General features: G+C 41.3%; 1 protein-coding gene and 1 long non-coding RNA gene across 2 annotated transcripts; one reads left to right on the top strand and one right to left on the bottom strand.

Annotated features, from left to right (window-relative positions):
- Positions 1 to 16,848: 16,848 nt before the first annotated feature.
- LOC148116067 (uncharacterized) lies at positions 16,849 to 49,693 on the bottom strand. The gene is made up of 2 exons (XM_087885375.1): positions 48,695 to 49,693; positions 16,849 to 17,109 (listed from the first exon to the last, which is right to left on the bottom strand). The coding sequence occupies exons 1-2, from the start codon at positions 49,691 to 49,693 to the stop codon at positions 16,849 to 16,851; spliced, it is 1,260 nt and encodes a 419-aa protein (XP_087741501.1).
- A 13,970-nt stretch (positions 49,694 to 63,663) lies between these two features.
- LOC117657465 (uncharacterized) lies at positions 63,664 to 65,001 on the top strand. Its single transcript, XR_004589119.3, has 2 exons — positions 63,664 to 63,909; positions 64,773 to 65,001. It is a non-coding gene; the product is annotated as an uncharacterized LOC117657465 (long non-coding RNA).
- Positions 65,002 to 72,089: the final 7,088 nt, after the last annotated feature.

Raw genomic sequence — 72,089 nt, 5'->3', positions numbered from 1 at the left:
AACTCAGGACTCGTAACTGGTGTATCTTCTACTTCCTCCCCTAAAACCCCTTCTTTCTTTACAATAATAGGTTCTACATCAGCTATTTCATCCTCACTGAATATTTGTGTATCAATAATAACACTATCCTCTGTTTTGTAACCTGCTTGCTCAAGCTTATTCCAACCAACATGCTCCAGGAAATTGGCACTAGCATTACAGTAGACGCTAGAGGTACCTGGCGCCCAAAATCTATATGACCTGTGGTTGGATTCATAACCAACAAAAAACATCTTCTTTGCTCTTTGTTGCCTCTTTTGCCTCAATTGCGAGGGAATATGAACCCATGCTGGAGCTCCAAATGTATGCAAATAGCTTAATTCTGGTTTTCTACCATGCCAACGTGTGAATGGTAATTCACCAGTTGTTGAATTAACTACGTTATTCAAAACATGGTTAGCACACATTATTGCTTCACCCCAGAGTGTCTCAGGTAAACCAGAATCAGATAACATGGTTCGAGCCATAGCCTGCAGTGTTTGTCCTCTGCGTTCAATATAAGCATTAGGTTGTGGTCTATAAGGGGCAGTATGCTTATGTTCAATACCTGCCTTCCGTAACATAGTTTCTAATCTTATATTGGTAAACTCAGTACCATTATCAGTTACCAAGCAAACCACCGTATGTTTCTGTTTCCTCTAAACAAACTTCAGCCAGTTTGACAAATGCTGAAATGTTTTAGTTTTCATTAGGTAACAGAAACCATAACGAGAAAAATGATCTAGTATGCTTAATATATAACAGGCTCCACCTAAACTAGGTTTTTTTAGGTCCAATGATATCTGCAAACACTACCTCCAAAGGTTCATTGGTTGTAACTCTGTTTGCAGGGGTTACCTTACTCTTTTCTTGGCTACAAGCATTACAATTGTGGTATTTTTTACAAGATTTTAATTTTATCCCCTAAGATAATTCTATAGTTCTTTTTAACACCTTAAAGTTTATATGTCCCAAACGCCTATGATGTAAATGAATGCATTCATCATGTGGCTTCGTGTTATCATAAACTGAGTTAGCATTAGCCATAATTAATGGATCATCTTTCAACATAAACAAATCATTCTCTAACTTTGCAATAACACTTTTACCATCCTTTTCTATCAAACATTTATCTCCCCTAAATGTTACTACAAATCCAGCTTTTAACAATGCTTTTACAGATAGCAAGTTGAATTTTAGTTTAGATATATTGGTAACTGCTCATTTATACATGAACAATATGCATCCATTGGCTAATGATATATGTTGTTTATTCTTGGTCATGTTAAAATACCTCTCTTTACTCCTAATTATAGACTGTGATGCTCCACTCTCAACTACCCACAAATCATGGTTTACAGTTGTCGTTGAGCTGGATATAGCTAAACTAACATTCTTTTTAGCTCTCTTTTGACTACCAGTATTCAGTTTCTTGCCCTTTTTACAGAATCTACCTATATGACCCTTAGCCCTACAAGAAAAACATTTCCTAACAGTATAGGCAGTTGAAGACAGGTTTTCTTTCTGTGGTTGTCTCTCTTTCAGTTGGTCTTTATCTTGCCTTCTTCTGGACTCTTCTAACAATCTTTTGGTTATGCCAGTCAATGTTAGTTCATCTCTGGTCAAAACCTCCAGTGAAGACACATAATCATCATAACTTCCATCCAAAGAGGAAAGAATGATATAAACCTTATGCAGCTCTGAGAAAATTAACTCATTTTCATGTAGCTCTTGCAAAGTTCTCTTCATAAACTCCAGATGAGCTAACATATCTCCACCTTTCAGAAGAAGATTTCTAAACAGTTTATGTGTCAGATGTATGTGTGCTCCCACACTATCACGAACATAAATCCTCTTCAAATTGTTCCAACACCTGGCAGCAGAATCCTCACCATGAATATGGACTAGCTGCTGGTCACTCAGTGTCAGTCCAATTATACAAAGAGCTCTTTCGTTATCCCAGTTAAATTTGGCTAGTTTCTTCACATCTTCATCATTTACTGGATTCCAAGCAGTTACATCCGGTGGATTATTAACTACTTCCCATATAGCCCTTCCTTACGCAGAAGTAGGCTGCATTTCATAGACCAGGAATCATAGTTTGTTCCATCCAACCGGGTTATCAAGGATATGCTGGATGACTGTTCTTGTGCCATCTTCACATGGACAATAAACCACAAACACAGCTGTCTGAATATAGTACTGTGTATTCACACTAACTCTCACTACCCTGGGCCCATAACCAATGTTAAGGAATATGCGCAGAGTAACCCTTGAGTAGCAAGGGAAAAAAGGCTGAGAGTGGTTATGAATAATCACAGTCAATACACAGACACACTGAGTTGTGATATTCTTTTACTTTTAGGAAAAAGTAAAGCAAAGTCCAAATAACAATCCAGGTCATACACAGATAAATGGATAGTTAAAATGTCAATCCAGGGATATTCCAAGATCAAAGTCTTCTTACCAATTGTTGTAGTCATACACAATAAAACAGTTCTTCTAGAGTTGCAAACTGGAGCAAGTACAGCATTAAAATATTCAGTAAACAGTAGAAAACAACAAGTAGCAATGATCAGGCGGTGATCATGCAGAGAGAAGAGGCAGAGAGTAGCAGAGAATAAGCAGAGAGAATAATAAGCTATGATTCAAGCTTCCTCTTAAGTACCTTGGCTACAGAGCTAGCCAATCAGGATACAGTATGATGCAATTCAGCAATACAATCTTAAAGAAATACAATACATTTTGACTGCAAACAGATATTGATGGTTTATATATTGCCTGTCCAACCAGTTAGATAATAGCCATTTCCTAACACATGTTATGTCTTCTATCTCTAGAGCACTGCAAATGCAAATCAGTTCATTTTAGAGATTTGCTTAAATGTTCCACATTTAACATTGTGCCCAGCTGCTCAAGTCTTGCTCAAGTAAATGTTTAGGCCTCCTCCCCACTCTGGATCCTAATCCCTACCCATCACAATGGCCATGTGAAAAGCAGTTCATGATTTCCATAGAAAAGATTGAATCTATTAGCCACCCACCAACAACCTGCTCACTTTGCCAGATAGAGAAACAAAAAAACAAACCTGTGGGACTTTGTAGGGGCCTACTAATGTTGACATCTGAATGGAGATGTCATCAAGAGATCCATCAAGAACAGCCATCAGGTTGTCCTTCTTTCCACATCTGTAGTTGGGAACATTGGCTTCTCCAGTAGAAAGTATGTCAAGCAAGGCATCTGAAGTCCCAAGAGTGCTCAAATAGTTGTCATGGATGTTGTAGCCAAGTGTGAGATTGTACAAAAGCTGAGAATTCTTGTTGACTTGTTGAATGGCAAAAATGAAGCATAGGATTATTGTTGGGTAAATAAATGAATGACTGTAAAAAAAATGTTCATCATAGCATCATCTCTAACAACAACAACAAAATATATTTTCATTTATTCCTCTTTCTGTCCCATTCAGTATTGCCAAAAGTGTCCAAATAAGAATATAATTATAGTCACCCATCACTGTTTAATTGTTATGAGTGTTGAGAAGGTGGGATGGAGATTTAATATTTAAAATATATCATTATTTGTAATAGTTCTCATTTTTAATTTGTGCAATGACCAAGATTCAAAATCATTGAATCATTAAAATAGAATCATCAGCAAAGAGGATTTATAAATAATCCAGAAAAGCAATTGTAAAAACAAGCCATCCTCTATTCCATACCAGGGTCAGGCATTGAATATCAATGAATGGTTATAAAAATAGGGAAATTGGTTGGGCAGAGGAAACTACAAACTTTTCAATAAGCTAGTTCTGATTAAATCAGGATTGTACGAGAAGGGAAAATAATTTGACTTTAGTTGGTGGGGTTCTTCCATCTTTGGATTTGGATCTCTTAAAATAAGACGTAAGAGAGAATCCATGGAAATATAAATGATGCAAGAAATTAAACAGGTCCTGCAATATAGGAGTAACTGAAAGAAAAGAAGAGTGTTAGGACAGCAAATGGAAGGTAGGCAACTCCATCACACTGAATGACTTACGAGGGAGCTTGAGTATAAGGAGCTGTGTTGAAAGACAGCATTATTTCGGATATTATTGTGGCAGTGGAGATTATACTAATGAGGTCGTCTCCTGGCCTGTAATAGCTACGTAGGTTTTTTCCCTCATGTTCCTCCAAACTCAGCAGGCACTTCACTCTCAGCTTCCCAGAGACTGGCTGGGACATCATCAGCAGCAGAAGCAGAAGCAGGAGGTCCATAATTCATGGGGATGAATCACTCCCCTTCCTCTTTCTAAGGAAGAACAAGAAAGTTTGAAGAATTGAAAGCACCATTCAAAGATGGAAATGAGAATGACTTTCTTGACCGAGAGAGAGGTAAACAGAACTTCACCTGGAAAGGAGAGAAAGAAAAGGTGCATTCAAGAAGCACAGTCCCTGAATGTCCCAAAATTTGTGCCACACGGAGTGTGACCTGAGACATTTATCCTTTTCTGATGCAAGATCCCTTTCAAGTTGCTTCAGTCTGATGTTTAAATCAAAAGCAATCACTGGAGAAATATCAGGAGAGATCTCACAGAGCTGGATTTTAATAATTACTGTAAGAAGCAATATTTCCTCTGGGGATTCTGAAGTACTCCTGGGCTTCTGGAGAAGCTGGAGATAAGCATAGTTAAAAATCATAGATATACCACTACAGGGCACTGTTCTGAAGTGGTTGTCATCCTTCCTTTCTGAACATGTTTAGAAAATGATGCTGAAGAAAGATAGTTCAACACCTAGGAAATTGGGTGTTGTCCTTCAATATACTCTCTTGTCTGCAGAGACTCCTGGGGAAGGTCACCCAGAAGTATAGAGTTTGGTTCCACCTTAGTGTCAGATGTGGAAGCCATCTTTTACATTTGGGCCTCCAGGCCTGCCACATTTTCTACTGTGGAAAAATGGGAGGGGGATTGTGTAGAGTATGGGTGATATGTAGTCAAAATAACATTCTTTTCTCAGGAAGCCAAGGCCACCTTGCTCTGCAGCTGTGATGAGGTGAGTGGGAGGCATCTCCAGTTTTGGATGGTGCCTGATTGGATCATGTGATGGACACGTTAGTGCAGGGAGAAGGGACTTGAACTTTCTTTTGGGTGGGGAAAACCTGGAAACTTTCAGATTTGGGTTTTCCCAGATGTGACAATATGACATCTCTAATAAAATGGAACTTTGAGGAAATTCAAGCTTTGGAATTTTCTTTCGTGGGGGTGTTACTTGGAACCCTGACACTTAGGACAGTTGGGAGGGGATGCTTTCTATGTGTAATTCTCGCGCCCATTGCCTCAGATCTTGCTTTCCTTGGCTGCATTCAGTTCAATTTCAGTAAAAGTACCTTTATCTATGAAAATAGAGTCGGGGTCATTCTTTCTTGAAATCTGAAAGGAGGCACGCCTGACATTAAGCAAGATCTCATTTTTACAGCCATCCTGGATAACTACTGAGGGGGCAGAAACCGAACAATGTCTGATGAAGACAGTGATCAGGACCAGACGGGAGCTGCTGGCTGTACAATTTCTTCCCTCCATCTGTGGGGGAGGGGGGGGACTTGGAATGGATGAAAAAATTACGACTAGGAGAAGAACCAAAGCAAGCCAGATGGTCGACTGGAGTGGGGAGGCTACCAGACTTGCAAAGGACCCCCCCAAGGAGTAACAAGTGCCAGACCCCGAAGGTGAGAATTGGCATGGATGCAAGAGCAGAAAGAAAGCCTCATAGTCGCCCAGGCTATGCAACTTCTCAGAGATGCCGAAGAAAGTCACTGAGCCTGGGAGAGGTATGTTTACCCAACTGGGAAGGAGACCACCCCGGGGATGAACCAGAGATGGCTGCTTGTGGGGGAGAGGAAGAGCAAGCTGGGGAAGGAACATCTCAAGCCTCTGAAACTCAGGCGAGAGATGCAGCAGTCCAGGGGCCCCCAGGATTGCAGGCTCCACCCCAGAGTTGAAGAAAGCCAAAAACTCCCCCCCTACCAGACAAGTTCAGAGGAGCTCCGAAGACCTTTGGATTTTTTTTGACCCAAGTGTGGAACCATATGCAGGACTAGGAGGAGGACTTCTTGTCAGATGCGGCACAAGTGAGGTGTGTTACAAATGCCCTAGAGGGAGTGGCAGCCGAATGGATGGTGGGCCTTCAGAATAACAACTCCCCCCTGCTGAGAAATTACAACCTCTTTATGGGAGCCCTCAGAACGTGCTTTGAGGACCCCCTAGCCGAGCGGAAGGCGAGAATCAGAATGAAGGGCATTCACCAGGGCCGGAGATCGATGGCAGAGTACACCCAAGAGTTCTGCAAGCTGGCTCCTTTCATGAGAGAGTGGTCAGAAGTGGCCCTATTAGAAAACTATAAAGATGGATTGAATGAGGACATCTACAAAGATTGCAGAGCACGGGGGGTCCCTGAAGAACTGCAGAGCTGGTACGTGGTACTAGCGGACGTGGAGATCGACCTGGCCCGAAGCTGGATCCATGGTGGCTGCGTCTGGGATCAGTCATCCTCCTCTTTCCACAAGGGGGTGCCAAAGACAGCAGTGGGGAAGACAGAACCCAAACACAAGCCAAAATCCTTCACATGTTTCAAATGTGGAAAAGAAGGACACCGAGCGGCTGAGTGTTTCTCCAAGCCAGCGCCAAAATCAACCGGCCCCGGAGGGAAGAAGGCTGACAAAGCGCCTGCAAAAGCCTGCGAGCCTGCCCTGAAAGGAGAAGTCATTGAGTTCACTCCCTGAAAACAGGGTGAGTTGGGAACTCCAACCATCATGGACGACAGCGAGACTGACACCGAGTCCGACAACGATGACCTGGTGAGTCACAATGGGGGCCCTGTGATCATCCCTGTAGAAATAAGGGTGCCATCCACTGGGGCTCATGGGCAGATGCCAGCCTGCCTAGACTCTGGATGCAGTAGGTGCATAATCAGCCCAAAAGTGGTGGAAAAGATGGGCCTAAGGCTAAAAACTTTGAGAAGGCCCATCACTTTCTGTCAGTAAGACAGATCAGTAACAGGAGGGGGCCCAGCCAGTTTTGTGACCAAACCCATTGAGATGCAGTTGGGGGATCATCTGGAGACTCTTAGTTTCATTGTGGCCCCTGTCATGGAGTGACCCCTCATACTTGGACTACCTTGGCTCCGTAAAAGGAATCCTTGCATTAATTGGAGGACGGGAGTTTTGCGCATTCGCTCCAAGAAACCAGGAAAAGACAGGAAAGAACCCCCTTTGGAGGATGGAGTGGAAAACGAGGGGGCGGAAATGGCAATAGACCACATTGAAGGGGAGGACCTCCGGGAGGTTTTCAGTGAAAAGGCCTCTGATGTGTTACCTCCCCACAGACCAATGGACTATACCATTGAAATACTTCCTGGACTAAAACTCCCTAAACTAAAAATCTACCCCATGACCCCTCAGGAGCTGGGGGAACTACAGAACTTTATTGACGAAAACCTAGGATGGGGTTTTATCCAACCAGCCAGGCTGAGGGTGGCAGCACCAGTACTATTCTGGGAGAAGAAAGATGGGTCTTTTCGCCTTGTAGTTGACTACAAAAACCTGAATGCCATTTGCCTAGAAAATGTCTACCCCCTGCTGCTGATGAAGGACATGTTGGCCCACCTAGGCAAGGGGAAAATTTTCACCAAACTTGATTTACAAGAGGCTTACTACAGAGTTCGAATTAAGGAAGGGGATGAATGGAAAACGGCTTTTAACTGCCCGCTGGGATGCTTCCAGTTTCGGGTGCTTCCTTTCGGACTACAAGGAGCTCCTGCTGTGTTCATGCAATTAATCAATGAAGTACTGCATGAATACTTATACAAGGGGGTGCTGGTCTACTTGGATGACATTCTTTTTTTTTTTTTTTTTAAATACTTTATTGAATTTTCCAATTTTTAAAAAGACAATGTACAATCACAATCTTGATCCGAGGTGCAATGTTTACACATTTCATAGATCAAACATTAAATGAATTCCATCCATAGCTATACAATATGCAGTTCTATACAATTCTCTACATTTCTATACAATTAAGTCCATTTCGGGTGTCTAACAAATCGTAGCCTATTATCATATTTTTATCCTATTCTTTAACCAGTTATACCAAATTCCCCATACTTCGTAGTACTTAAAATTCTCTTCATTTTTTAGCTCGCTCGTCAATTTGGCCATCTCTGCGCACTCTAGAATTTTATTTATTAATGTTTCTTCAGAGGGGGTAGAGTTGGATTTCCAGAGTTTCGCAAAGGCTAATCTAGCCGCAGTAATAATTTGAATTGCCAGTTGGGTTTTATTGTTGTCGAGGCCATCTTCAATCATACCTAAGAGGAAGGATTCCGGGGCCAGGGCTATCTCTTGTCCCATTATTTCCGAGAGCCAGAGTCGAATCTTTAACCAAAACTTTTTGGTCTCAGGGCAAGTCCACCACAGATGGTAAAAGGTGCCGACCGTCTTTCCACATTTCCAACATAAAGCAGAGGAATTTGGAAATATTTTGGCCAGCCTGTCCGGGGCTAGGTACCACCTATGCAGCATTTTGTAGTGATTTTCCCTGAATGTTACCGATTTCGTTATTTTGAGATTTCTGTTCCAAGCTATCTCCCAGTCATTGAAATTAAGGCCATATCCTAAATTTTTCTCCCAAATGCTTAGCTGATTTTTAGCTATCTTCTCGGCTCTATCCTCATCTAATATAAAGTTATAGATTTTCGATAGCATTTTCTTATCTGGTCCCCAAATAATTTTGTCAAAATATCCATATTTCATTTCAATACCACATTTATCTCTATCTTCTTGAAATCTAGACTTAATCTGAAGATATTTCCACCAATCCAGAATAAACCCCTGGTCCCTCAGTACTTCCAAGGGTTTGAGCTTCCCTTCTTCATCCAAGATATCCTTATATGTGCCCATTTTATAGTTCTCTCTTCTATTTGGGGCCACTAGAGCATCCATAATCGACAACCAGCTAGGAACCTTGGTATATATCTTCTGTCTAATTTCCAGCCACGTACGAATCAATGTCTCTCTAATTTTATGTTTATGGAAATGAGTTTTCTTCCTATCCTTTATATCCCAGAGGTAAGCGTGCCATCCTTCAAGGAGATCGTGTCCTTCTAGTGTTAAGATTCTACTTTCTTGTAATTTGATCCACTCCTTTATCCAAACTATTTTTGCCGCCTTTTGATATAATTCCCAGTCAGGGAGCCCGAACCCTCCCAAATTTCTTTTCCCTTGAAGTGTCTTGAGAGAAATCCTCGATTTCTTACCCTCCCACAGAAAATTCCTGATATGTTTATTCAGATCCAAAAAAAATTTTTTATCTAGTGATATCGGTATATTTTGAAATAGAAATAGAAATTTCGGTAAAATATTCATTTTGATCGCCGCAATTTTACCAGTCAGGGACAATTTAAGCCTCCTCCACCTATCAAGATCTTGATTAGTTTTCTGCAATAACGGGATATAGTTATCATCTTTTAATGAAGAGAGTCTCGCCGTAATCCATATTCCCAGATATTTTATCTTCTTAACTACCTGGAGGCCTAATAAATCTTCTAATTCTTTCGTTTGTAGGTTTGTCATATTTTTCACAATTATTTTGGTTTTGTTCTTATTAAGTTTAAAGCCCGCGACTTCTCCATAATTCTGAACTTCCTGCATTAATTTTAAGCTGGTATCTAATGGGTCTTCTATTATGAAGGCAACGTCGTCCGCAAAAGCCTGTGTTTTAAATATTTCCTTCCTAATCTTCAAGCCTTTGATATTTTCATTAGTTCTAATCCTTCTAAGTAAGACCTCTAATGCTAGAATGTAAAGTAAGGGGGATAGGGGACATCCCTGCCTAACTCCTCTTTGGATCTGAAATGTCTGGGTTCTGCCTCCGTTAACTAATATATTTGCCCTCTGATTTTGGTAAATATTCTCTATCATCCTCCTAAAGTTAGTCCCGAATCCCATTAGATCTATTTGGTTTATCATGAAGGTCCAATTCAGGTTGTCGAATGCCTTTTGGGCATCGACAAACATTAAAGCCATCTGTTTTCCAGGGTGTTGTTCATAATATTCAAAAGTATTTAGGACTGTACTCTGGTTTCTCTTCAGATCGTATAAATCTTTCGCCTTTTTTACTTGGATGACATTCTTATCTATACCAAGAACATGGACTACCATGTGAAATTGGTGAGGACTGTCCTGAAAAAACTCAGGGCTGCTGAACTATATGCCAAACTTTCAAAGTGTGAATTCCACCAAAACAAAATTGACTATCTCATGTACCACATCTCGCATGAGGGAATAGAGATGGATCCAAAAGCCGGTGTTGGAATGGGCCCCATCACGCACCCGCAAACAACTACAGAGCTTCCTGGGATTTGCTAACTTCTATAGACAGTTCATCCCCTCGTTCGTCAAAATCGCTCTGCTGATTACCAATCTTTTGAAGACAAAAGGAGAAATAAAACCAATGTCAACTTGCAAAGCTTTCACGTTGCCATGAGCAGGAGGAAGGGAGAATTGATAGAGCTGATTGACTAACTGAAGTTACATTCCATACATGCTTCCTGACTGCAATCAGAGGGAGGGTGTTAAATTTCACAGCCAGCCAAAGTGGGTTTTTTTTTTTTAAATTTGATTTATATGCCGCCCTTCTCTGGAGACTCAGGGCGGCTTACAATGTGCTAAGCAATAGCCTTCATCCTTTTGTATATTTATACAATGTCAGCTTATTGCCAACACAACTGGGTCCTCAATTTACCTACCTTAGAAAGGATGGAAGGCTGAGTCAACCTTGAGCCTGGCGAGATTCGAAACTGCAGTAATTGCAGGCAGCTGGTCTTAATAACAGAGTGCTTTAGACCACTGTACTACCAAAGCTGGTTAATTGGAGAATGTGATTTATGACATGGCCAGGGAGGAGGGGAGAAACAGGTTCATAGGGGAACGTGAATCTACGTGGGATTAGTTCTAACTGCATCCGAATAATGCCGAAATGGTGCTCCTAATAAATGACTGTATTTCTTTTGAAGTTTGGCTCATGGCTCATGAATTAATTAGGGCATCTTTCGGAAACTTCACAACCAAAGCCCTACCGACCCCTCGAATGGACTATGGACTGTCAGGCAGCATTTGAGAAACTAAAACGCCTGTTTGCTGCTGAACAAGTCCTTAAGCCTCCTGACATAGAAGAACCATTTGTTGTACAGGTTGATGCCAGCGATGTAGCAGTAGGAGCAGTTCTTCTGCAAATGAATGCTCTGTGCTTATACCTCTCATAAACTGACAGAGAACGAGAGGAGAAGGGCCATATGGGAGAAGGAGGCTTTCGCGGTGCGTTGGGCCCTGTTAACGAGGAGGTAATTCCTTGAAGGGGCTAAGCAACCCTTGGAGGTGTGGACTGACCAAAAGAACCTGGAAGCTTTGAAAATGCCATGTAAACTGTCCCCAAAGCAAGTCCGCTGGGCTCAGCATTTAAAACGTTTTAATTTCTCCCTGCGCTACCTTCCTGGAACGAAGAACGCTATGGCAGATGTGCTTTCCAGACTGCCGCAATACAATAGTGCTAGAGAGAAAGTGATTCGGCCAATCATCCCCTCAACACAGCTGGCAGCACCAGTAACTACTAGAGCGCAGGCTAAGGCAGATCCAGATTTATCAGACAACTTGTCTAAGCAACTACAAGAAGCTCTAAAGACCGACGAGTGGTTTCAAGCCCACTTGAATGAGTGTACACTTCGCGATGGTCTGGCTTGCGTGGGAGCCAAGTTGTATGTTCCCGCTAGTCTGTGAGCAATGGTCTTACAGCACGCTCATGATGCCAAAGTTGCTGGGCATTTCGGATTTGTCAAAACACTACATTTAGTCAAACAACAATTCTGGTGGCCCGCATTCAAGAAAGACATAGAGGCATAAGTAGCTAGCTGCCCCATGTGTGCCTTGGCCAAGAGACCTCCGGGGAAGCTGCCTGGACTACTTCAGAGTGTTGCCAGGCCAGATGCCCCTTGGAAAGAGATCTCCATGGATTTTATTGTAGAATTGCCCGAAAGTGGGGGGAACACAGTTATTTGGATGGTCACTGATTTGTTTTCCAAACAAGTGCATTTCATCTCATGTCCCAAGATTCCTTCCACAAAAACACTTGCAAAAATATTTGTCCAGCATGTGTACAGATATTGTGACTCCGACCCCCGAGGTCAACTTATTGGAGGGAGAAGGCTCCGAACATGAAGGAGAGGAGTTGGCCAGGCCTCCCCCTCCAGGACCCTCCTCTCTGGCAATGCCTCAGGTGTCTCCTGAAGGAGAAGAGATGGGCCAGGAGCCAGGTATCTCCTCGCAGTCAGACAGTGACAGAGATAAGTCTTGGCTGGATCCACGCCAGCGTCGGAGAGACAAGCGCACGCAGCAGAAAAGGAGGCATGCCAGAGATTAAGCTGAGTCACTGGACCACACCCCACAGGGGATAAAAGGGGGTGAGGTGGTCATTCAGACTCTGTGATGGACAAAACTAACTACTAGCAAGTCACATTGTATCTTTGAAACAACATTATCTGCCTTGGATTTAATATGGACTGGACTTGACAATTCTTGAACTGTGTGTATCTTGTTTGGGTTTATCTGTCGGAGGAACAACCCCTCCCTTTATGAGTAACATTCTTGGCAAGCACCTACTGGGTTGCTTCCAATCCACTTATCAAAAGAATTTGTTGTCTGCCAGTTTTATTTAACCCCTGGATATCTGTTTGTGTGCGTGTGTGAGACGAGGACAGAACAACAGATTACATTGTGCTCCAAAATGTATAATCTCTGATAGGGGTGTTCAATTTACCTCCCATTTCTGGAAAGAGTTCCTAGCACTAATAGGCTCTGCCCAGGGATTAAGCTCTGCCCACCATCCTCAGACAAATGGGGCTTGTGAGAGAACCAATTCTGTACTGGAACAATATTTGAGGTGTTATGTCAATTATCAGCAAGATAACTGGGCAGAATTATTGCCATTTGCAGAGGTGGCCTATAATAACTCCCTACATAGCAGCACTGGGTTCACCCCTTTCAAGGTGGCTTCTGGCCAAGACTTTATGCCAATTCCAGAGTTGCCCCAAGAGAATCCAAAAAACCCCCCTCTCTGATTGATTGGATCGAACAGCTACGTGGCACTTGGTCAGTAACTCGTAAGGCACTCGATGAAGCGTATTAAGCTCACAAAGCCCAGGCCAATAAAAAAAGGGGTCAGGCACAAGCTTCTACAGTTGTTGACATGGTTTATCTTTCCTCCAAATACTTGCAAACTACCCAAAAGTCAAAAAAGTTTGGGCTCAAATATGTGGGCCCTTTTCCGATAATTCGGGACATTAACCCAGTCACGGTTCAATTGGAGTTGCCAAAAAATTTACAACGAATTCATCCGGTATTCCATGTCAGTTTACTCAAACCAGAACTTTCGTCCCCTTTGCATCCAGACCAAGAACGTCCTCCTGTCCCCATTCTGATTGAAGGAGAACAGCATTTTGAGGTCAAGGAAATCTTGGATTCCAGGAAGCATCGTGGTAAGGTGCAGTATTTGGTGGCCTGGAAACATTTCCCATTGTCAAAAGCTGAATGGGTAAATAAAAGAGATGTTCGAGTGCCAAAGAAAGTACAATTGTTTCACACCAAATATCCTGATAAACCTTAATCCATTAATCCATGTATATATTGTATATTGTATATTTATCTCCCTTTTATCTTTTCCAGGAATAATGTCTCTTTTGAAGGGGGGGGCGTATGTCAGCCTCCGCTTTTTCAATGCTTGCTTGTTGGCTGTCATGGTAATGGGAGAGGGGGAGCTGGGAAGTTGCTAGAGGGGGAAGCATGCTGGAGGAGAAATGAAAGGAGAAACTAAAGCGAATCTTAGCTGCAGTCCTGTGCCTTTGAAGTTGCTATCAAGTCAACGGTCGTGACATTCCAGATTGATGACACTGACAGATGTGTGACTCCACCTGACCTCTGGAGGACCTTTGGATTGGATGATTTACGCTGGACAGTTGGGAGGGGATGCTTTCTATATGTAATTTTCGCACCTATTGCCTCAGATCTTGCTTTCCTTGGCTGCATTCAGTTCAATTTCAGTAAAAGTACCTTTATCTATGAAAATGGAGTCGGGGTCATTCTTTCTTGAAATCTGAAAGGAGGCATGCCTGACACTTAGGTTGTTGATGTTTAATTCTAATATTGCCTGTCTTCAAATGTTGAAGAAGAAATATGTAACCGTGAACCCTGCCTAATGTTAAGAATAGGACTTGTTTGTAATTTACTTTTCTTTTAGATCTCCCTGTATTAATCACAAATTGGAAGTGATTTTAAAAATGCTCATGTGATAGTGAAATTTCATTTGCCCTAGAAATATCAACTTTGGGGTGATATTTGAGACAAAGGGTCTGGAAATAGATAATTGGCCAACTGTATCATTGGATAAATATGGAATATGTTATGGGGATAGACTTTTTTTTCTTTCTACTTGCCCTTCAGTATTCATGTAAGACATCGAGAACCTTTATACTTTGAAGTGTCTTTGTTTACTAAATAAACAGCAGGCAGTATGATGTCCTCCTTGGACAACTCCCCAGATTCTTCCTCAGAGGTCAGCTCAAGGGAGGATGAGCTCATTCCTGGCACGTCAGGAACTGGGTTCACTAATGGCTCTGAACATTTGGCCAAAAGAGTTTTAGATTTTGCCCATTTTCAGCTGAGGAAAGTTTTACAAAAACAACTCTAAAATCACCTCTTTGCTGCATATTACAAAAGATTACAAAAAATAAAGATTTTACAAACTGGGAAAGATGTGATGTTCTATCTTTTTAAACGGACTGAAGAGGTTCCCACCCACTGACCAGTAAAGTTGTTTCAAACATTTGTCTGTTTATTTATTCAGTCAGTCAGTCCTATACAATAATAAAATCTCATTTCTTATCTTGTCCTTCAGTAGTTTCATGACAATTTCAATGATTAATTAATTCATTTTACACTGTGATGATTATCTTACATTCTTTGTATGTTTATTTCTTTTGATTTTAAATAACCTTAATTGTCAAAACAAGCATACAAACTCAATAATAACTGATACAAATAATTAAGTCTTATGAGCCTAAGAAACTAGTTCACAATCAGTTCCCCACTTTTATCATTAAATGTTCCTTAGTATTTAGATCTGGTCTCAGGATGATAATGTAGCACTTGGGGAAGAAGATGCAGCCCAGCAGGCCAGCCCCAGAAGCCAAGATGGAGAAAACCTGCACGGCCACCATGTATTTCCCTTTGGTGCTCAAGTAGGTGGGCAGGAAGGAGATCCAGACGCTGCAGAAGACCAGCATGCTGAAGGTGATCAGTTTGGCTTCGTTGAAGGCCCCAGGCAGGTTCCTGGCCAGGAAAGCCACTGTGAAGCAAATGGCAGCAAGGAAACCCATGTAGCAGAGAACCACATAAAACATGGTCACAGAGCCTTCATTGCACTGAAGGATGATCACTCCTGATTGGGAGTGCAGGTCAAAATCAGGAAACGGAGGAGAAACTCCCAGCCAGATTCCACAAATTACAATTTCTCCAGCAGAACCAGAAAGGATGATGGAGTTGGCCAAGCTCTTCCCCAACCATCTCCTCACCCTGTTCCCTGGTTTCGTGGCCAGGAAGGCCAGCACTACCATGATTGTTTTGGCTAACACACAAGACACAGCTACTGAGAAGATGATGCTGAACATTGTTTGTCGGAGAAGGCAGGTGGCTTTCCTTGGTCGGCCAATGAAGAAAAAGGAGGACAAGAAGCAAAGCAAGAGGGAAACCAGGAGGATGTAGGACAGGTCACGGTTGTTAGCTTTGACAATGGGAGTTTCTAGGTATTTAAGGAATATGACTAAAACAAGGCCTGTGGTTAGAAAAAAGAGTACAGCAAAGGAGACCAGGATGATGCCCAGATGTTCTTCATAGGACAGGAAGGTTATTCTTTTGGGGATACATTGGATTCTGTCATCAGTGGGATATTTATCATCTGGGCACCTGGTGCATTTTTCAGTATCTGAGAAAACAGTAAGTAATATTATTTCTATAGTTCCTCCTTTTACATTCCAAGAAAGACTTTCTTTCAATGGCAGCTGATACTGGGAGAAAAGAACGCAATAGTAATTGGTAAATTGGTACACTGAAATATAGAAATAGACATAGAAAGCTAAAAATCTTAAACCAAATGTAGGCAGCTTACAGTCCAGTTTAAAAAACACAATATACACGACTATCAAAATATCAACAATAAACAAAACCCTAAAGAGAAATAATTGATGCCACACCCACCCTTCACCGAGGCAGTATACGTTGTTGTAATCACTTCATCCCAATGCTTAGAAGAACAACCTCCAGAATGAGGGTGAAATCCAGCAGGTTCTGACTAGTTCTGGAGAACCAGTAGCAGAAATGTTGAGTAGTTCAGAGAACCAGTAACAGAAATTTTGAGTAGTTCAGAGAACTGGCAAATACCACCTCTGGCTGGCCCCAGAATGGGGTGGGAATTGAACTTTTATAGTATCCTTCTCTTGCCACGCCCACCAAATCATGCCCACCAAGCCACACCCACAGAACCAGTAGTAAACATAATTGCATTTCAACACTGCTCCGGAGGTTTAGGAGGATGGGGCGGCTGATTAGGAGGGTGGGGTTTCAATGGGGAGGGTGTTCAATACGGCAGGTATGTGACAAGTACTAAAGAAACTGTTAGCTGCAAAACTTTATGTGAAGCCTTCCAAATGTGAGTTTCACAAGACTTCTCTGGACTACCTGGGCTACTGAGTTTCAAACGAAGGCATAGAGATGGATCCCGGGAAAGTGCGATCCATACTTGACTGGCAGTCCCTTCACACCAGGAAACAGCTGCAAAGTTTCCTGGGGTTTGCTAACTTCTACCAGCAATTCATCCCAGCCTTCACGGAAGTGGGCAGCTTCCAATTCTGGGTCATGCCTTTGGGACTCCAAGGGCCCCCCAAAGTCTTCATGCATGAAGTTCTGTATGAGCACCTTGTAAACAAGGGGGTCCTTGTTTATCTGGATGACATTCTTATATTCAGCGAAAATATGGAAGAACATGTCAAATTAGTCAGGCAAGTACTGAAAAAACTCCTAGCGGCCAAACTTTATGCAAAGCTGTCAAACTTAGCCTCCCTTGCATATTAGGGAAAGTACGCCCAGTTTTTCACAGTAGCTTATTGAAACCAGCAAGAGAATCTAATTTAAGGCCCTTACCAGCTGCTCCCCCACCCCTCCTTTCGTAGTACAAGGGGAGACTCATTTTGAAATGAAGGAGATCCTGGACTCTAGACTATACAGGGGTCGGTTACAATATTTGGGACACTGGAAAGGGTACCCATTGTCTGAAGCTACTTGGGTGAAAAGTTGGGATGTGAATGCTGATACTCTAGTAAAGCAATTTCATGATAAATTCCCTGAGAAACCAAAAGGTCCGCCTGGAGAGTGGAGAGGGGGTTAAGGGGTCCTGTACAAGGTGTTAACCCCTTCTTTTGTATTTTGTCTGTTTTATTTTTCAGGGTGTGTTTTTTTCTGCAGAATGCAAAATGGACAGATAGGTATGTATGTATGTATGTATGTATGTATGTATGTATGTATGTCTGACTTTATTGTCTTCAAAAGAGTGGCCTTTATTGTGCAAATGCAAATGGATTGCTGATTCTTGTCCTGATAGCTTTGTTCTCTTATGTTGTGCCATGCATGTGTGAAGTGATTGTTTTGTTTCTCCAAAGTACAGATGTGTACATGTATCACTGCATTATATTGCATATATACCACATTGCTCAGTTTCTATCTGGGTGTTTTATCCTTGGAGTAGACAAGCTTCTTGGCAAACATGAAGCCTCCAAGATGGCCTCTTATGTGTCTTAGGTGCACAACGAGGAACACTGACCCTTCTGCCTTAGTGTATGTTTGGGTTTAAAGTGTGGATGTATATTGTGTTGGTTGAAAATCCTCCTGAGCACTTCATATATTCCTGCAACATATGGAATGACAATGTTGCTCTGTTTGTTATTCCCTTCATTGTCTCTTATGGAGGAGCTCTTTATTTGGATTTGATGAAGGCCTAGTTGGGATAACCACACATTCTGAGGGCTTCCCTGATGTGTTTTAGTTCTTTTTCTTTTCCCTCTATGCTGGTAAGCAAACCTTCAGCCCGGTGATGTAGGGTTCTGATAACACCCATTCTGTGCTCCAGTGGGTGGTGAGAATCAAAATATTGGTCACTGTATGTGGGTTTTCTGCAAACTTCAATATTAAGTCTTTTGTTTTCTCTTGTTCCTTGAACCCAAACACTCTCCCTCCCTGGTCCACCCAAGTAGATCTTTCGGTTATGTGGTTCTATGATCTTAATAAATATTGACTGACCGACTGAATCACTGGCTGACTGGCTGACCGACTCTCTGACTGATATATCGTTTGGCCTGTAAGATAAAATTAGTTTGGATGAGCAAAACCCATCGACCTGAAACCAATCCTCAAGTTTCAAAGAATTTAGATGGTAAACATGGAAGGAAACTCCCTAGATGAGAAGTAGAAAAGATATTTCCTTTAGCAGAATGCATCTTGCCCAATCTACTACGTTCTTCTATCCTTTCCTGCCTGATTCTTCAAGATCTTATTCCTCCCATTATGAAATATATTTTTCACGTTGAAAATAGCAATGAAGAATAAAATAGTCACGTTCACATCTTCTCTTAACATGCACTTTGATAAGAGGTTCTCGTTGAATCCAATCCCTTTCCTCTGGTGTCACCCACCTTCCTGTGTAGAGATGGTCCCCTCTGGACAAGGAATACAATCATAGCAGCAAATTGGTTCTTCTTTCCGAGCCCGTTTTACAAATCCAGGGTGACAACTGTCCACACATTGGGACTGAGGCAGAGACTAAGCAGAAAAACAATATTCATTCCGAAATATCTGCCAAATTTTTATTTATTAGATTGATTGATGATTAAAATAAAATGAAACTGTGCTTAAGAAAGACACTTCTGAGCAATAGATCAGGAAAACATAAAAGATTGTAAAGCCACTCGCCTTTGAAAATAATCCAAATCCTTCTTCCAGTTAAGATATAAAGAAAAAATCTCTCACAAACTACGGCTGCCAAATTCAAATGAGGTATTATTAAGTTATGTCTGTACATTTATATTTTCAATTCATACAGCTGCCATGCTGATGAAATAAGATTAAAGATTACTGTCTAGTTTCTAGAATTATAGTGAGGACGAATAGAGATGAAATCATGAGAACATGTCACTCAAAAAGCTTAAATCAGGCATCTTTTGCTGCAGAACATGAGAAATGAGTATGAGCCCTGTGTGGGAAAGGGATATTTCTAAATCCAAGTGAGGTATTCAAGACAAGTCCCTTTCCATTGAAGAATTACAGTTTTGTTGTTAATTGCTAGTTGTGTCCAACTCTTGGATAATTCTTCATTTTAATGTAAGATAATCAGGATAAAAAATTGCATTCAAAGGGTTTTTAGATGGCTTACAAGCCAAAGACCAAATATAAGTAGCATTATATTACAAACTGACCTTCATTATTACAAGTATCATGAAGTACTTGGGGGGAAGCAGTCAAGGTAATTTTTAGTCCTTCATTTTTCTAGTTTAAGGCATTATCTCATATCGGACAAGTCATTGTGGTTCCACATTGATTGCACACCTTGGATGACCTTCCTAGCAGAATGAGGCCTATCCCAGTGGGGTGAAACAGAGGCATTCATAACTGTGGTCAGATATTGGCTGTTAAAAAATATCTGAGCCTGCTCTTTCAGGGGATCCTAACACCAACCATATAGACCAAGAAGAGTTACCAATATTTTCAACCACCTTGTTGAGCAACTTTAGCCGTAAAAGAGCATCTTGGTTGATATTAAGCCTCTGTCTTTCAAAACTCCCCAGTTGCTCTTTGACAGGATCCTCCTTGGAGAGAAATAACCAACTTATGATATTCAGATCTGCTGCTACATTTCCACTTTGGTCCAAGTATAGTTTCTCCCAGGAAAAATTGCAAAACTCATTCTTCTCCAGAAAGGGATGGAACTAGAATTGAAACATCCAGGAATTTTAAAAGAAACTTGAAACATCCTAAAAGGAGGAGCCATTTTAAAGCTGAGCTAGTGAATGAAAGATATTCAATCCCCTCTACACTATTTGCCTGAATAGCAATAGCACTTAGACTTATATACCACTTCACAGTGCTTTTACAGCCCTCTCTAAGTGGTTTATAGAATCAGTATATTGCCCCCAACAATCTGGGTACCCATTTTACCAAACTTGGAAGGATGGAAGGCTAAGTCAACCTTGAGCTGCTCAGGATGGAACTCCTGGCAGTGAGCAGTGAGTTAGGGTTAGAGTTAGGGTTAGGGTTAGTGTTAGTGTTAGGGTTAGGGTTAGCATTAGCATATATGCCATGGCTAAATGTAAAGACTGAGTAGCTATCATTCTGGAAAGCTTTAATTGGATTCCTGCAGTGAGGAGGGGTTAAGCGAAATGCTCCCAGGTTTAGCTGAAATTTATGAATATAAAATTCTATCATGCTAATAAGAAACACATAAGTACAGGAATTTATTTACAGTGTATATATTTTAAATAATTTTATAATAGCAGTGTTTAATATCAAAATATAATTGTCACAGTGCCTGCTCTTTGGAACATAATCCTGTGAACTAAATCTGGCCTCCGCTTGGCCAAACCTGTTGGGTTTTTGGAGAACAATGGTTCCCCTACTTCAGCATTGGATTTTTTTCTAAATAGGAACTAGGTATGATGGATCCTTGTCAGGACCCCATACCTGCCATGGCTCTAGCCTTGGAGCCCCCAATCTCTCTTTCTTCTCCATTTTTCTCCTCCTAGATACTGAGGAATATGCAACATTCAAGACATGGGCCAGAGTCTTAGCAACAGTATTAAAACGGTGCTCATTTTTAATCTGAATTCTATTCTTTTTCTCTTGCATGTCCAGTGGTGCTATCTGGGTGCATCGTCTCCGGCCCTTGACAGAAAAGACATGCTTTGAAAAAGAACAGCGAAACGACTGGTCTTCAAATTTGGAATCCTTAAAAAGATTGGGTTGAAAGTCGTCATCATTTGGCCATTTTCTTTCTTGAAAAGGAAAGTTCCAAAAGCTATGGATATATTTGGAAAGTTTATTCCTTCTCATTGACACTTTCTCCACAATTGTGGTGATCCAGACTTTCCCTTCAATGGGTCCTGGCAAACCTTCAATTGCTAAATGAATGTAGCGAACTCTATCCACAAAAGAAACAAATTCTATGAAGTGAACAAAGACATTGACTTTTCTCCACTTAGAGATGGCATTTCTGAGAGTTTCTATAGCACTAGCCATTGAGAATTGTTGTGAGATAACCACACAAATTCCATTTCTGACAAGCATAGGAGTGAAAGTTCTCATGAAATTCTCTCCCACCTCGGTGTCTGGCGGAAAGAGACCGATCAAAGTCCATCTGAAATGGAGGAGGAGTTGGACAATTCCTGGATACTGGATCCCATTTTTGGGAAGCATCTGATGGAAAAAAGGCATTTGACTTTTATCACTCAGAGCCTCTGAAACAATTCCATAACTGATCTGAAGAAGCAATGAAGAATGGTGTATTATGTTTAGATCAGATCAAGTCCAAAATGTAAGTTTTTAACACATCCAGTGTGGTTCTCACGAACATACTAGAATAGTCTATTGTTCTTAACCCTTAAGCCATATCAAGATAAAGAATACAAAATGCAGAATATTAACAAGATTGAATATAATCATTTGTCTAATCTGGGGTCTAAGATACTGCTCTTTCTCTTTTCTAATAAAATTGACATTCAGATAATAGACATGCTATGTCTTCTATCTCTAGAGCACTATAAATGCAAATCAGTTCCTTTAAGAGATTTACTTAAATGTTCCCTATTTAACATTGTGTCCAGCTGCTCAAGTCTTGCTCAATTAAATGTTTAGGCCTGCTGTGGATCCCAATCTCTAGCCATGACAATGGCCATGAGAAAAGCAGTTCATGATTTCCATAGAAAAGATATGATTGAATCTATTACTCATCCACCAACAACCTGCTCACTTTGCCAGATAGAGAAACAAACAAACAAACAAACAAAAACCTGTGGGACTTTGTAGGTGCCTACTAATGTTGATATTTGAATGGAGATGTCATCAAGAGATCCATCAAGAACAGCCATCAGGTTGTCCTTCTTTCCACAGCTGTAGTTGGGAATATTGGCTTCTCCAGTTGAGAGCATGTCCAGCAAGGCATCTGAAGTGCCAAGAGTGTTGAAATAGTTGTCATGGATGTTGTAGCCAAGTGTGAGATTGTACAAAAGCTGAGATTTCTTGTTGACTTGTTGAATGGCAAAAATGAAGTTTAGGATTCTTTCTGGATTAGTAAATGAATTACTGTAAAAAATGTTCATGATAATATCATCTCTAAGAACAACAACAACAAAATATATTTTCATTTGTTCCTCTTTCTCTCCACAAGCCCATTCAGTCTTAAACCAAAAGTGTCCAACATAAGAATAAAGTTATAGTCACCCATCACCGTTTAATTGTTATGACTGTTGAGAAGGTGGGATGGAGATTTAATATTTAAAATATATCATTATTTGTAGTAGTGCTCATTTTTAATTTGTGAAACGATCAAGATTCAAAATCATTCAATCATTAAAATAGAATCATCAGGAAAGAGGACTTATAAATGATCCAGAAAAGCAATTCTAAAAACAAGCCATCCTCCATTCCATACCAGGGTCAGGCACTGAATATCAATGAATGGTTGTAAAAATAGAGAAATGGGTTGGGCAGAGGCAACTACAAACTTTTCAATAAGATAGTTGTGATTAACTCAGGATTGTATAAGAGGGGAAAATAATTTGGATTTTGGTGGGTGGGGTTGTTCCAACTTTGGATTTGGGTCTCTTATAATAAGACGTAAGAGAGAATCCACAGAAATTTAAATGATTCAAGAAATTAAACAGGTCCTTCAATATAGGAGTAACTGAAAGAAATGAAGAAGAGTGTTAGGACTGCAAATGGAAGAAATGCAACTCCATCATACTGAATGACTTACGAGGGAGATTGAGTATAAGGAGCTGTTTTGAAAGACAGCATTATATTGGATATTAATGTGGCAAAGGAGACTATACTAATGAGGTGGTCTCCTGGCCTGTAATAGCTCTGTAGTTTTCTTCCCTCATGTTCCTCCAAACTCAGCAGGCACTTCATTCTCAGCTTCCCAGAGACTGGCTGGGACATCAGCAACAGCAGAAGCAGAAGGAGGAGGCCCATAATTCATGGGGCTGAATCAATCCCCCTCCTGTTTCTAAGGAAGAACAGGCGAGTTCGAAGAATTCAAAGCACCATTCAAAGATGGAAATGAGAATGACTTTCTTGACTGAGAGAGAGATTAACAGAACTTCACCTGGAAAGGAGAGAAAGGAAAGGTACATTCAAGAAGCACAGTCCCTGAATGTCCCAAAATTTGTGCCACACGGAGTGTGACCTGAGACATTTATCCTTTTCTGATGCAAGATCCCTTTCAAGTTGCTTCAGTCTGATGTTTACATCAAAGGCGATCACTGGAAAAATATCAGGAGCGATCTCACAGATCAGGATTTTAATAATTACTGTAAGAAGCAACATCTCCTCTGAGGATCCTGAACTCCTTCTGGGCCTCCATGTGCAGAGGAGAAGCTGGAGAAAAGCATAGTGAAAAATCATAGATATACCCCTAGAGGGCACTGGTCTGAAGTGGTTGTGGTCCTTCCTTTCTGGACATGTCTACAAAGTGATGCTAAAGAACGATAGTTCAACACCCAGGAAATAGGGTGTTGTCCTTCAATGTACTCTCTTGTCTCCAGAGACTCCTGAGGAATGTCACCCAGAACTATTGAGTTTGGTTCCACATTAGTGTCAGAATTGGAAACTATCTTTTACATTTGGGCCCTTTCTACTGTGGGAAAATGGGTGGGGGGAGTGCATAGAGTATGGGTGATATGTAGTCAAAATAACATTCTTTTCTCAGAGAGTCAAGGCCACCTTGCTCTGCAGCTGTGATGAGGTGACTGGGAGGCATCTCCAGTTTTGGATGGTGCCTGATTGGATCATGTGATGGACGTGTGGGTGCAGGGCGAAGGGACTTGAACTTTCTTTTGGGCAGGAAAATCCTGGAAATTTTCAGATTTGGGTTTTCCCAGATGTGCCAATATGACATCTCTAATAAAATGGAACTTCGAAGAAATTCAAGGTTCGGAGTTTTCTTTCATTGGCAGTGTTACTTGGAACCCTGACACTTAGGTTGATGACGCTTAATTCTATTTTTTAAAAAAGATTTTTATTTCTTATACACATATTGTTAATGTACATTTTCTTGTCCATAATTAATCATACATATACATATTTTTTCTAAAGAAAGCATAACAATAAAACATTTTAATTACATTCGGAGCTGCTCTTCTACCCTTTCCCCCCCTCATTTTACAACAAACCTTCTTCTTCTTTCTTTCCCTTCCCTACCTCCTCTCCTACTTTCTTCCTTCCTCCTCTCCTTCCTTTCCCCCACTTCTCCCCTCTGTTTCCCCTTTCTAACCTTCTCTCCTACTCTTTTCCCCTCTCTTTTCTTTCTCTCCTTTCCCTTTTCTTCCATTCCTCTCTCTCCCTATCCTCTTCTCTTTTACTCTCTACTCCTCTCTTCTTTCTTTCCCCTTTGTTGTCCAATATTTCCTCTATTTGGTATCCGAGCATCCCCAATTTTATATTAATATATACTTTCTTTCAATTTCCTTTCAGTTTTACCTAGTCTGTCACCTCTATCATTATAATTGTACATTTATATTATAACATTCTTTCTTTTTTTCCCCCCTCCCCCTTTTCCATTTACTCTGGTGTCATCTGAGTTTCTATTTCTTTTTGTCTTCTCCCTCATTCATCTTTCTCTAATCTAATTTGTTTATCTATCATCTTTTATTCATATTTGTTTTCTAACCATACATAGAATCTTCCCCATGTCTTGAAATACACAGATTCCTCTTTATCTTTTATTCTTAGAGTTAATCTATTCCTTTCTGCACAGTCTAAAATCTGCTTTATTACTTCACCTTCTGACAGGATTTTCTCTGTCTTCCAATTTTGCGCAAATACAATTCTTGCCGCTGTTATTATGGTATAACTAGATACATATCTTCTCTGCTATATCTCTCTGGCAAAACTCCCAATAAAAAAATCTCTGGTTTTAATTCTATACGTTTGTGTAACATTTCCTCTAACCATATCTGTATTCTAAACCAATATTTTTTTGCTTCTATGCATGACCACCACATATGAAAATATGATCCTGGCAAATGCGAACATTTCCAACATTTAGCTGATTTATCTTTAAACATTTTTGCTAACCTTTCTGGCGGCATATGCCATCTATAAAACATTTTATATAAATTTTCTTTATATGCAGTTGTCATTGTCAATTTGTAATTCCTTTCCCATTATTGTTGCCTTTTCTCTAATTCTATTGTATAACCAAAATTTTTTGGCCATGTTATCATTATCTCTTTTACTTCTTCATTTTCTAATCTAACTTGCAGTAAGTAATTATACAATCTTTTAATCATTTTTTCATCTTTTTCAGTCATTATCTCATCCAATTCTGATTCCCCCAGATTAAAACCATATTGTTTCAAGTCTTTATCATATCTTGATTGTATTTGCAGTCATGTATACCGATCAGTCTCAATCCCTTCTTTTTCTAAATCTTGTTTCTGTTGTAGTTCTCCCTTCTCTGTTAAAAATATACTTATATCTTACAATATTGTCCATGTTAATCATATTAGGATGTTTCAACGCTTCTATTGTTGAAAGCCACATTGGTATGTCTGTATAATGTTTTTCTTTCACTCTCACCCATACTGTTAACAAACCATTCCTTACACAATGTCTCTGGAAGTATCCATGTATTCTATTTTTCCTGTACCATAAGAAAGCATGCCAACCTAATTGTAAAGCATGTCCCTCCAAGGTCAATAGGCTTGTATTTCTCAAAAAAATCCATTCTTTGACCCATGTTAACATCGCTGCTTGATGGTAAAGTTCCCAGTTTGGTAGACCAAATCCTCCTCTAGTTCTAGAATTTTGAAGCACTTTAAGGTTAATTCTTGCTTTTTTTTCCTTGCCATATATATTTCCACATCATCTTATTCAAGCTCTCAGCGTATTTTTTTCTCCAACTTTATTGGAATCATTTGGGGAAAAAAACAAGATTCTTGGTAATATATTCATTTTAATTAATACTATTCTTCCCATTAATGATAAGTGCAGGTTTTTCCATTTTTCCAAATCTGTTTCAATTTGATTTCTCAGTTTATAATAATTATCTTCCTTCACTGTATTACATCTTGAAGTTAATTGGATGCTCAAGTATTTCACTTTCTTTACTATTTGAATATCTAACTTCTCCATTAGTTGCTTCTTTTGCTTTTCTCTCATATTATAACTATAATTTTTGTCTTATCTTTATTGATTTTCAATCCTGCTACTTCTCCATATTCCTCTATTTGCTCAATTAACTTTGGGCCCGTGTCTGTTGGTTCTTCCATAATAAATACCAAATCATCCTCAAATGCTTGTAGTTTATATACTCTTCTTTTTAAATTCTCATCCTTTTTATTTCTTTATCTTGTCTTATTTTCCTGTTTAAAATTTCTAAGGTCAGAATAAATAATAGTGGAGATAATGGACATCCTTGTCTAGTTCCTTTTCTTATATCTACTTTCTCTGTCATTTCACTGTTCATTATTATTTTACCCAATTGGTCTTTATATATAAACCATATTGATAAATCTGTCCCCAAAATCCATCTTTTGTAATTGTAAAATCATAAATTGCCAATTCACATTATCAAATGCTTTCTGCGCATCTAAAATTAACAATGCCATTTGTTTCTCTGAATGTGCTTCATAGTATTCCGATGTATCCAAAATAATTCTTATATTGTTTCTAATCTGTTTTTGGAAAAGCCAATCTGATCTGAATGTATGAATTCATTTAACAACCTCTTCAATCTCTCTGCCATAATTGATGCAAATATTTTATAATTTTTAAAAGTTTTATAATTTTTAAAAGTTCCAGTTGGGTTTCAGGTCTGGGCACAGCACGGAAACGGCATTGGTCACATTGGTTGATGATCTCTGGAGGGCTCGGGACAGGGGTTGCTCCTCTGTTCTGGTCCTGTTAGACCTCTCAGCGGCTTTTGATACCATCGACCATGGTATCATGCTGCACCGGCTGGAAGAGTTGGGGGTGGGAGGCACCGTATTGTGGTTGTTCTCCTCCTTTCTCTCCGACCGGTCGCAGTTTGTGTTGGCAGGGGGGCAGAGGTCGACCTCGAGGCCTGTCATCTGTGGAGTGCCGCAGGGATCGGTCCTCTCGCCCTTTCTGTTCAACATTTATGTGAAGCTGCTGGGCGAGATCATCCGTGGCTTCGAGGTGAGATACCATCAGTACGCTGATGACACCCAGCTGTACATCTCCACCCCAGGCCACCCCAACGATGCCCTTGAAGTGATCTCTCAGTGCCTGGAGGCTGTGCAGATCTGGATGGGGAGGAACAGGCTCAAGCTCAACCCTTCCAAGACTGAGTGGCTGTGGCTCCCGGCATCCCGATATAGTCAGTTGACTCCATCACTGACTATTGGGGGCGAGTCCTTGGCCCCCACAGAAAGGGCTCGCAATCTGGGAGTCCTCCTGGATATGCAGCTGTCCTTGGAGGAACATCTGACGGCTGTAACCAGGGGGACCTTTTATCAGGTTCACCTGATTCGCCAGTTGCGGCCCTTTCTTGATCGGGATTCCCTGTGCACAGTCACTCACGCCCTCGTCACCTCTCGCCTTGACTACTGCAATGCTGTCTACATGGAGCTCCCCTTGAGGGGCACCCGGAGGCTCCAGCTGGTCCAGAACGCAGCAGCGCGGGTAGTGATGGGAGCAGCATGGCGCTCCCATGTAACACCGCTTCTGCGCGAGCTGCACTGGCTCCCGGTGGTCTTCCGAGTGCGCTTCATGGCATAGGGCCTAGCTATCTTCGAGACCGCCTGCTGCAACCGACGACCTCCCAGCGACCCGTGCGCTCCCACAGAGAGGGCCTCCTCAGGGTGCCATCAGCCAAACAATGTAGGCTGGTGACCCCCAGGGGGAGAGCCTTCTCTGTGGGGGCACCTACCCTCTGGAATCAGCTGCCCCCAGAGATAAGGAGAATCCAAGACCTCAGTGCCTTCCGCCGTGCCCTTAAAACCCACTTTTTCCAGCAAGCCGGGCTGGCTTAGAAGAAATTTTTTAAAATTTTTAAATGTTTAATTGGTTTGTGGTTTTTTAAATCTTGGGCCAAATTTATATAGATTTTAATTGTTTTTAATATTTGTATTTCATGTTTTTAATTCTGGCTGTGCACCGCCCTGAGTCCTCAGGGAGAAGGGCGGTATATAAATTGAAAATAAATAAATAAATAAAAAATAAAAAATAATGACATTGGTCTATAATTCTTTATTTGTTGTAAATCTGTTTCTTCTTTTGGTTTAAGAATTATATATGCCTCCATCCATGAGTTTCGAACCTTAGCTTCTACTAATAAATCATTAAATACTTGTAACAGTATATTGCTTAGTACATCTTGCAACTTTTTATATACTTCTGCTGGTAGCCCATCTGGTCCTGGGGTTTTTCCATTCTTCTGCTTTTTAATTCCCTCCATCAATTCCATCATTGATATTCTTTCATCTAATGCTTTTTTAAAAATTTCTGGTATTTTAGGAATCATCGCTTTTTACAAATATTGTTTTATTTTCCCCTCTGATATCTGCTCTTGTTGATATAATTTCTTATAATATTCCTCAATTATTTTTTTCTTTTCTTCATTCTGGTAACATATCTTTCCATCTTGATCTATTAATTGATTTATCCATTTCCTTTCTCTTTCCTTCTTCATTTTATATGCCAGCCATCTTCCTGGTTTATTTGCATTTTCAAAGAAATTTTGCTTTTTGCTTTTATTTTCTTTGCCAGCTCTTCATTCTCTATTAAATTCAATTTGTATTTTTCCAAGTCCATTAATTTTTTTTTTTTTTTGTCTTGTGGGTATTTTTGCAACTCTTTCTCTAATTTCTTATATTCCTCCTCCAACTTCTTTTGAGTTTATCTATTCTGTTTATTTCTTTTTCCTGTATAGGTCATTACCAACTCCCTTATATATGCTTTACTGGTGTCCCATACCTTTTGCAATGATGTATCTTCTTTTCTATTCTCTTTAAAGAAAAAAGTCAATTCTTTTTCCGTATATTGTATAGTCTTTCTCGTTTAATAAGCTTTGATTTAATGTCCATCTCATTCTTTTTCTCTGTCCTTTCCATGTCATCGTTATTGGGTTGTGGTCTGCCCATATATTTACTTCTATATCAATCTTATGTATCTTGGATATTAAATCTGTTGACATCCACATCATATCTATTCTTGACCATGACATATGCCTATTTGAATAAAATGTATATTGCTTCTCCTTTAAGTTCCTTTTTCTCCAAGCATCTTGTAAACTTAGTTCATCTATCACTGTAAAAATGCTTTAAGAAGTGTCTTCCTTGGCTTTTTATTCACTTTTGTAGATTTATAGTCCAGTTCATTATCAACAATCGCATTAAAGTCTCCTATTATGCATATCTTCATCTTCATATTCTAATATTCTCCTGTGTAATTTTGCATAAAATTCTTCTTCTTTCTTTCACTGCGCACTGAAGACCCTGTTGTTCCGCCAGGCCGGGCTATCAACATAATAATTTTAAATTGGAGTATTTTAAATTTCTGGGGTTTTAAATTGAGCCAAATTTATTTAATCATTTTAAATTTTAATCGTTGTTTTGTCTTGTGTTTTTAAATAGGCTGTACACCACCCTGAGTCCTTCGGGAGAAGGGCGGCATAGAAATAAAATTATTATTATTATTATTATTATTATTATTATTATTATTATTATTATTATTATTATTATTATTATTATTATTATTATTGATTTTTATTTGGAGCATAGATACCCACAAGTAGTATTTTTTTATGATTCATTACAATTTCTACCATTAATACTCTCCCTTCCTCATCCTCAAATATTTCTTTGGATTGAATTGTCTGTTTAATGTAAAATGTTACTCCTCTCTTGCTTTGACAAGCCAACGCTTTATACAATGTCCCCAATTTTATTTGCTCTAAAAGTTTTTTGTGTTACTTTCAAATATGAACTTCTTGTAAACATATAATTTCTACTTTTAATTTCTCTAATTTGTTAAATGTTCTTCTTTTTATTGCTGAATTTAATCCATTTATATTCAAAGATATTATTTTAATTTCTTCTTCCATTTCTTATTTATTTGCTTGTTTTGTCAATCTAGTCGTTCTTATCTCCCTTTGTTCTTTAACTTCTTTTGCTCTTGCTCTTTCTCTTATAGCTCTCTCTTCTTGTCCTTTAGTTGTCTTTTTTGGTTGTTCTTTTTTTCCCTCCGGTTGCCCCTCCCCTCTTTCATCTCTCAATCTTTCTTTCTCTTGGCCACCTATGTGTTGTTCATAAAATAACTCTGCTTTTTCTATTGTATCCAATCTATATCTTTGTTCTTGCCAATTCACCAATATTCCTTCTGGTATCAACCATCTGAAATTTATTCCTCTTTTAATCAAACATTTCGTGAGAAATTGATATTCTTTTCTCAGATCTCTCACTCTTCTTGGAATTTGATTCAGTACCACTACTTCTCTCCCTTTGTGCTTTATCATTGCATTTCTCATTAACTGCAATATCTCTGCTCTCAATGTTTTCTTAATGAATCTAACATGAATTTCTCTAGGCAGATTATTCCTCATTGTGTATCTTGTGTGCACTCTGTATATCTCATCAATCCCATGTAATATCCTTTCTTTACTTTCTTCCATTACTTCTGCTAATATCTCTGCAATTTTCTCTGCTAAATTTTCTCCCTTTTCTTCTTTAATGTTTTGGAATCTTAAATAATAATCAGCTTTATCCATTTCCAATGTTATTATTGTCTTTTCCTGATTTTTATCAGTAATTGAAAAATCAATAATCCATCTCTTCAACTTTTTTCTCCGTTGCTTCTGCTTTTTCTTCCACTTGCTGCAATCGTTGTTCATTTTTCCCTAGCATCTCTTTAACTTCTTTCAATTCTTCTATTTTTCCATTCTCCCATCTATCTTGTCTAGTCTTGCCTTGAGATCTTCATATATACTCTGTAGCATATTTTTTAATTCTGTATTGATTTTCTCTTGCTGTGGCGTAGTTTCTGTTGCCTTTTGCCCCATAGAGCAAGACGCTGTTGATATTGATGGTGATGATAGATCACCATTTATAATCTAAAATAATCCAATTCTTAGGTTCAGGCTTCCCCTTTATTTATATTCCAAATTCAAATTTCAAATCTGCTCCCAAATCAAACTCTTCAGGTTCTTAATACCCTAATCCACAGAGGTTTAATCCATTAAAAAAGAAAGAAAGGTTATATTTTAAAAAAGAAAACAAAAAACAAAAAAGAGAAAAAAAGATCCGAACAAAAATAAGAATTCACCATTAAAAATTTCAAAACCAAAATGTACCACTCAAAATATCCAACCAGGCAATAAAAAGATGAAGAAAGTATAAGATATGGTCTCATAAGAAAAAGTTTTTTTTAAAAAAAAAAACCAAAACCCAATACCAATCACCAAAAAAAATAATCCAGGAAGAAGAAGCCTTGATAAAAAAAAAAGGGAAAGAAAAAACAGAAACGCAAAAAAGTATATATTCCAAAATACCACTGTTCCAAAATATTCCAAAATTTATAAATCCACCAGGTGAAAGAACCAGACAGTTCTTACAAAAGCTTTCATACTTTTTTTCTCCTTCTCTCTTCTTCTGTTACAAAATCACAAGACCATTTTTATCAAATTCATTCTTGCCAGTTTCCAAAATATTGTCCAAGGTTATTTCACACTCCTCTTCTCCTTAGTTCAATATATCTATTTAATTTTCTCTATTAGCACTAGATGGCACTACAGTTCACATAGAATAGAATAGAATAGAATAGAATAGAATAGAATAGAATAGAATAGAATAGAATAGAATAGAATAGAATAGAATAGAATAAAATAGAATAGGAATAGGAATAGGAATAGACTAGACTAGACTAGACTAGACTAGACTAGACTAGACTAGAATAGAATAGAATAGAATAGAATAGAATAGAATAGAATAGAATAGAATAGAATAGAATAGGAAGGGATCTTGGAGGTCTTCTAGTCCAACCCCCTCCCCAGGCAGGAAACCCTACACCACTTCAGACAAATGATTATCCAACATCTCCTTTAAAATGTCCAGTATTGGAGCATTCACAACTTCTGTAGGCAAGTTGTTGCACTGGTTAATTGTTCTAACTGTCAGGAAATTTCTCCTTAGTTCTAGTTGCTTCTCTCCTTGATTAGTTTCCACCCATTGCTTCTTGTTCTACCCTCAGGTGCTTTGGAGAATAGTTTGACTCCCTCTTCTTTGTGGCAACCCCTGAAATATTGGAACACTGCTATTATGTTTCCCCTAGTCCTTCTTTTCATTAAACTAAACATACCCAGTTCCTGCAACTGTTCTTCATATGTTTTAGCCTCCAGTCCCCTAATCATGTTTGTTGCTCTTCTCTGCACTCTTTCTAGAGTCTCAACATCTTTTTTATATCACGGCGACCAAAACTGAATGCAATATTCCAAGTGTGGCCTTACCAAGGCATTATAAAGTGGTATAACACTTCACGTGATCTTGATTCTATCCCTCTGTTTATTAAAAAATAGCCCATTCACTTTTCTTTGTCCAAGTTTAAACTCCCAGCTACAAATCTTAACTTTCCGAAATACAATTCATTAGCCTGCCCCCCAAAAAATCTCTTTGCCCAATCTGCTTTCAATTCATTAAATTAATTTTTCAAACTTTCTTCCATTAATCTTTATTAATGGCTTCCACTTCTTAGCCACTATTCCGGAAGTGGGGAGGTAGCCTTGTTTCCACTCCCTCCCCTCTTCTCTTCTCTTGTTTCTCTTTTCTTGTTTCTCTCAAGTCAAAAAAAAATTTAAAGTTCAGGAGTAGAATATACAAAAGGAATCTTGTTTCCAAGACCTCAATTCTCACCCAGATGATCACCTCGTTCATTTCTTCTGTCTTTTCCTGTGTGGCTGCCCTGGCTTTTGACAGCTCCTAATGGCTGCCTTCCCTCGCCATTGAGTCAGAGGCTGATTGCCGGCGCTTCAGGGAATTTGCGATTTCCCTGTCTGTGGCAGCCTGTGCCTCCGTTTTTCACTGTCCCTACAGGATAGCTATGTTCCCTTGGGATCCCCCAAAATGGCTGGGATCTCAGTATTCCTCCAGAGCCCTGGAATTCCACGCCATACCGCCGTGACGCTGGCCATGCCACCCCCACCCCCAATGACGCTTAATTTTCATACTGCCTGTCTTCTACTTTAAGAAAGAAATCTGTAACCGTGAAACTTGCCTAATGTTAAGAATAGGATCTGTTTGTAATTTACTTTTTTATTAGATCTCCATATATTAATCACAAATTGGAAGTGATTTTAAAATTGCTCATGTGATAGTGAAATTTCATTTGCCCTAGAAATATCAACTTTGGGGTGATATTTGAGACAAAGGGTCTGGAAATAGATAATTGGCCAACTGTATCATTGGGTAAAGATGAAATACGTTATGGGGATAGACTTTTTTTCTTTCTACTTGCCCTTCAGTATTCATGTAAGCTACCGAGAACCTTTATACTTTGAAGTGTCTTTGTTTACTAAACAAACAGCAGGCCGTTTGATGTCCCCCTTGGACAACTCCCCAGATTCCTCCTCAGAAGTCAGCTCAAGGGAGGATGATCTCATTCCTGGCACGTCAGAAACTGGATTCATTAATGGTTCTGAACACCTGGCCAAAAGAGTTTTAGACTTTCCCCATTTTCAGCTGGGGAAAGTTTTCCAAAAACGACTCTAAAATCACTTCTTTCCTGCATGTTACGAAAGATTACAAAAAATAAAGATTTTACAAACTGGGAAAGACATGATGTTCTATCTTTTTAAATAGACTGAAGAGGTTCCCACCCACTGACTGGTAAAGTTGTTTCAAACATTTGTCTCTTTATTTATTCAGTCAGTCAGTCCTTTACGATAATAAAATCTCATTTTTTATCTTGTCCTTCAGTAGTTATAAATAAATTCATTTTACACTTTGATGATTATCTTAAGTTAGTCTTACATTCTTTGTATATTTATTTCTTTTGATTTTAAATAACCTTAATTGTCAAAACAAGCATACAAACTCAATAATAACTGCAATAAATAATTAAGTGTTATGGCCTAAGAAACTACTTCGTGATCAGATACTGACTTTTATCATTAAATGTTCCTTAGTATTTAGATCTGGTCTGAGGATGATAATGTAGCACTTGGGGAAGAAGATACAGCCCAGCAGGCCAGCCCCAGAAGCCAAGATGGAGAAAACCTGCACGGCCACCATGTATTTCCCTTTGGTGCTCAAGTAGGTGGGCAGGAAGGAGATCCAGACGCTGCAGAAGACCAGCATGCTGAAGGTGATCAGTTTGGCTTCGTTGAACGCCCCAGGCAGGTTCCTGGCCAGGAAAGCCACTGTGAAGCAAATGGCAGCAAGGAAACCCATGTAGCAGAGAACCACATAAAACATGGTCACAGAGCCTTCATTGCACTGAAGGATGATGACTCCTGATTGGGAGTGCAGGTCAAAATCCGGAAACGGAGGAGAAACTCCCAGCCAGATTGCACAAATGACCATTTTTCCAGCAGAACCAGAAAGGATGATGGAGTTGGCCAAGCTCTTCCCCAACCATCTCCTCACCCTGTTCCCTGGTTTCGTGGCCAGGAAGGCCAGCACTACCATGATTGTTTTGGCTAACACACAAGACACAGCTACTGAGAAGATGATGCTGAACATTGTTTGTCGGAGAAGGCAGGTGGCTTTCCTTGGTCGGCCAATGAAGAAAAAGGAGGACAAGAAGCAAAGCAAGAGAGAAACCAGGAGGATGAAGGACAGGTCACGGTTGTTAGCTTTGACAATGGGAGTTTCTAGGTATTTAACAAATATGACTAAAACAAGGCCTGTTGTTAGAAACAAGAGTACAGCAAAGGAGACCAGGATGATGCCCAGATGTTCTTCATAGGACAGGAAGGTTATTCTTTTGGGGATACATTGGATTCTGTCATCAGTGGGATATTTGTCATCTGGGCACTTGGTGCATTTTTCAGTATCTGAGAAAACAGTAAGTATTATTATTTTTATAGTCTCTCCTTTCACATTCCAAGAAAGACCTTCTTTGGATGACAGCTGATACCAAGAGACAGGAAAGCCAGAGTTCCTCTGGTGTTACTCACCTTCCTTTGTGGAGATGGTCCCCTCTGGACAAGGAATACAATCGTAGCAGCAAATTGGTTCTTCTTTCCGAGCCCGTTTTACAAATCCAGGGTGACACTTGTCCACACATTTGGACTCAGGCAGAGACTAAGCAGAAAAACAAAATTCATTCCAAAATATCTGCCAAATTTTTATTTATTAGATTGATTGATGATTAAAATAAAAAGAAACTGTGCTTAAAAAAGAAACTTCTGAGCAATAGATCAGGAAATATTGTAAAGCCACTCCCCTTTGAAAATAATCTAAATCCTTCTTAAGATATAAAGAATAAATTCCTCACCAACTAGCGCTGTCACCTTCAAATGAAGTATGATTTAGTTATATCTGTACATTCATATTTTCAATTCATATAGCTGCTACACTGGTGAAATAAGACTAACAATTACTGCCTAGTTTCTAGAATTATAGTGAGGATGAGTGGAGGTGAAATCAAGAGAACATGTCACTTAAAAAGGGTGAGCCAGGAATGTTTTCCTGCAGCCCATGGGACATGAGTATGAACCCTGTGTGGGAAAGGGATATTTCTAAGGCCAAGTGAGGGATTCAAGACAAGGTCATTTCCATTGAAGAATTACAGTTTTGTTGTTAGTCGCCACTTGTGTCCAACTCTTTCAGCCCCCAAGAACCATAGCACTCCAGGACCCCCTGTCCTCCACTGCCTCCCAAAATTAGAACTACAATTAGATGACATGGAAAGACAGACCCACATTTATTTATTCCTTAAATTTGGAGAAATCTTTGTTTCAGTGGAAGACTTAAGGAAGCTGACAATCAAAATAAATAAATTGCATTCAAGGGGTTTTTAGATGGCTTACAAGCCAAAGATCAAATCTAAGTAGCATTTTATTACAAATTTACCCTCATTATTACAAGTGTCAAGAAAGACTTGGGGGGTAACAGTCAAGGTAACTTTCAGTCCTTCATTTTTCTAGTTTAAGGCATTATCTCATATCGGACAAGTCATTGTGGTTCCACATTGATTGAATACATTGGATGACCTTCCTAGTAGCAGGAGGTCTATCCCAGTGGGGTGAAACAAAAGCATGAATAACTGTGGTCAGATATGGGCTGTTAAAAAATACCTGAGCCTGCTCTTTCAAGGGACCCTAACATCAACCATACAGACTGAGAAAAGTTGCCAATATTTTCAACCACCTTGTTGAACAACTTTAGCCGTGAAAGAGCATCTTGGTCGATAATAAGCCTCTGTCTTTCAAAACTACCCAGTTGCTCTTGGATGGAATCTTCCTTGGGGAAAAGTAAACAACTTATGATATTCAGATCTGCTGCTACATTTCCACTTTGGTCCAAGTACAGTTTCTCCCAGGAAAAATTGCAAAACTCATTCTTCTCCAGAAAGGGATGGAACTAGAATTGAAACATCCAGGAATATTGAAAGCAACTTGAAACATCCTAAAAGGAGGAGCCATTTTAAAGCTGAACTAGTGAATAAGAGATGTTCAGTCACTCCCCTTCATTATTTGCCTAAATAGCAATAGCACTTGGACTTATAAACTACTTCACAGTGCTATTACAGACCTCTCTAAGTGGTTTATGGAATCAGTATATTGCCCCCAACAATCTAGGTTCCCATTTTACCAAATTTGGAAGGAGGGAAGGCTGAGTCAAACTTGGGCTGGTCAGGATCGAACTCCTGGCAGTGAGCAGAGAGTTAGGGTTAGCGTTAGCGTTAGCATTTTATTTATTTTATTTATTTTATTTTATTTTTGAATTTGTATACTGCCCTTCTCCCTGAGGACTCAGGGCGGTGAACAGCCAAATAAAAACATCAGATACAAATATTAAAATACAGTTAAAAAAATATATGTAAATTTGGCCCCATTAATTAAAACAATAAGCATTTGCATAAATGGCATAGCTAAATGTAAAGACCGAGTAGCTATCATTCTGGAAAGCTTTAATTGGATTCCTGCAGTGAGGAGGGGTTAAGGGAAATGCTCCCAGGTTTAGCTGAAATTTATGAATATAAAATTCTATCATGCTAATTACAAACCCATAAGTACAGGAATTTATTTACACTGTATACATTTTAAATAATTTTATAATAGCAGTGTTTAATATCAAAATATAATTGTCACAGTGCCTGCTCTTTGGAACATAATCCTGTGAATTAAATTTGGCCTCAGCTTGGCCAAACCTGTTGGGTTTTTGGAGAACAATGGTTCCCCTACTTCAGCATTGGATTTTTTTCTAAATAGGAAATAGGTTTGATGGATCCTTGTCAGGACCCCATACCTGCCATGGCTCTAGCCTTGCAGCCCCCAATCTCTCTTTCTTCTCCATTTTTCTCCTCCTAGATATTGAGGAATATGCAACATTCAAGACATGAGCCAGAGTCTTAGCAACAGTATAAAAACGGTGGTAATTTTGTATCTGAATTCTATTCTTTTTCTCTTGCATGTCCAGTGGTGCTATCTGGGTGCATCGTCTCCGGCCCTTGACAGAAAAGACATGCTTTGAAAAAGAACAGCGAAAAGAGTGGTCTTCAAATTTGGAATCCTTAAAAAGATTGAGTTGAAAGGCTTCATCATTTGGCCATTTTCGTTCCTGCAAAGCAAAGACCCAAATGCTATTGATATATTTGGAAAGTGGATCCCTTCTCATTGACACTTTCTCCATGATTGTGGTGATCCAGACTTTCCCTTCAATGGGTCCTGGCAAACCTTCAATTGCTAAATGAATGTCGTGAATTCTATCCACAATGGAAGCAAATTCTATGAAGTGAACAAAGACATTGACTTTTCTCCACTTAGAGATGGCATTTCTGAGAGTTTCTGTATGTCTAGTCATTGAGATAACCACACAGATTCCATTTCTGACAAGTATAGGAGTGAAAGTTCTCATGAAATTATCTCCCTCCTTTGTGTCTGGTGCAAAGAGACCAATCAAAGTCCATCTGAAATGGAGGAGGAGTTGGACAATTCCTGGATACTGGATCCCATTTTTGGGAAGCATCTGATGGAATAAAGGCATTTGACTTTTATCAGTCAAAGCATCTGAAACAATTCCATAACTGATCTGAAGAAGAAATGAAGAATGGTGTATTATGTTTAGATCTGATCAAGTCCAAAATGTAAGCTTTTAACACATGCAGTGTGTTTCTCACGAACATATTAGAATAGTCCTGCGCTCACCAAATGGTGGTCTGCGAGAAAATTTTGGTGGTCTGAAGAAAAATTATTTGCCTTTTTATATTGCACTAAATACTATTTATCTTTTTTTAAAAAATATAATCTTAGTGGTCCACAGGATTTAAAATTATGAATTTGATGGTCCCTGAGTTCAGAAAGGTTGGTGTCCACTGGAACAGTCTATTGTTCTTAACTCTTAAGCCATATCAACATAAAGAATACAAAATGCACAATATTAGCAAGATTGAATATAATCATTTGTCTAATCTGAGGTCTAAGATACTGCTCTTTCTCTTTTCTAATAAAATTGACATCCAGATAATAGACATGCTATGTCTTCTATCGCTAGATCACTGTGAATACAATCAGTTCATTTTAGAGATTTGCTTAAATGTTCCATATTTAACATTGTGTCCAGCTGCTCAAGTCTTGCTCAAGTAAATGTTTAGACCTCCTCCCCACTCTGGATCCCAATCCCTACCCATGACAAAGACCATGAGAAAAGCAGTTCATGAATTCCATAGAAAAGATATGATTGAATCTATTACCCACCCACCAACAACCTGCTCACTTTACCAGATAGAGAAACACACAAACAAACCTGTGGGACTTTGTAGGGGCCTACTAATGTTGACATCTGAATGGAGATATCATCAGGAGATCCATCAAGAACAGCCATCAGGTTGTCCTTCTTTCCACAGCTGTAGTTGGGAACATTGGCTTCTCCAGTTGAGAGCATGTCAAGCAAGGCATCTGAAGTCCCAAGGGTGCTCAAATAATTGTCATGGATGTTGTAGCCAAGTGTGAGATTGTACAAAAGCTGATATTTCTTGTTGACTTGTTGAATGGCAAAAATGAAGAGTAGGATTGTTGCTGGATCAGTAAATGAACGACTGTAAAAAATGTTCATGATAACATCATCTCTAACAACAACAACAAAATATATTTTCATTTATTCCTCTTTTTCTCCACAAACCCATTCAGTCTTAAGCCAAAAGTGTCCAAAATAAGAATAAAATTATAGTCACCCATCACCATTTAATTGTTATGAGTGTTGAGAAGGTGGGATGGAGATTTAATATTTAAAATATATCATTATTTGTAATAGTGCTCATTTTTAATTTGTGCAATGACCAAGTTTCAAAACTATTCAATCATTAAAATAGAGTCATCACCAAAGAGGACTTATAAATGATCCAGGAAAGCAATTCTAAAAACACGCCATCCTCTGTTCCATACTAGGGTCAGGCATTGAATATCAATGAATGGTTATAAAAATAGGGAAATGGGTTGGGCAGAGGCAACTATAAACTTTTCAATAAGCTAGTTGTGATTAACTCAGGATTGTACAAGAGCGGAAAATAATTTGGACTTTGGGGAGTGGGTTTGTCCCAACTTGGGATTTGGATCTCTTAAAATGAGACATAAGAGAGAAGCTATAAAAATCCAAATGATTCAAGAAATTAAACAGTTCCTGCAATATAGGAATAACTGAAAGAAACGAAGAGTGTTAGGACTGCAAATGGAAGGAAAGCAACTGCATCACACTGAATGACTTACGAGGGAGCTTGAGTATAAGGAGCTGTGTTGAAAGACAGCATTATATGGGATATTATTGTGGCAATGGAGACTATACCAATGAGGTGGTCTCCTGGCCTGTAATAGCTCCGTAGTTTTCTTCCCTCTTGTTCCTCCAAAGTCAGCAGGCACTTCACTCTCAGCTTCCCAGAGACTGGCTGGGACATCAGCAACAGCAGAAGCAGAAGGAGGAGGTCCATAATTCATGGGGCTGAATCACTCCCCTTCCTCTTTCTAAGGAAGAACAAGAGCTCAAAGAATTGAAAGCACCCCCATTCAAAGATGGAAATGAGAGTGACTTTCTTGACTGAGAGAGAGATAAACAGAACTTCACCTGGAAAGGAGAGAAAGGAAAGGTACATTCAAGAAGCACAGTCCCCGAATGTCCTAAAATTTGTGCTACACAGAGTGTGACCTGAGACGTTTATCCTTTTCTGATGCAAAATCGCTTTCAAGTTGCTTCAGTCTGATATTTACATCAAAGGCGATCACTGGAGAAATATCAGGAGAGATCTCACAGACCAGGATTTTAATAATACCGTATGAAGCAACATCTCCTCTGGGAATCCTGAACTACTCCTGGGCCTCTGTGTGCAGAGGAGAAGCTGGAGAAAAGCATAGTGAAAAATCATAGATATACCCCTAGAGAACACTCGTTTGAAGTGGTTGTGGTCCTTCCTTTCTGAACATGTCTAGAAAGTAATGCTGAAGAAAGATAGTTGACATCCAGGAAATTGGGTGTTGTCCTTCAATGTACTCTCTTGTCTCCAGAGACTCCTGGGGAAGGTCACCCAGAACTATAGAGTGTGGTTCCACCTTAGTGTCATACGTGGAAGCCATCTTTTACATTTGGGCCTTCAGGCCCACCACAATTTCTACTGTGGGAAAAGGGGGGGATTGCATAGAGTACAGGAAATATGTAGTCAAAATAATATTCTTTTCTCAGAGAGTGAAGGCCACCTTGCCCAGCAGCTGCAATGAGGTGACTGGGAGGCATCTCCAGTTTTGGATGGTGCCTGATTGGATCATGTGATTGAAAGATGGGTGCTGGGCAGGGACTTGAACCTCCTTTTGGGTGGGGAAAACCTGGAAACTTTCAGATTCGGGTTTTCCCAGATGTGCCAATATGACATCTCTAATAAAATGGAACATTTAGAAAATTCAAGCTTCGGAGTCTTCTTTCGTTGGGGCTGTTACTTGGAACCCTGACACTTAGGTCGATGATGCTTAATTCTAATACTGCCTGTCTTCTAATTTTAAGGAAAAAATCTGTAACTGTGAACAGTGCCTAATGTTACGAATAGGATCTGTTTGTAATTTACTTTTCTATTAGATCTCCATATATTAATCACAAATTGGAAGTGATTTTAAAATTGCTCATGTGATAGTGAAATTTCATTTGCCTTAGAAATATCAACTTTGGGGTGATATTTGAGACAAAGGGTCTGGAAATAGATAATTGGCCAACTGGATCATTGGGATAGACTTTTTTTTCTTTATACTTGCCCTTCAGTATTCATGTTAGACACCGAGAATCAAGGGTGAAATGCTCCCGGTTCAGACCGGATTGCCCAATCCAGTAGCAATGTTGGCGGGTGGTTCGGAGAACCGGTAGCAAAAATTCCTGCCCCCCCCCCGCAGCCCCATGTCCAGCTAAGCCGTGCGATCAGAGACAAAGACACTTCAAAGTATAAAGGTTCTCGGCAGTGGTGAAATGTAAAATTTGTTAGTACCGGTTCTGTGGGCGTGGCTTGGTGGGGGTAATGTGACTGAGTGGGCATGGCCAACTTTTTTTTTTTTTACTTTTAAAACCATTTTTTCTACAACCTCTTCGGCCAAAAAAAAATGCTTTTAAAAGCCTATGATAATCCCAGATGAGTTGCCTGATCGTCAGAAGCTTTTTTTCTTTTAAAAGCCTCTGACGATCCCAGATGAGTTGCCTGATCGTCAGAAGCTTTTTTTCTTTTAAAAACCTCTGATGATCCCAACTGAGTTGCCTGATCGTCAGAGGCTTTTTTTTATTTTTAAAAGCATTTTTTTTCTACAACCTCTTCAGCTGAAAAAAATGCTTTTAAATGTTCTGTCCCCAGTGAAATGGAAGTTCCACCCCTTGCAACGAAGGCCTGTCTACTAGCCCTTTATTTTGTTTCGTTTTGTTCAATTTCATCATCATTTGAGACTACAGATGAAGTGTAGATTTGAAGTATGGTGATGTCCTAAAGGTGCTTTTTCCAAGAGATAGGGCACAGGGGAGGGGCGGGGTGGCGGTTGTTATTAGAGAAGGTCTTGGTCCGAGGGAGGCCACTGTTCCTCAGATGGCTGGATGTGAGTCCCTCCTTGTGAAGTGGGGTCATGGGGTGCAGATGGGATTGCTGGTTACATACTGGCTCCCTGCCACATGGCGGCGGCCCTGCCTGAGCTGCTCAGCGTTATAGCCGCGGTGGCAGTTGACACCCCCAGGCTTATGGTCATGGGGGATTTTAACCTGCACACCCAACCAGCCAGCCGAGGGTTAAATAAACTCTTCAAAACACTCAACGTCAGTGATAAGGAACTTGGCAGCAACTCCGTGGCTGCCTGCCAAGAACTTTTACTCCGATCATACAGACAAAAATACACACAGTTTGAATAGTCCAGTTTGTAATTAAATCCACAGCAAATAGGCGTTGTGTCCAAAGGTGCAAAGTGCCTCACCAGAGATTAGCTTTGTCCATCACAGAGTCCGAATGGCCACCACACTCCCTTTGATAGCCTGTGGGGTGTGGTCCAGTGACTCAGCTTAATCTCTGGCACGCCTCCTTTTCTGCTGCGCACGCTTGTCTCTCCGACGCTGGCGTGGGTCCAACCACAATGTTTCTTTTTTTTCCCCAAAAATATTTTTTATTTTTCCCAACATAACACTTAAAATACATCTCTTTCGAGAGCGAAGTCTCGATCCGGTCATGAATAGGTACAATTGCTTACATTTTAAAAAGGCTCCATTCACAATTTCCCATTATATCTTTTAAAATTAAAAATCAAAACATAGAAGAATTTTTAGTCAAAGCTCTACAGTAAAAGTTCGAAACCTATAAGAACAAGTTTTAAGATAAATTCTAACATCATCATCTAAACAAATCTATTATATCAATACAGTTTTAATTTCAAATTAACTCACTGATTTTTATTTCTATTAATCAATCTTAATCATATCACAATGTTTCTTCATCATTATCCGACGGCTCGGAAACACCTGGCTCCTGGCCAATCTCTTCTCCTTCAGGAGATACCTGAGGAATTGCCAGAGAGGAGGGTCCTGGAGAGGGAGGCCTGGCTGTCTCCTCTCCTTCATGTTCGGAGCCTTCTTCCTCCGATAAGATAGGCTCGGAGGACTGAGCCACTCTGGTCAGTGGTTGAGTGATCTTGAGATAGGGGATATAGTGATTGAGCCCTTGTCATGGTCGGATCACTCCCTCCTTTGCTTAGATCTTTGAACCGCCTCACCCCACCGCAGGGAGGCGGAACCGATGAGGTGGTTCCGCCCCAGGTGTCTGATGGATCTGGATAGGTTCCAGATGGAGCTTGGGCCATTTCCTGAGGCTCTGGCTCATGGCTCGGCTGAGGACCTGGTGGCCGCCTGGGATAGGGTGGCCTCTGGAGCTTTGGATCGGGTCGTGCCATTGCGGCCTCTGACCTGGCGCTGGTCTCGCCTGGCTTCTTGGTTCACTGAGGAGCTGAGGGAGATGAAGTGCCAGAAAAGATGCCTGGAGAGCAGTTGGAGGGCCAGCCATTCTGAATCTGACCGAACACTGGTAAGGTCTCATATTAAGACCTACCTGGTGGCGATAAAAGCGGTGAAATATAACTATTTTGCCACTCTTATTGCATCATCAGATAATCACCCAGCCACCCTGTTTAGGGTGACCTGCCCCCTGCTCCACCAGGAATCATGGGAGGACCCCTTTGAGGGTAGAGTCGAGGACTTTGTACAGTATCTGTGTGAGAAAATCACTCAGATTTGGGTACACCTGGACTCTGACTGGGTAGATTCAGGGGGGAGGACGGAGGCAGGACTTGTGAGTATTATCTGGGAAGAGTTTGATTCTGTGACACCCAAAGACGTGGACAGGATACTGGGTAGACTGAGCACAGCCACATGTTTATTGGACCCGTGTCCCTCCTGGCTGGTGCTGGTCTCTCAGGAGGTTACGCGAGGCTGGCTCCAGGGGATTATAAATGCTTCTTTGAGTGAGGGTGTCTTCCCCGCCACCTTGAAAGAGGCGGTGGTGAGGCCCCTCCTCAAGAAGCCCTCCCTGGATGCGGCAATGTTGGCAAATTATCATCCAGTCTCCAATCTTTGCTTTGTTGCGAAGGTTGTTGAGAGTGTGGTAGCGCGACAGCTCCCCCAGTACCTGGATGAATCGTCGTATCTGTATCCATTCCAGTCGGGCTTCAGGCCTGTGTACAGCATGGAAACGGCATTGGTCGCATTGGTTGATGATCTCTGGAGGGCTTGGGACAGGGGTTGTTCCTCTGACCTGGTCCTATTAGACATCTCAGCAGCTTTTGATACCATCGACCATGGTATAATGCTGCACCGGTTAGAGGAGTTAGGGGTGAGGGTTCTCTTCCTTTCTCTCTGACTGGTCGCAGTCTGTGTTGACAGGGGAGCAGAGGTCTACCCCGAGGCCCCTTGTATGTGGGGTGCCACAAGGGTCGTGTCAGCACGTCAAGATGCATTTATCCTAGTGCTGACATAAGAAGGAGAACGCAAGTATCTGCAACGGGACGGTTGCCTTTCACCTACTTATTTTAGCTGGAGACAATGTCCCCTAGGAGATGAATGGGAGGGGGGAAATTCTTTGAATTGGAGCAGTAGATTAGAGGTGAATGATTGGGAAGATGGCCAATGAATGCAGTGGAGTGGGGGAAGGAAGAGGAGGGATTTGGGGTCAGCACGTCAGTGCTGGCTGCATGGAGTCAGTGTAAAAGTTGCCATGCTAAATAAAATGGAAGTTTGTTTCAAAAAAGACTTTGTTTGAGACACAATTTATTTGAAGATGGCCTGAAAACCTGACAGGTCGGTCCTCTCGCCCCTTCTGTTCAACATTTATGTGAAGCCGCTGGGTGAGATCATTGGTGGTTTTGTGGTGAAGTACCACCAGTATACTGATGACACTTAGCTGCACATCTCCACCCCAGACCACCCAATGATGCCCTTGAAGTGATGTCCCAGTGTCTGGAGGCTGTGCAGATCTGGATGGAGAGAAACAGACTCAGGCTCAACCCATCCAAGACCGAGTGGCTGTGGTTTCCGACATCCTGATATAGTCAATTGGTGCCATCACTGACTATTGGAGGCGAGTTATTGGCCCCCACGGAGAGGGCTCGCAACTTGGGAGTCCTCCTGGACTCACAGCTGTTTTTGGAAGAGCACTTGATGGCTGTGGCCAGGGGGACTTTCTATCTGGTTCGCCTGATTTGCCAGTTGCATCCCTTTCTGGATTGGGACTCATTAAGTACGGTCACTCATGCTCTCATTACTTCCTGCCTGGACTACTGCAATGCTCTCTACATGGGGCTCCCCTTGAGAAGCACCCGGAGGCTCCAGCTGGTCCAGAATGCAGCCGCGCAGGTGGTTATGGGAGTGACGTGGCACTCCCATGTGACCCCCCTACTACGCGACCTGCACTGGCTCCCGGTGGTCTTCCGGGTGCACTTCAAGGTTTTGGTCACCACCTTTAGAGCACTCCATGGCATCGGACTGGGGTATCTACAAGACCGCCTTCTGCCACCAATAACCTCTCACTGACCAGTACGTTCCCATAGAGAAGGGCTTCTCAGGGTGCCGTCGGCCAAACAGTATTGACTGGTGGCCCCCAGGGGAGAGCCTTCTCTGTGGGGGACCTACCATCTGGAATGAGCTCCCCCCGGAGATACGGAGGATCCTGGATCTGCGCACTTTTCGTCATGCTCTCAAAACATTTTTGTTCCAGCAGGCTGGCCTGGCCTAATGTTCCGTTTTAAATAATTGGACTGTTACTTTTTCTTTGAAGACATTTCACTACTCATGCAAGAAGCTTCTTCAGCTCTGACTGAATGGTGGGGAATGTAAGGATTTATACTCCTTGCAGACATCTGGTCATTTGCATCCTTTTAGAGCAGGAGTGTCAAACTCATGTCGTCACAGTGGCAACACATAAAATATTGTGACTTTTTTCCCCTTCGCTAAACCAGGTGGGAGCAGGGCCAGCATGTAACACATCAGGTTCATGGGCCGCGAGTTTGACAACCCTGTTTTCGAGAGTCATTGAGGCCACTTTGATCTCTGCCCTCAGGATCACCTAAATAGAGCAAATTTATTTATTTATTTATTTATTTATTTATTTATTTATTTATTTATTTATTTATAAAATTTGTATACCACCCTTCTCCCACAGGACTCAAGGCGGTGGACAGCCAAGATTAAAATACATACACTATAAAAGTTAAGATAGTTTAAAATATAATTAAATCATTTGGCCTCCCAATTTAAAACCCCTCATCTATAAAATTTAAAACTAACCCATTAAAATTCTTTTAGGCCAGCCTGGCTTACTGAAATAAAAAAGTCTTCAGGGCCTTGCGGAAAGTACAGAGATCCGGGATCAGTCATATTCCTGGGGGTAGCTCATTCCAGAGGGTGGGTGCCCCCACAGAGAAGGCTCTCCCCCTGGGGCCGCCAGCTGACATTACCTGACCAACGGCACCCTGAGGAGGCCCTCTCTGTGAGAGCATATTGGCCAGTGGGAGGTTATCAGTGGCAGAAGGCGGTCTCGTAAATAACCCGGTCCTAAACCATGGAGCGCTTTAAAGGTGAGAACCAATACCTTGAAGTGTACCTGGAAGACCACCGGAAGCCAGTGCAGCTCACACAGGAGAGGTATTACATGGGAGCACCATGTCGCTCCCATAATCACCCACGCGGCCGCATTCTGGACCAGTTGGAGCCTCTGGGTGCTCCTCAAGGGGAGCCCCATGTAGAGCATTACAGTAGTCCATCGAGAAGTGACGAGAGCATGACTGTGACTGTGCATAAGGAGTCTCAATCCAGAAAGGGGCGCAACTGGCGTATCATGCGAACCTGATAAAAATAAACCCTGGCCACGGCCGTCATATGCTCTTCTAAAGACAGCCGTGTGTCCAGGAGGACACCCAGATTGCAAGCCCTCTCTGTGAGGGGCAAGGATTCACCCCCAATAGTCAGCGATGGCACCAGCTGACTATACCAGGACACCAGAAGCCACAGACACTTGGTCTTGGAAGGGTTGAGTTTCAGCCTATTTCTCCCCATCCAGACCCGCATGGCCTCCAGGCAGTGGGACATCACATCAAGGGCATCATTGGGGTTGTCTGTGGTGGAGATGTACAGCTGAGTGTCATCAGCGTACTGATGGACTCTCACCCCAAAACCACGGATGATCTCACCCAGTGGTTTCACATAAATGTTGAACAGAAGGGGCGAGAGGACCGACCCCTGTGGCACCCCCCAAGCAAGGCGCCTCGAGGTCAACCTCTGCCCCCCTGCCAATACAAACTGCAAATGGTCGGAGAGGAAGGAGAAGAACCACCATAGCACGGTGCCTCCTATTCCTAACCCCCTCAACCACTGCAGCATGATACCATGGTCAATGGTATCAAAAGCCACTGAGAGATCTAATAGGACCAGGACAGAGGAGCAACCCCTGTCCTGAGCCCTCCAGAGATCATCAACCAATTTGACCAATGCCGTTTCCATGCTGTACCCCTGTCTGAAACCCGACTGGTATGGGTCCAGATAGACAGCTTCCTCCAGGTACCGGGGTAGCTGTCGTGTCACCACACTCTCAACAACCTTCGCAACAAAACAAAGGTTGTAGACTGGACGGTAGTTTGCTAATACAGCCGGGTCCAGGGAAGGCTTCTTGAGGAGGGGCCTCACCACCACCTCTTTCAAGGCTGCAGGAAAGGCACTCTCACTCAAAGAAGCATTTATAACCCCCTGGAGCCAGCCTTGTGTAACCTCCTGGGGGGCCAGTACCAACCAGGAAGGACACGGGTCCAATAAACATGTGGTAGCACTAAGCCTAACCAGAATCCTGTCCATGTCCTCAGGAACCACAGGGTCAAACTCTTCCCAGATAACATTCTCAAGACCAATCCCTGTCTCCCTCCCCAGACTCACCCAATCGGAGTCCAAGCCTTCCCGAATCTGAGTGACTTTATCATGCAGGAATTGCACAAAATCCTCAGCTCGACCCTGCAAGGGATCTTCCCGCACTCCACCCCCCCCTGCAGAAGGGAGTGGATCACCCTAAACAGAGCGGCTGGGTGGTTCTCTGCAGATGTGATAAGAGCGGAAAAATAATTAGATTTTGCCACTTTTATCGCCACTATGTAGGTCTTGATATAAGATCTCACCTGTGTTTGATCAGGTTCGGATTGACTAGTCCTCCAGACGCTCTCTAGGCATCTTTTCTGATGCTTCATCTCTCTCAGTTCCTCAGAGAACCAAGAAGCCAATTGAGATCGACATCGGGTCAGAGGCCACAAAGGCACGACACGATCCAAAACTCCGGTGGCCGTACTATCCCAGGCGGCTACCATGTCTTCAGTTGAGTCGTGTGCCAGGGTCTCAGGAAACGGCCCAAGCTCCATCAGGAACCTTTCAGGGTCCATCAGGTGCCTGGGACAGAACCATCTGATTGGTTCCATCTCCCTGCGGCAAGGGGGAGCGGCTCGAAAGTCCAAATGAAGGAGGGAATGATCTGTCCATGACAAGGGTTTGATGTCTAAGTGCCCTCTACCTAGATCATTCAACCACTGACCAGAGATGAAAATCAAGTCCAGATTGTGTCCCCCTATGTGAGTGGGGCCTTGAACTAACTGGGTCAGGTCCATGGCCGTCATGGCAGCCATGAACTCCCGAGCCATCTCTGATGCCTCACCGGCGGATGGCAGGTTGAAATCCCCCATGACAATAAGTCTGGGGGTGTCCACTGCCACCCCGGCAATCACATCAAGTAGCTCAGGCAGGGTCGCCGCTACATGGCAAGGAGACAGGTATGCAGTCAGCAAACCCATCTGCACCCCACGACCCCACTTCACAAAAAGAGACTCACATCCAGCTATCTGAGGAACAGTGTCCTCCCTCAGACAAAGACTTTCTCTTATAATTGCCACTACTCCCCCACCCCTCCCCTGAGCCCTCAGCTGATGAAATGCACGGAAACCTGGAGGGCACATTTCAATGAGGGGAACCCCCCCCTCCTGGCCCAACCAGGTCTCCGTGATTCCTGCCAGGTCCGCACCTCCCTCCATAATAAGATCACAAATGAGGGGGGCTTTATTAACTACCGACCTGGCATTACATAACATCAGCCGAGGACCCAGGGCCTGAGACTCTGTGCAACCCAGGACACGAGCTGCGCTTTGGGGGCCGGAGTGCACAATCGCTCGTAGACAGCGCATGCGCACCCCCGGAACATGATATGGCCCCCTGCACCTGCCATACCTGCCCCTCCCACTTATTATTTCAATTGAATTGCCCTTCCTTTAACCCCCCAGCTCCCCAGTCAAACTACTCTCCTCAAACCCTCTGCTGCGCCCATCCAACCCACCATCCCGTACAGTAGCTATATGAACCCCCCAGGTCCCTCTCTACAACCCCCTCCCCCCTCCCGGGTCCCCTTAAAATTTTTGTTAAAAATTTTGTTAAAAAACTCTTCAATTTATGTCCTCTAAAACCCTTAAAACCCTTGTGCCCCCTCTCGGGGTCCCAGGACCTATCATTAAGGTAAGTCTTTGCAAGGCCCACTGGCCACACTCAAGAATGGGGGGAATTTCTCAGGGCGACCACGTCCACGATTGTATAAGTTCGTAGAGTCATCCTCAAACGCAGAGATGGGAATGTCCATGGTAGCGTGGCCTATCAAGATCACAGGTCAGTAGTTCAAGGTCTAAAGTCCAAAGTCTGCCCTAGCAATAGGAATAGGAGCCTGCATTCCCAGAAGCCCTCTCACAGCAGTAGGAAAATGACAGGCGATGGTAATCCTCACCGCTCTCTCACCGCAGCAAGGTTCCTAGGCCAGGTAGGAATCATCCGGGTAGGATCCATACGTCGTTGATGCTCTCCCAACGCAACATGACTTGGTCATACAATAAGTCCACAGCCGCCCTCATGGCAGCGGGCAAGCACACCCAAAGAACTGACCATTATAGGGCTGGAGAAAAGAAGGTCAAGGGCTCTTGATGCCATAACCAGTCCAGGCGGTTGTAGCAGAGACAATCCGGGGGGTCAAAGCAGCAGAAATGGAACATCCAGGCAAAGCCTTCAACCGCCTGTGACCCCCAGCCCAGCCCAACCAGCTTGGATGGTATAAGCAGGCCCCCTGAATACCTTCCCTCCACAGGTGGACCAGCAAATTCCGGTTCGCGGCTCCACAGGCCCCAAGATGCTACGGTCCACAGTGAAGGGGGGAGACTCCCCTAGGTTCAGGCAAACAGAGCCTGAGCTCGGTGCACAGCTCCCCTCGTCTCTCTTGGCTCGGCCTCTCCTCCACTAAGCCGCACCTGGGACGGGGTCGCTCCGCCATTGACTATCCTCCACACACGCCACCGGCAATCTCCTCCCATTCGGCGGGTGCCAGCTGACTCCAGGGAGGCCGTCACCGAGTGATTCCCCAGCCATACAGCTGGACGACATTGAATTGGGGTCCATGGGGGTCTCTACCTCGCCGCCCCCCACCGCCGCAGTGCCACACCGCCATCCAGCTGACTCGCGGCGAAGACTGCGGTGAAAAAAAACCACTGTCCGAGTCGCCTCATGGGGCAGCAACTCCGGGATGCTTGGCGTTTCCTGGGAACCTCCAAAGGTAAAACTTGGACCTGCCAAGCCTCAAATGCTCCCCTTACCAGTCCATATCAGGGGACATAACCAAAGCCCCCCTAAAGCCTCTGCATTCCATCAGGATGCCCCATCCCCATCCCCAGTGGAGCTCAAAAAACCATGGCGGCCATTTTAGGCACCTCCTCCTAGTGTTAAAAAATATTTAACACTAACAATCAATGTAGATGTTAGCCACCGCCTCTGGCTGGGCGGTGGCAGGGAAGGTGCGTGCCCTGCCTGCTCTGCTCTCACCAACCAGAGGTGGGGTCTCTGCTGCCACCTCCCAGCCAGAGTGCCACATTTGTTTGCTTGCTGGCTGCCTCCAAGGAGGGAGCTGCCTTGCACTGAAGAAGCTTCTTGGATGAGAAGCGAAACATCTTAAAGAAAAATCAGAACATCCAAGTGCCTTTAAAATAAAAGCACCATTGGCACAACCAGGACCTGGATGAATGAGAACTTCCATGTAACGTCTGCACACAGGGCCCCAAAAGTACTTCAGGATCCCCAGAGAAGAAATGGCTTCTTATTATAATGATCACCATTCTGATCTTTGAGACATCTTCTGCTCCAGTGACTTCCTTTGATGTAAACATCAGATTGAAGCAATGTGCAAAGGATCTTGCATCACCAAAGGCTATATGAACTCTGTGTGGCACACATTTTGAGACAGGCAGGGGCTGTGCTCTTGAATGTATCTTTCTCTCCTTTCCATGTGAAGCTGAGTTTCTCTACGTCTCAATTAGGAAACTCACTGGCTTTTCCATCTTGCAAGAGTGCTTTGGATTCTTCTAAACCTTGTATTTGTTTAGAAACGGATTGATTCAGTGTCCTATGGATTATGGAGCTTCTGCTCCTGCTTCTAATGCTGTTGATGTCTCTGCCAATCTCTGGGAGACATAAAACGAAGTGCCTGCTGCATTTGGAGCACCAGGATGGAGAAAGGCCATGGAGCTATTACAGACCAGGAGACCATCTCATTAATGTAGTCCTCTCTGCCACAAAAATATTGCGTGTAATGTTGCCTTTCAACATGGTTCCTTACAATCAGATACAATTGTAAGTCTTTCAGTGTGATGGAATTGCATCCCCTCCAACTGCACTTGTAACACTCTTCTTCTTTTCTTCTAATTTATGTACTTCTAAATTGCATGACCTGTCAAATTTCTTGAATTGTTTTCATTTCCACGACTTCCCTCTTTTGTCTCATTTTGAGAAAGAGACTCAAATCCAAAGATGGATTTGGGAAAAAAACATGAAAGAAGTCAGATTACATCCAATCCTCAGTTTATCAGTTGAATGCTAACATTTGTCTAAAGTAGTGGTTGAAAGGGTTATAGTTGCCTCTATCCAGACTTCTCAATATTTTTACAACAGCTCGTTTATATTCAATACCTGATCATTGTAGCAAATAAAGGAAGACTTATTTCTAGAATTGCTATTCTGGGTCAAATATGAAACAGTCTCCTTCTTTTATGATGGTTCTACTTTAATGATTGAATGATTTGGAATCCTGGTTCCTGGGAAGATGAAAAATAGTACTGCTATATATAATGGGGCATATATTATTCTTAACTTTCGTCTCATCTTCTTGAAATGAAATGGGGATGGGTGAATATCCTTTGTCTCTGGTATTGGATCATTTTTTGTTTTAACACTCTGAGGTCTTTTGGAGACAGAGGATTAAATTGAATAAGTGTTTTGTTATTGCTGTTAATGATGATGATAATAAGATGAACACATTTTTGCAATAGTTTACCTTCAGACAAGCTAAGAATACTACGTTACATTTTTGCTATTCAAGTCATCAACAAGGATCACCGACTCCTGCACAATTTCACACTTGGCTACAACATTCATGACAACTATTTGAACACATTTGGAACTTCAGATGCTTTGCTGGACATGCTCTCTACTGGAGAAGCCAATGTTCCCAATTACAGCTGTGGAAGGAAGGACAACCTTTTGACTCTTATTGATGGAGCTGCCAGTGACATCTCCATTCAGATGTCAACATTAGTAGGCACCTACAAAGTACCTCAGGTTTGTGTTTCTTTATAGGTAAAGTGAACAGGGTGGTGGCAGCTGAGTAATGGATTCAACTATATCTTCCCTGTAGAATTCAAGAACTGCTTTTCCCTATGAGCATTTAATCCCTAGCCATGGCTAGGGATTGCATTCTACAGTGTGAAGGGAGCAAGGATAAAAGCATTCATATCAAATCTTCACTGCTTTGAGGGGCTTCTGTTGCACACAGGTGAAGATGAAGAGAGATTTGTGTCTAATCAAAAGGTCTCCGGCATCAAAGGAAGGCACATACTGTCGGAGCGTAAATAAGCTTCGATACTCCCCCCTGGGGTAATTGCACTTGATTAGAGATGGATGGATCTTGTTTTTCCATGCTGTGTACTTTAAAGAAAGAAACCCCGAAATATATTCTAAGAAACATTTTATTATAAAGAAATAAAACAAACTTACTAACTACATTGATACCGGCAGTTTTACAACATAGATGGACAAAGGAAAAAGAAAGCAGGAAGTTTCTTCCTTAAACCTGGACATGCGCAGTAGCTCAGAAATCACAAGACAGTCTTATCTCTGTTGCTACAGAGACGTGATAAAGTTCTTGGCCAGACTACCGTAAGTCTTAGGATGGAAGCTCAGCTGACAAATACATAATGCAGTGACAACCCCTTCTTTGTCAGTTGAGCATACATCAGGTATAGCCATCAGGTAAGGCACATCTTCTTATGCAGATACTTGTGCTGAGCTGCTGGAAGTGGTTTGTTGAGCATATCAGCAATCTGATCATGTGTAGGTACATAGTGCAATTTTACAAAACCTTGTTTCACTAATTGTTTTATATTTTTATAACGGATGTCAATGTGTCTGGACCTAGAACCTGCGAAACGTGATTCACAAATATAAACCACAGATTCATTGTCTTCCATCACAGTGATCAGTCGGTTCAGGTGTGTCCAGATATCTGTGACCAAAGCATCAAACCACGTTAGAAAATTACATGCATCTGAAACACAAGCATATTCAGCCTCAGTAGATGAACAAGAAACAAAATTCTGTTTTCGCACATGCCAGTAAACTGGACATCCATTTAAGAACATCATATAACCTGAAGTACTTTTACGTGATTTCTTATCACTCGCCCAATCAGAATCTGCATAACAACATAATTCTGCATAATCAGTATGTGTTGGTTCTAACAATAACCTCATATTTTTAGTGTGCTTTAGGTATTTCAATAATTTCTTAACACATGTCAAATGAAACTGTCTTGCCTTACCCATGTGTCGGGACAAGAGATTAACACTAAGTGCAATGTCGGGTCTAGTCCAACTACTAATATACAACAGTGACCCAATAACTGAACGATAAAGTGAACACTGAAAACTGAACACATGAAACTGATGAATGCATGTTTACAAAAAGATCTGATAATATATATGAGATAGTTCTTGTTTATGTTGATGATATTGTTTATATTGGTCCAAATAAGCAGATGACACATACTTTGTACATCATATGAGCCAGAATAATGATATTGTGAATGGTGAACAAATCCCAGATTTATGTAAAGAATTCCAATTCCTACCTCTTTTCTTCCTAGTGTTATTCCTGCATTCTGGCATGGACCCCTTAAACTCCCTTTCTATGGTTCTCTAATCCATTAATTTGTGGTACACTTGAGGGTGACTGCATGGAGCTGAGAATATAAAAATAAAAATAAATTTACTGGCTGGATTTCCTTCCCAACATCATGTGGAGTTCACAGCAGATTTTTTTATTTTTTATTTTTTTTGCTTTTCCTAGGAGAGAAATATCTGCCACTACTTAGGATTGAACTCTCAACCTTCTGGGTGGGAAGCAAGCATCTTCACCATTAGGCCCACATTTGTTTTATGAAATCATAGTGGGCTGCTATCATTAATTAACCAGCTTATTTAGAAAATTACAAACATATTAGTGACCATATCATTTTTTTTACTCTAATATACTCAATTAAGGTTGGGGCATTGAAATGGAGGAGCTGCTACAATCAGAGCTTCCAAATTGCCAAGTTCTGAAATGCAGAAATGCCTAAATATTTTAGAGCAGTATTTACTCAAGAAATATTTGAGAAGCTGGACACAATGGTTAAATATGGAAAATTAACCAAATCCCTTACAATGAACAGACTTGTATTTGTGGAACTCCAGAGGTATAAGACATAGCACATCTATTGTTTCAATGTCAGTTCAGATTTGCATATCTCCTGTGATTCTGGTGAATTGTAGGGTGATACAGAAATATGATCATTCTTATTCTCTTTTACTTAACTTATTTTATTCTATTTTTATGTATGATATTGTTAATGTTCTTTGTTGTATATATTGTATTTTAATATGGCCTAAAGACTAATCAACAATAACCTATTCTAAAATGTTCATGAGATCCAAGTTGGATTTATTAAAAACTAATATTTTGGAATTGAACTGACTGGAAATATGATACAGCATTTTTCATTGCTTTCCCAGGTCTCTTTTGAATTTTTTTCAGAGTCTCTGCATGATAAAAGTCAATTGCCCTTTTACCACCCATTTTTCCCCAAAAATGGGATCCTCTACCCAGCAACGATTCAACTGCTTCTCCATTTCGGATGGAATTTGATTGGTCTGTTTGCTCCAGACACAGAAATAGGAGATAATTTCATGAGGACTTTGACTCCTTTGCTTTTCAGGAATGGAATCTGTGTTGTGATAGTACAAAGATTCTCAAAAACTAGACACACAGCATCTCTCATGGATGCCATCTCTAACTGGAGACAAGTCAATGTCTTTTTTCTATTCATCGAACTTGATTCATTTTTGGACATAATTCTTCCTGTCCATTTAACATTTGAAATTTTGCCCGGATACATTGAAAGGAAAGTCTGGATCATGACAATGGTTGGAGTACAAAGAATGAAAAAACACAAACTTCTCAAGTACATCCATAGTGTCTGGACTTTTTCTTTTTCAGGAAAACAAAGGCTAAAAGAAGATACCTTTGAACCCAATTTCTTTGTGGAACCACCATTTGGAGATCAGTCTTTTCTCTGTTCCTTTATAAAGCATGTCTTCTCTGTCAAAGGCCGGAGAAGATGCAGCCAGAAAGCGCCACTGGAGACACGACAGAAAAGGAACACGATCAAGATCATAAGTTACCACCATTTTTACAGTGTCATTAAGACTCTGGCCCATGCCTTGCATGCTGCATATTCGTCCAGATCCAGGAGGAGAATAAAGGGGGTTGAAGAGAGATTGGGAACCCCAAGACTGCATCCATGGCAGGTATGGGATCCCATTATATTTAGTTCCCTTATAGGTGGAATCCAGGGCAGAAATGCTACCAGTTCACTCCGGTTCGGGTGAACCGCCCTGGGTCTTTGGAGAGGGGCGGCATATAAATTGAATAAAAAAACAAATAAATAAATAAATAAATAAACCAATAGTGATAAAAACTACTGGTTCGGGTGAAGCAGTAGTTAGCTACCTGCTCGGACAAACTGGTAGTTTAAAAAAGCTACCGGTTCCTCCAAACTGATATTTCCAATGATCAGCTGTGCAATGGGGTTTAGCTTTGCTAGAAAGCAGGAAATCCTGCTTTCTAGCAAAGCTAAATCATGTGCCACAGCTGATTCCCCCCCCTTGCTGTTCTATTTAATTCCCAAGCCTCTTTTTGGTGTGTATTGTGCATGCGCGGCCAGAGAACTGGTAGCGAACTGGTTCAGATTTCACCACTGGTGGAATCCAACACAGAAGGAGGATAACCTTGACAACCTACTTGTGCCACAAAAGGATATCAAGTTTGGTCAATCTAATTGCTCAGGCCATGAAGTTACAAAGACAGGGCACCATGACTGATATTTTTTATATTAAACACTAGTAATTTTAGAAAATGATTCATGCAGGCTAAATAAATTCCTGTATGTATAGGTTTGTGATTAGCATAATAGAATTCTACATTTATAAATTTGAATGACACCTAAATGAGACCAATTAGGTGACACCTCTTCTGTGCAGGAACCCCGGTTGAAACTTTTCTGACTGATGGCTACTCAATAACTGAATTAAGACAATCAGAGAAGAGGAAATGGAACTTTGATTCCCTGGCTCAGTTCTAAAACTGCTCCTCCTTTTAGGATTTTTAGCATCCCTTTAGGATGCTCAGTCTCTTGTGACTGGACTCATTTTTCCACATCTGACACTCTGGGAAAACAGCAAACAGAGCTCAAGCTTCTTTGTAACTTCTTTCAGTTATTGGAAGAGTGCTATTTATTTATTTATTGGTTCGATTTATATGCCGCCCTTTTCCGGAGACTCAGGGTGGCTTACAATGCGTTAAGCAATAGCCTTCATACTTTTTGTATATACCTGTTTAGTAGGGCTTTCGCGCGCCCCCCACAAGCGGTGTTCTTTTTTGTACAAAGTCAGCTTATTGCCCCCACAAACCGGGTCCTCATTTTACCTATCTCGAAAGGATGGAAGGCTGAGTCAACCTTGAGCCTGATGAGATTTGAACTTGCAGTAATTGCAGGCAGCTGGTGTTATTTAACAGTGCTTTAGTCTGCTGCGCCACCAAGGCTCTTATATATATATATCCTCCCTTCTCCAACCAAGAGATTGTGTTAGTTGGAAAAGGTGTTCCCAGAATTCCTATAACTGTCAGATTCCATAGATCAACATCAAACATCTTGTTATCTTTACTCAAAGTTATAAACAGCTCCTTTCATCCCTTCCTTAGCTTCATTGCCCTTCCCTAAACCTGATCTAGTTTTCTCCCCCAAGAGTGGTGCTTCCAAGGGGACCTGGTACGAGCTGGGATCTTCTCAAACCAGAGCATTCATTTCTAGAGAGTCCCATGGTTGCATTTGCCTTCTTTCCATGAGCATCACATTGCCACCTCACATTCAAATTGCAACCAACTATTCTTTTGAGACCATTCTTGCAAATATTATCACATTTGGTGTCTCTTGTGTTTCTTCTGTTTTCTTGTTCTTTTAGTGGAGAACTTTTACTTCTTTCTCTCTCTTAGATTTCTTTCTCTTTGTTTTAGCCATTTTAATAAACCATCAAGATATTTTCTAAATTTTATATCTGATTCTGTGTTACACATTCAACTATTATGATATCATTCAATTGCCTTTCATCCAAAATATTAATGACATTATCATAATTTATATAATTATTACCAAATATTTAAAATACTACTACTACTACTAATTTATTACACTAATTTATTATAATTAAAATTATATTAATTTTCATATAATACATGAAAAAAAGTAGAAATGACATCTTAAGGAAAGATCTACATTGTAGGGGCCATCTCGTTTTTCTTGTCTGAGATATCATATTTTATCAAGTCCAAGTTTCTAAAACTCGGTTATTTATCTACTGGACTTTACTTATGCATCTTCACTTAATCCTCCAAGGAAAGATTAAAGGCAAATGAGACCCAGGCAGAAGAACATCATGGCTTCAAAATCTAAGGGACTGGTTTGGACAAAACTCAACAGCAGTTTTTTGTGCAGCTGTTGATAAAAATAGAATCGCCAACATTATCGCCAATGTCCGATGACAGATATGACAGAAGAAGATCTCTTTGTATCAGGAAATCATAAATATTTTTTCTTGAAGCTCGGTATTTTTTTTAAAAAAAAGAAGTCAAAATTGCTTTGTCTTAGGGTACACATCTTCCATCACAATAGCATGACTATCAACTGTACCTGTTTGTATTAATGACAACATAGAAGAATAGATGATAATGACTAATTGTTATCTATATGCCTAATTAATTGAGAAAAATGAAAAATTATTTGGGTACATTTTAAAGGAAGTTTTTATTATCTATTATCTATTATTATATATAAGAACTGTGGTGGCACAGTTGCTAGAATGCAGTATTGCATTCCCACCACCCATTGGAGCACAAAATGGGAGTCATCAGAACCCTACACTACCAAGCTGAAGACCTGCCTACCAGCAATGATGGAAAAGAAAAAGAACAAAAACACATCAAGGCAGCCCTCAGAACATGTAGCTATCCCAAGTGGGCCTTCATCAGATCTCAAAAAAGACCCCACAGGAGGTCCTCCATAACAGACAACGAACAGAACAATAAACGAAGCAATGTTGTCATTCCATGCATTGCAGGAATATCAGAAGAGTTCAGGAGGATCTTCAGCCAACATAACATATGTGTACACTTCAAACCCAAGAATACACTAAGGCAGAAGCTTGTTCACTCCAAGGATAGAACATCCAGACACAAAATAAACAACGTGGTATATGCAGTACAATGGAGCGAGCTACGTGCAGATCTGTACATTGGGGAAACAAAACAACCACTTCATAAACACTGGCAAGTTTGAAAAAGCATCTTTGGGACAAGCAAAGCACCTTTGGGACAACCATGATCTAAATGACTGAGAATCTCCGTAGACATTTGTACTTGCAAGATTCTCTTAATGTAGCTTTACAATGAAGTTGAATTAGCTCATCAGTTCTTGATTCCTGCCTGATCTATCTGGAGAAGATTTGCCTGGCAATTTTTTCCTTAATAAATCCATTCTTTCTCATTCTTTCCCATTTGTTCTGAAGGCATTTATGAGTCTATTTTCTCTAGAATATTCCTGGTGACTAAGAGATTTTGTAAATGATACTTTGTCAACATATATTTTGTGAAAATATGACTGACAAAGTTTGCTAAATCTCTGGTTTTCATTTCTGAAGATACTGTTGTTCTCCCAATTAAGAATATTTGCAAGTTAGCAATTGTAGAACATTTAAATATGACTTAAAGTGGGATAAGAAGCCAAGGTTTCTGCTTTTAAAATTCCTGTATGTTTCAATTCTAGTTCCATCCCTTCCTGAAGAAGAATGAGTTTTGCAATGTTTCCACATTCAAATGTTACTTGGACAAAAATGGAGGCATAGCAGCAGATCTGGACATCCAGAGCATCGTGGTTTTCCCCAAGAAAGATCCCATCACACTGCAACTGGGGAGATTTAAAAGGCAGAGACTTATTATCAACCAAGTTGTTCTTTCACAGCTAAAGATGCTCAATGAGGTGCATGAAATATTGACATCTTTTCTTTGTTTTCCAAAGCCTTAGATCCCATTTTAAGTGGGCTAACCCTAGTCACCAAGGTGGATAACCTTCCCAAAGAATTGAATGTGGGGAGGAGACACTTATAATTCTAAAAAGCCAATGTACTGCATTTCAAAGGGGAATGGTTTTGCAATGTTTTATGTAGTGTCAGATCTGCCTAGGAAAGAAGGAACCTCAACTCCATTTGGTTGAAGTGATAGGTTGTTTTACTAAGGATTAGTGGTTGCAGCAAAAGTAAGGCTAGGTCTGAAGTTCCCATGCAAAACATTACATTTCCCCCTCTTTCCCCAGCTTTCCCCCATTGACGGGTCCATCTCTGTCCAATAGCATGCTGTTTAGGTGTTTTGGGAACAGCTTGGATGTTTGGCGCCACTTGGTGCAATTTCACATTCTGTTCCAAGTTAGGTGTCCTTGAAGACTGGAACAGGCTGGTTCTCACACTTCTGGTTTCCATCAAACCTATCACCCCTCTTTCCTCTCATCTCTAATCTCTATATTCCAATTGCCCCCTCCCCCTTAACATTTTATGACAGGATGCCAGCAAAGCGCAGAGCTGAAGATACCAGATATGACATGCGGTCTAGAGGAAATCTTTCCAGAACTACCTGTCAGAGGTTTCTTTCTTCCTCACAATTTTATTCTATGTCAATCACTCTAATACAGGAGTATTAAACTCAAGGCCCAGAGGCCAGATCCGGCCTGTGGGATGCTTAGATCTGGCCTGCAGGGCTGGCCTGGAAATAGCAAAGGATCGGTCTGCTGTGCCTCCGCTAGTGAAAATGGGGCACAAGGGACTGAATGCAGTCCCACTGTGCCCCATGTTCACTGTGGACAGCCTCCTGCATCACTCTGGCAGCCAAAATGGGGCATAGGGCCTCCAGAGGCCTTCCCTGGCCCATTAGAGGCCAAAATGGAGAGGGCTCGCAACTTGGGTGTCCTCCTGGATGCACAGTTGTCTTTAGAAGAGCATATGACAGGTGTGGCCAGGGAGGGCTTTTCATCAGGTTCACCTGATTCGCCAGTTGCGTCCCTTTCTGGATCGGGACTCGTTACACACAGTCACTCAGGCACTCGTCACTTCCCGCCTGGACTCCTGCAATGCTCTCTACATGGGGCTCCCCTTGAGGAGCACCTGGAGTCTCCAACTGGTGCAGAATGCAGCCGTGCAGGGGATTATGGGAGTGAGGGGTCACTCCCATGTGACGGCTCTCCTGCATGAGCTGCATTGGCTTCCAGTGGTCTTCCAGGTGTGCTTCAAGGTGTTGGTTACCACCTTTAAAGTGCTCCATGCCATAGGACTTAGGTATTTGGGTATAGAAATAGGAACAAATATTTGCGGGACCGCCTTCTGCCGCCGATAGACTCCCACCGGCCAGTATGCTCCCATAAAGAGGGACTCCTCAGGGTGTCATCAGCCAGGCAGTGTCGGCTGGCAACTCCCAGGGGGAGGGCCTTCTCTGTAGCAGCTCCTGCCCTCTGGAACGATTTGCCCCCGGAGATACGCATGATACCAGATCTCTGGGCTTTTCGCCGTGCCCTAAAAACTTTCCTTTTCCACCAAGCAGGGCTGGTGTAACCCCCCCCTCCCCTTTTGAGATGTTAGATTTTTAATTGTCTATGGGTTTTAGTTGAGAAGTTTTAAATTTTGGGCCAAAGTTGTGTAATTCTTTTAAAAAATTTTAAATTTTGTATTGGAATGTTTTTTTTATTTTTGGCTGTGTACCACCCTGAGTCCAACAGGAGAAGGATGGTATACAAATTTAAATAATAAATAAATAAATAAATAAATAAATAAATAAATAAATAAATAAATAAAATGGAGCCCCCGTGTGCTGGGCATGGACTTCTGAGTCTCCATTCAGCCCTCTCCACAGACTGTGCCCCCTTTGCTAGCATCCCAGATTCCACTTATTCCTCCCCACCTCATTTCACATGTACTTACTTTTCAAAGAGCTCCAGAAGAGGCTGACCCACATTGTAAAGAAGCTGTAAGAATGTGAGATGTAAGGAAAACAGCTTTCTGACTAAAAGACCGGCTTCTCTGCCATGAGGGCCTGCAGGCTTAGTTTGGGCACAGTCTAGCCGGCAACGGGCCACCTACTGCTTGCTGCTGACTGGCTAGTTTGAATGAGGAGCTTAAAGGAGTGGGGTGTGGCAGCCAATCAACAAGGTCTTGCAGTTCAGCCTGATGATACAAAGAAAACAAGCTCCTCATTGATTGGCTGCCGCCGCCACTGCTGCCTCAATCCCTGAAGCTGTCCTGAAGCAGGAGGCTGCTGTAGCCTCGCCCAGGCCTTTTCTACTACCAGAGCCTGCTAGCCACATGGCCCCAAGCTGAAGTCTTTTATCACAAAGCTGGCAAAAATGTTTTCCTTAGATTTCACATTCTTACAGTTTCGTCATCATCTGAATCAGTGGTGGGTTGCCCTCGGTTCGCACCGGTTCTATAGAACCAGTAGTAAAACTGGCGGGAGGTTCCGCCCACTGACCCCGATGTCATCAAAATGCTTCTGCGCGCAGCCCCGCTGCGAACCGGTAGTAAAGGTAAGTAGAACCCACCCCTGATCTGAATAATAAATTGAGTGCAATTTATTTGAGATGACATCGAAACCTGACAGACACTTTGGCTTCTCTGCCAGTGGGTTAGCCTCTTTTGGAGCTCCAGAGGAACATAAAATATCTCAGTAGATTGGGGGGGAGGCCTTGGATGGCCTGCTTTAGCACTAGGCCCCGCATGCTCTTCCCTCCCCTATGCAATCGAGTAACAAATGCATTGGGGAAAGCAGGGAGTGATCACGTTCATTTAACATGATTCAATCAAACAAATACTTGGGTTACAAATGTAATTGGCAGGCTCTATTTACATTCGTAACTCGAGGATTACCTGTATAATGAGAGTGAGTGAGGGTCTCAGTGAAGTCCTCCATTAGTACTTGACCACCACAGGTGCCCCCCACATGAGTCCCATATCATGCCCACCCTGGCCACACCCCCTGGCCAAGCCCCATACCCCCCCCCGCCCTCTGTGGTCAAACACAATCCTGATGTGGCCCTCAATGAAATCAGGTTTGACACCCCTACTCTAACAGAATAAGAAGTTAATAAATGTAATAAATAACATTTATTCTAAAATTTAATATTAATTAAACATGGATACATAAAGAACGGAGGAATGCATGTTAATGTGGCCATAAGAGGAACCCACTGGTTGTCACTTAATGGTTAAATATTTTCTCAATTCCATCCTACCATATTTTATTAAGAAGAAAAGTCCTATGTTGTAATGTAATACATCAGTAGTTTAAACTTTTAGAGAGTCATGTTTACCTAAAGTGAAACCCAGAGACTATTTTGTTAATGTTTATGTCAACTACCATTTTCCATTAATGATTTGTCTTGTTTTCTTTGATGATCCTTGGTTTTCTGCTTAGTCTTTTCCTCAGTCCCAATGTGTAGAAAATTGTCATCCTGGATTTGTCAAACAAGTTCGGGAAGGAGAGCCAGTTTGCTGTTATGACTGTGTTCCTTGTCCAGAGGGGACCTTCTCCACTCAGGAAGGTGAGTGACCCCAAAGGAAAGGGTGCTGGATTCTTCCAGAGTATTTTGATCAATGTGCATGTTAAAAGAGACACATCTAAACTTGACTATTTGGTTGTACTTAATTTTCAACATGACCAATTTCTGCCATAATGGTAGAAATAGAGCCCTGGTGGCACAGCAGACTAAAGCACTGTTATTAACACCAGCTGCCTGCAATTACTGCAAGTTCAAATCTCACCAGGCTCAAGGTTGACTCAGCCTTCCATCCTTTCAAAGGTAGGTAAAATGTGGGGCAAGAAGCTGACTTTGTATAAATATATACAAAAGTATGAAGGCTATTGCTTAATGCATTGTAAGCCGCCCTTAGTCTCCAGAGAAGAGCGCCATATAAATCAAATTAAAAAAAAAAAGAGATAACAAAAATATCTTGAACGATGAGCAAGCAAGATAATAGAAGGACATTGTGGATTGGGCAAGCTTACTTCTATCAAAGGGAATCTCTTTTCTACTTCTCAGTTTTGTTTTGTTTTAATTTGATTTATATGCCGCCCTTCTCTGGAGACTCAGGGCAGCTTACAATGTGTTAAGCAATAGCCTTCATACTTTTGTATATTTATACAAAGTCAGCTTATTGCCCCCCACAAACTGGGTCCTCATTTAATCTACCTTAGAAAGGATGGAAGGCTGAATCAACCTTGAGCCTGGTAAGATTCGAACCTGCAGTAATTGCAAGCAGCTGATGTTAATAACAGGTTGCTTTAGACCACTGTACTACCAAGACTCACTTTTGAAGTGTCCTCTGATTTTGCCTTTCTTAGGAACACCTGAATTCTTTGAAACTTGAGGAATGATAAAAATATAATTACTTTTTGTTTTCTCAGATACTGAAAAATGCACCAAGTGCCCAGAAGATCAGTATCCAACTGAGAACAGAGTCCAATGTATCCCCAAAAGAATAATCTTCCTATCCTATGAAGAACATCTGGGAATTATCCTCGTCGCCTTTGCCCTATTCCTGTTCCTAACCACAGGCTTTGTTTTAATCCTATTCATTAAATATCGAGACACTCCCATTGTCAAAGCCAACAATCGGGATCTCTCCTACATCTTCCTGGTCTCCCTCCTGCTTTGCTTCTTGTCTCCTTTTCTCTTCATTGGTCAACCAAGAAAAGCCACCTGCCTTCTCCGACAAACCGTTTTCAGCATCATCTTCTCAGTTGGTATTTCTTCTCTCTTGGCCAAAACCATCACAGTGGTGATGGCTTTCCTGGCCACAAAACCAGGAAACCGAGTGAAAAGATGGCTGGGGAAGAGCTTGGCCAACTCCATCATACTTTCATGTTCTGCTATCCAAATTATCATCTGTTCCATCTGGCTGGGAGTTTCTCCCCCATTTGCTGACTCTGACCTCCACTCCCAGCATGGAGTAATCATCCTGCAATGCAACGAAGGATCCGTTGTCATGTTCTATATCACCCTCAGCTACATGGGCTTCCTGGCTGCCATCTGCTTCACAGTGGCTTTCCTGGCCAGGAATCTCCCTGGGGCCTTCAATGAAGCCAAGCTGATCACCTTCAGCATGCTGGTCTTCTGCAGTGTCTGGGTCTCCTTTGTGCCCACCTATCTGAGCACCAAAGGGAAATACATGGTGGCTGTGCAGGTCTTCTCCATCTTAGGTTCCAGTGCTGGTCTGCTGGTCTGCATCTTCATCCCCAAATGCTTCATTATTATTCTAAGGCCAGGCATGAATACCAAGGAGCAACTTACAAACAAAAGAAATGTAAAAATGTAAGGAATTTCATTATTCAACATGCTCCAGTAGGCCAATCCTAGATATTAATTCAAGCTGTTCTCCATACATAAGTGAGCTAACTATTAATGATTAAAGGGCTGGAAGGTATTGTCCCTCATCCTTGAATAATAGAATCACAAGACAGCCACTGAACTCTTCTGAGAAGGAAAGGCATCATATATTTCCTTTGTCCTTACTCTATGTGAGGCCTAAAATACCACTCCCAGATATTTGAAACATAACACTTGTACAATGGGAATTTTATGGGTATGCCAGAGATCATTTTTGGGGCTCCAAAAATGCTATTATTTTAGTGTATCTACAATTAAGGTTCTTTGCAGTGTTAGACACAAAGTCACAGCATCATAGAAGTTAAAGAAGAGAGATGGTAACATACTGCCCCATTAGATTTTTAGAAAAGAATTTCTATAGAATGGGATGAATGAACAAGGACATACATTCAATTTTGCAGCTACTAAGATTGTTGAATGAGCAGGCAAAAACACAGCCAAGGAAGTGATTGAAGCCTGGGATATGAGCCCTTGTCAGTCAACAGGAGTGCTGATTTACCACAAGCTTATCAAGTACTTAGGAGATGAGGGCTTGGTGACACAAGAAAACAACAGCCAACAACTTAATAGCTAGCCATCAACACCCCAATCAACCGCTAAAAAGCCACATACAACATATACCATATGTCAGCCTCCGCCTTTACTGCGTTGGCTGCCATAGTAATGGGAGGGGGAAAAGCTAGGTAGCATGGGGGGGAAGCGTGCTGGAGGAATCGAAAGCGATAGTTAAACCACCGGACCGGATCTTTGAAGCTGCCGTCGGGTCAACGATCATGGCATTCCTGATTGATGCTGCTGCCAGATGTGTGCTTCCACCTGGGAGACCTTTGGATTGGATGATTTACAGTGGACAGTGGGAGGGGAGGCTTTCTATATGCAATTTTCGCACTTATTGCCTTAGATTCTGCTTTCCTTTGGTTGCGTTCACTTCATTTTCTAGTAAAAGTACCTTTCTCTATAAACAATGGAGTTTGGGTCATTCTTTCCTGGACACCATATGAATACCATACACAGAATAGCCCAAAGCACGCACTCTGCTGGAGAGAAATTCCCTAAAGATGACCTCCAGCATAACTCCAAAAGCTCAGAAGATGAAATCTCTGGTCCCAGTTACTGACCCAGATTGGATCCTGCTACATGTTTTATTTATTACCATGAAAAAATCCACACAGAGCAAAAACCACATCAATGCATGGATAACCAGAAAATTTTATTGAACACGAGACAACTTATAGAAGCATCGACAATGGAGCAGAAACTGCCAACACTTGGAGTGTTGGAAAGAGCTTCAGGCTGTGCTGATGCCTTAGTTGTAGAAGAATTTACTCTGGAGAGAAACTCCATAAATGTATAGATTGTTGAAATGTATAGATTGTTGAGGACGAGTTGTTCTGTTCTTATAAAGTAACTTCTGTGGGGACATTTTCCACATAAAATGTGGAATTCTGGGATTCCTGTTATAAGGCAGTGATTAATAGGCTGATAAGTGAGTTGAAAATATTTTGATGGCCAAGCACGGCACTTTGGGGTTCAATGTCCCAAAAGTGCTTTTTCAAGAGGCAATTGGACTTCCTTGTTTTTCTTTGAAAACATTTATTTTATTTTATTTTATATTTTTTATTTTATAATTAAATTTATATACCGCCCTACTCCCGAAGGACTCAGGGCGGTGAACAGCCACAAAATAAAATATACATAATACAAGCGTTAAAAAGCCATTTAAAATACATTAAATACTTTGGCCAAATTTAAAACACCCCAATTATAAAACCAATTTAAAACCAATTTAAAAACAATTTAGCTTCTCATCCAAGAAGCTCATCCAAAATGCTTCTTGGATGAGAAGCGAAACGTCTTCAAAGAAAAACAAAAAAAGTCCAGTTGCCTCTTGAAAAAGTACCTTCGGGACAACCATGACCTGGATGTCTAAGAATCTCCATAGACATTTGGGGCTCAATGTGCAAAGGGGCAAATGGAGAACAGTATGTTAGTGAAAAATCATAGATAAAACACCTGGGGCATTGTTCCGTAATTATTCTGGCTTTTCCTACCGGGATATGTTAGGAAATTATCATTGGAAAATGAGAGTTTAAGCCCAGGTGAAAAACTTTTGATGTCCTTCTGGATAGCGTCTTCCCTTCTGTCCTTTTCAATATTAACAGGCCCCCGATAGGACAAGGTCATCCCCCATCCTTGTTATTTGGTATTATTATATGCTGATGACACTGAGCTCTACTGATGGATGATCTATCTGAAACATTTGAATAAGGGGGACAGGTGAGGCATTAGATTGGATCATGTCCATGTGACTCTCTCCTCTAGGGAATCTCATCACTCTCTGTGGATCATTGAGGACCATTCAGAGAAATGAAATGAGAGAAAAAAAATGTCTGGAATATTGTTGGTGTCAACAAATACAAATTCAATCAAAGATATGTTAGAGTTGCTTTTAGGAGCTATCTTGTGGTGGTAAGGGAGTCAAAGAACCAGTACTTCTGCACCCTTATTGTGTGTCATCTCCTCATCTCCCAGTCACCACCCATATACTTCTGGAGTGTCCACAAACAAAAAATGGACATGTATGAGTTAACCAAACCTGTGACCAGATGTTTAAGGCCCAATCTCACCTCCCTGCCTAACACCATATCAATAGGACAGTAAATGATATAATTCTGTAGGAATTATTTTCTAGAAAGTTTACGAGACTATATTTTAGCTCCTCTCTTCTTTAACTTCTATATATCAATAGTAGTAGCATTTAGACTTATAGACTGCTTCATAGTGCTTTATATCACTTTTTGTCAGCATATTTCCCCAACAATTTGGCCCCTGTTTTACTGAATTTTGAAGGATGGAAGGCTGAGTCAACTTTAAGCTGGTCAGGGTCAAATTCCTGACTGAGGGCAGAGTTAGCCTGCAATATTGCATTGTGACAGGCTATAATAATTTGGTTAACCAAATCTTCCCTTGTTTAACTTCTATGTAAGAATTTAGTTGACCAGTTGGATAATCCGGATTATTATCCTCCTAATTTGGCTGGAAAGTGTCTCTCTACTCTCATTGTGCTGATGATGCTGAAATCTTGAGTCTAGTACTGCAAAGGATACCAATTGCACATAAAGTATAATACAACTAAAATCATAATATTTTTAGAGTTCACCCTCCTCCCAACTGTTATTTCTGGCATATCAACAAGATTCCCATTGCACAAGTCATGTTTATCATGTTTAAAATAAGTGGGTAGGGCACTTTAGGTCTCAGGTAGACTAATAGCATAGGACAGATATGACGGCTAGACTGATAAAAAAAAAAAAACAATTGCCAAATTGTGAATCTACTGGACTGGAATGGGAGACACTATTTTCCAGCTACCCTTTAATTATTTCAAGCAAAATCATTGGCCCTGATCATAAGCTGCTCCTTTGTATTCAAGTCTGGCCTCAGAAGAATAATGTAGCACTTGGGGATGAAGATGCAGCCCAGCAGCCCAGCATTGGAGGCCAAAACAGAGAAGACTTGCACAGCCACCATGTATTTCCCTTTGGTGCTCAGGTAGGTGGGCACAAAAGTCACCCAGACACTGCAGAAGACCAGCATGCTGAAGGTGATCAGCTTGGCTTCATTGAAGGCCCCAGGCAATTTCCTGGCCAGGAAAGCCACCATGAAGCAGATGGCAGCCAGGAAGCCCAAATAGCTGAGGGTAATATAGAACATGACAACAGATCCTTCATTGCATTGCAGGATGATCACTCCATGCTGGGAGTGGAGGTCAGAGTCAGGGAATGGAGGAGAAACTCCCAGCCAGATGGAACAAATGATAATTTGGACAGCAGAACAAGAAAGAATGATAGAATTGGCCAAGCTCTTCCCTAACCATCTCTTCACTCGGTTTCCTGGTTTTGTGGCCAGGAAAGCCAACACCACCGTGATTGTTTTTGCCAAGAGAGAAGAAATGGCAATTGAGAAGATGATGCCAAAAATCATTTGTCGGAGAAGGCAGGAAGTGTTTCTTGGTTGACCAATGAAGAGAAAAGGAGACAAGAAGCAAAGCAGGAGGCAGACAAGGAGGATATAAGACAGGTCTCGATTGTTGGCTTTAACAATGGGAGTTTCTAGGTATTTGATGAATAGGATTAAAACAAGGCCTGAGATTAGAAACAACAGTAGTGCAAAAGAGACCAAGATGATGCCCAGATATTCTTTGTAAGACAGGAAGGTTGTAACTTTTGGGTTACATTGAATTCGGTCCTCATTTGGATATCTATCATCTGGACACTTGGTGCATTTGGGTGTATCTGAGAAAACAAAAAACAACAACATTTCTTTATGAGCCAAGGTGGCGCAGTGGTTAGGGTGCAGTACTGCAGCTACTTCAGCTGACTGCTAGTTCAGCAGATCAGAGGGTCAAATCTCACTGACTCAAGGTTGACTCAGCCTTCCATCCTTCCGAGGTGGGTAAAATGAGGACCCAGATTGTTGTAGGCAATATGCTATTTAGTATACTGTCTTTGGTGTAACCACCCAGAGTCCTCGGAGAGTGGGCGGCATAGAAATATGACTAATAATTTTTTTTTTAAAAAAAATAACATTTTGTCCTTTTACTTTTTAAGGAGTGCCTTCTTAAGATAAAAGCTGATACCAGGAGCTTTTTCCTGGATGCATTGCTTAATGTCTCCACAGAAAGATGATAATATGATTTTTCTACAATATATATATATATAGCTAAGGTCTATGAAATTGGGTGACATCCTAGGACTCGGATGATTTTCTGTGAAATGTGCAGAACCTTCATAGAAACCTACATTATTAGAGGTGAATAATGAATCAATTTATCTTTCTAGTCAAACATTCTGAGTCCTGCCATATTGTACTTCTTACTATAGTGGACTCACAAGATACCTATCTTGTGAAGATGGCTGGCTGAGAAAGCTAGTCCTCAAAACAATTTGGAATGGCGACTAGGAACTGTGGTAATATGGATGCAACAAAATGCAACCTTAACTGTCCACACTACTTCCTTGTGGACCAGTAACAGCTTTTGAGTGATCCTCAAGGGGAGACCATGTAGAATGCATTAAACTATCTTTCCAGGAGGTTGACCTAAAATGATTCCTCAAGTTTCAAAGCACTCAGATCAGTGTGAAATCCAAATTTGTTTACTACCGGTTCTGTGGGCATGGCTTGGTGGGGGTGGTAGGGGAAGGGTAGTGCAAAATCCCCATTCCCTCTCCACTCCTGGGGGAAGGATATTGAAAAATCTCCATTCCCACCCCACTCTGGGGCCAGCCAGAGGTGGCATTTGCTGGCTCTCTGAACTACTCGAAATTTCCGCTACCGGTTCTCTGAACTGCTCAAAATTTCCGCTACCGGTTCTCCAGAACCTGTCAGAACCTGCTGGATTTCATCCCTGACTCAGATGTTCCTAGAAAGATAAATGTGGAAGGATACATCCTAATTAAAAAGCAGAAGAGATATTTCTTCTGGCAATAGTAAAGCTTTCCCAATTTTGTATACACTCCTAACTCTTCCCAGCAGCTTGTTCAAGGTCATTTTGCTATTCTTCCCTTTACATGAGAAATTATGCAGTTTCAAAATAATCAGGAAAACAATTGAATTTCAATGTCTTTTAACTTGCACTTTCACGCTCTGAATGGGAAGTCAAGTCTCTTGGTTAGATATGTCCTTTTCTTTGGTATTACCCACCTTTCTGAGTGGAGATGGTCCCCTCTGGACAAGGAACACAATCATAGCAGCAAACTGGCTCTCCTTCTCGAGCCCTCTTGACAAATCCAGGACGACAATTTTCCACACATTTGGATTGAGGAAGAGACTAAGCAGAAAAACAAGGAACAGTAAAGAAAATATCCGAGTATTAACCATCCATGGAGAAAGGAGATAGACATTGACATTAACAAATAGTCTCTGGATTTCTCTCAGGTAAATATGAAATTTCTGACTAGTTCCAAATAGTTGTAGGAGATATAACTACTGGCAAAGACTTCATTTAGTTTATTACATATTACATTGGAATACAGGACTTTTCTGTTTAATAAACTCTGGAGTAATGAAAGTGAGAAAAGATTTATGCATTAAGTGACAACCACGGGTGATATCTACTTACCTTCCCTACCGGTTCGGAAGTGCATGTGCAGAGGGTAAAAAACAACGATGACTGGATGGGTGAGCAAAGCCTTGCGCTGCCATTGCTACCGGTTCTCCAAACCACCCAATGCCATAGCTACAAGTTCGGCCGAACCGGGCCGAACCGGTAGCATTTCAACCTTGGTGACAACCAGTGGTAGTATTTAGCCGGTTCTATCTGGTTCGGGCAAACC

The sequence above is a fragment of the Pantherophis guttatus genome, chromosome 2 (assembly GCF_059756535.1).
Source record: "Pantherophis guttatus breed Tessera chromosome 2, ASM5975653v1, whole genome shotgun sequence".
In the NCBI taxonomy this organism is placed as follows: Eukaryota; Metazoa; Chordata; class Lepidosauria; order Squamata; family Colubridae; genus Pantherophis; species Pantherophis guttatus.
This window is presented reverse-complemented; position numbering and strand designations above follow the sequence as displayed.

Excerpts from the sequence above, each read along its gene's own strand:
- LOC148116067 (XM_087885375.1), bottom strand. The coding sequence starts at position 49,693 with ATGTTATGTAATGCCAGGTCGGTAGTTAATAAAGCCCCCCTCATTTGT. Across the intron at positions 17,110-48,694 it reads ACATAGTGGCGATAAAAGTG|AATGTCATCCAGATAAACAA; the intron begins GCAAAATCTAAT and ends GCTGAATATAAG.